Here is a 52,680-nt window from a genome sequence, read left to right on the forward strand (position 1 = left end):
CCCCTCAAAACTCCTCTGTCCCTTTCCAGGTCCCTCAGTTCTCCTCCATTCTTCTTCAGGCACCTGTCCCCCTCCAGATCCCTTTGTCCCACACCAAACCCTACTGTCGTCCCTCCAGACTCCCCTGTCCTCCTCCAAACTCCTCTGGTCCTCTCTAGATACGTCTGTCCCCCAACAGACCCAAGACCCCTCTCCTCCATCCAGACCCCTCTGTACCCCACCAAACCCCTCTGACATGCCTCCAGACCCCTCTGTCCCCCACCAAACCCGTCGTTCCTCCAGACTTCCATCCTCCTCCAAACTATTTTGGCCCTTTCCAGACCCCTCTGTTCTCCTCCAGACTCCTATCACGCTCTAGAACCCTCCAGACTCCTCTGTCCTTCCTCAAGTCCCTTCTGTCCTCCTCCAGATAGGCCCCTGTGCCCCAATCCATACCCTTCTGTTCTCCCTCCAGACTCTTCTGTCCCCACCTGAAATAAGACACCTCCATCCTCCTCTGCCCCCCACCAAACCCTTCTGCCGTTCCTCCAGACTCCCCTGTCCTCCTCCAAACTTTTTTGGCCCTTTACAGACCCCACTGTTCGACTCCAGACTCCTGTCCTCTCCAGAAACCTCTGTTCTCCTCCAGACCCCCCTGTCCTCTTCAGATACATGTCCTCCTCCAGGCTCCTCTGTCCCCACCATAAGCAAGACCCTTCTGTTCTCCAGACCCCTCTGGTCTCCTCCAGACTCCTCTGTCGACTCCAGATAGCTGTGCTCCTCCAGACTCCTTTATCACGCTCCAGAACCATCTGTCTCCCTCCAGACCCTTCTACGCCATCCAGATCCCTCTGCCCCCAATCCATACCCCTCCAGAAGTAAGGCCTCTCTGTCCTCCTCCAGACCCCTCTGCCCCCCCCACCATACTCCTCCATCCGCATTCCTCTCCTCCCACCAGACCCCTGTGCTCTCCAGATCCTGCGTCATCCATCTAGACCCCGTCCTCCTCCAAACTCCTCTGTCCCTTCCCAGACTCCTCTATTCCCCACCAGAAGCAAGACCCCTGTCCTCCTCCAGACCCACTTTTCTTTTCCAGATATTTGTCCTCCTCCAGCCCCCTCTATTCCTCTCGAGAACCCTCTGTCCTCCTCCAGACTCCTATATTCTTCAGACCCGTTTTTCTTCTAGACTCCTCTGTCCTCCACCAGAGCCCTCTGTCCGTACAGACTCGTTATCCCTAGAGTCCTCTCTCTTCAAGATCCCCTGTCTTTTTCCAGACGCCTCTGTCCTCCACTAGCCTGCTCTGTCCTGTCCAGATAACTCAGTCCTCCTCTGTCCTTAAGACTCCTCTGGCTGTACAGACTCCTCTGTTCTCCCTTCCAGAGTCCTCATCTCTTCAAGACTCCTGTGTCCCCTCTAGACCCAACTATCCCGAGACCCATTTTCATCCTGAATTTCTATAGTGTTCGAAACCCCTGTCTACTTCTCTTTTCCTTCCAGAACACTGTATTCCTGCAGACTACAGACTTCTCTGTCCTCTCTAGCCACCCCTGGTCGGTGCCCATCTTGTGAAAATTCATGGACTTCTATTATGATGGAACAAATAACAGAATGCCTCTAAAGCCATTCATTACGTTATGGAATTGAGTCATGGTTCGTAACGGAATCCATAACGCAGTTTGCCTTTTACCACAAAACGAAGCGTGAATGAATTTCAAAATATGAAATTCGCTCATCTCTAGTTATATCAGTGCTGGAGCGTTATAAGAGTGGCGGCTGATATCAGTCACATAGGATGTAATGTCTGGAGGTTATATCGGTGCTGGAGCGTTATAAGAGGAGCGGCTGATATCAGTCACATGATGTAATGTCTCTGGAGGTTATATCAGTGCTGGAGCGTTATAAGAGGTGCGGCTGATATCAGTTACATGTGATGTAATGTCTCTGGAGGTTATATCAGCGCTGGAGCGTTATAAGAGGAGCGGCTGATATCAGTCACATATAGAAGTTACCCGTAAAGGAGACATATGACAAATGGCGATTTTGCTTGTCCTGTCACTTATATCTTTGTAGTCACACCGTGTTGATCAAGGAGAGCAATAGGTGATATCAGAAAATGACCTGTTGGTTAACCCCTTTAGGATCAGGCAATTTTCCGTTTAACTCCTAGCTTTCTATAGTAAAAAAAAAAAAAAAAAAAAAGAAATAAAATTTACTCTTTGCCTCGCTATATTGTGACCCCCTATAACTTTGTTACTTTGGGTCTATGGGGAAAACCTCCTGCAAATAGTCCATTAAGATTTTTTTTCTGTCACATGTTCACCACACGGGATAAATACATTTATCATTACCGTAAATAGTAACGATAAAAAAATAGTAAAATAAGAAAAAATATTTTGAACCAAAAGGTGTGCTTTTGTTAGGTTTTGAACTAATGGTCGGTCTGTGGATGACGCACTGTTATTGGGGGTGGTCGGTCTGTGGATGACGCACTGTTATTGGGGGGTGGTCGGTCTGTGGATGACGCACACTTATTGGGGGTGGTCGGTCTGTGGATGACGCACACTTATTGGGGGGTGGTCGGTCTGTGGATGACGCACTGTTATTGGGGGTGGTCGGTCTGTGGATGACGCACACTTATTGGGGGGTGGTCGGTCTGTGGATGACGCACACTTATTGGGGGGTGGTCGGTCTGTGGATGACGCACACTTATTGGGGGGTGGTCGGTCTGTGGATGACACACTTATTGGGGGTGGTCGGTCTGTGGATGACGCACACTTATTGGGGGGTGGTCGGTCTGTGGATGACGCACACTTATTGGGGGGTGGTCGGTCTGTGGATGACGCACACTTATTGGGGGTGGTCGGTCTGTGGATGACGCACTGTTATTGGGGGTGGTCGGTCTGTGGATGACGCACTGTTATTGGGGGTGGTCGGTCTGTGGATGACGCACACTTATTGGGGGTGGTCGGTCTGTGGATGACGCACACTTATTGGGGGTGGTCGGTCTGTGGATGACGCACACTTATTGGGGGTGGTCGGTCTGTGGATGACGCACACTTATTGGGGGTGGTCGGTCTGTGGATGACGCACACTTATTGGGGGTGGTCGGTCTGTGGATGACGCACACTTATTGGGGGTGGTCGGTCTGTGGATGACGCACACTTATTGGGGGTGGTCGGTCTGTGGATGACGCACACTTATTGGGGGTGGTCGGTCTGTGGATGACGCACACTTATTGGGGGTGGTCGGTCTGTGGATGACGCACACTTATTGGGGGTGGTCGGTCTGTGGATGACCACTTATTGGGGGGGGAATCTGGATGACACTTATTTGGGGGGGAATCTGGATGACACTTATTTGGGGGGGAATCTGGATGACACTTATTTGGGGGGGAATCTGGATGACACTTATTTGGGGGGGAATCTGGATGACACTTATTTGGGGGGGGAATCTGGATGACACACTTATTGGCGGGGGGGGGGGGGAATCTGGATGACACACTTATTGGCCGGGGGGAATCTGGATGACACACTTATTGGCCGGGGGAATCTGGATGACACACTTATTGGCGGGGGGGAATCTGGATGACACACTTATTGGCGGGGGGGAATCTGGATGACACTTATTGGCGGGGGGGAATCTGGATGACACTTATTGGCGGGGGGGAATCTGGATGACACTTATTGGCGGGGGGGAATCTGGATGACACTTATTGGCGGGGGGGAATCTGGATGACACTTATTGGCGGGGGGGAATCTGGATGACACTTATTGGCGGGGGGAATCTGGATGACACTTATTGGCGGGGGGAATCTGGATGACACTTATTGGCGGGGGGGAATCTGGATGACACTTATTGGCGGGGGGGAATCTGGATGACACTTATTGGCGGGGGGGAATCTGGATGACACTTATTGGCGGGGGGGAATCTGGATGACACTTATTGGCGGGGGGGAATCTGGATGACACTTATTGGCGGGGGGGAATCTGGATGACACTTATTGGCGGGGGGGAATCTGGATGACACTTATTGGCGGGGGGGAATCTGGATGACACTTATTGGCGGGGGGGAATCTGGATGACACTTATTGGCGGGGGGGAATCTGGATGACACTTATTGGCGGGGGGGAATCTGGATGACACTTATTGGCGGGGGGAATCTGGATGACACTTATTGGCGGGGGGGAATCTGGATGACACTTATTGGCGGGGGGGAATCTGGATGACACTTATTGGCGGGGGGGAATCTGGATGACACTTATTGGCGGGGGGGAATCTGGATGACACTTATTGGCGGGGGGGAATCTGGATGACACTTATCTGGATGACACTTATTGGCGGGGGGAATCTGGATGACACTTATTGGCGGGGGGGAATCTGGATGACACTTATTGGCGGGGGGGAATCTGGATGACACTTATTGGCGGGGGGGAATCTGGATGACACTTATTGGCGGGGGGGAATCTGGATGACACTTATTGGCGGGGGGGAATCTGGATGACACTTATTGGCGGGGGGGAATCTGGATGACACTTATTGGCGGGGGGGAATCTGGATGACACTTATTGGCGGGGGGGGAATCTGATGACACTTATTGGCGGGGGGGAATCTGGATGACACTTATTGGCGGGGGGGAATCTGGATGACACTTATTGGCGGGGGGGAATCTGGATGACACTTATTGGCGGGGGGGAATCTGGATGACACTTATTGGCGGGGGGAATCTGGATGACACTTATTGGCGGGGGGGAATCTGGATGACACTTATTGGCGGGGGGGAATCTGGATGACACTTATTGGCGGGGGGGAATCTGGATGACACTTATTGGCGGGGGGGGAATCTGGATGACACTTATTGGCGGGGGGGAATCTGGATGACACTTATTGGCGGGGGGGAATCTGGATGACACTTATTGGCGGGGGGGAATCTGGATGACACTTATTGGCGGGGGGGAATCTGGATGACACTTATTGGCGGGGGGGAATCTGGATGACACTTATTGGCGGGGGGGAATCTGGATGACACTTATTGGCGGGGGGGAATCTGGATGACACTTATTGGCGGGGGGGAATCTGGATGACACTTATTGGCGGGGGGGAATCTGGATGACACTTATTGGCGGGGGGGAATCTGGATGACACTTATTGGCGGGGGGGAATCTGGATGACACTTATTGGCGGGGGGGAATCTGGATGACACTTATTGGCGGGGGGGAATCTGGATGACACTTATTGGCGGGGGGGAATCTGGATGACACTTATTGGCGGGGGGGAATCTGGATGACACTTATTGGCGGGGGGGAATCTGGATGACACTTATTGGCGGGGGGGAATCTGGATGACACTTATTGGCGGGGGGGAATCTGGATGACACTTATTGGCGGGGGGGAATCTGGATGACACTTATTGGCGGGGGGGAATCTGGATGACACTTATTGGCGGGGGGGAATCTGGATGACACTTATTGGCGGGGGGGAATCTGGATGACACTTATTGGCGGGGGGGAATCTGGATGACACTTATTGGCGGGGGGGAATCTGGATGACACTTATTGGCGGGGGGGAATCTGGATGACACTTATTGGCGGGGGGGAATCTGGATGACACTTATTGGCGGGGGGGAATCTGGATGACACTTATTGGCGGGGGGGAATCTGGATGACACTTATTGGCGGGGGGGAATCTGGATGACACTTATTGGCGGGGGGGAATCTGGATGACACTTATTGGCGGGGGGGAATCTGGATGACACTTATTGGCGGGGGGGAATCTGGATGACACTTATTGGCGGGGGGGAATCTGGATGACACTTATTGGCGGGGGGGAATCTGGATGACACTTATTGGCGGGGGGGAATCTGGATGACACTTATTGGCGGGGGGGAATCTGGATGACACTTATTGGCGGGGGGGAATCTGGATGACACTTATTGGCGGGGGGGAATCTGGATGACACTTATTGGCGGGGGGGAATCTGGATGACACTTATTGGCGGGGGGGAATCTGGATGACACTTATTGGCGGGGGGGAATCTGGATGACACTATTGGCGGGGGGGAATCTGGATGACACTTATTGGCGGGGGGGAATCTGGATGACACTTATTGGCGGGGGGGAATCTGGATGACACTTATTGGCGGGGGGGAATCTGGATGACACTTATTGGCGGGGGGGAATCTGGATGACACTTATTGGCGGGGGGGAATCTGGATGACACTTATTGGCGGGGGGGAATCTGGATGACACTTATTGGCGGGGGGGAATCTGGATGACACTTATTGGCGGGGGGGAATCTGGATGACACTTATTGGCGGGGGGGAATCTGGATGACACTTATTGGCGGGGGGGAATCTGGATGACACTTATTGGCGGGGGGGAATCTGGATGACACTTATTGGCGGGGGGAATCTGGATGACACTTATTGGCGGGGGGGAATCTGGATGAACACTTATTGGCGGGGGGGAATCTGGATGACACTTATTGGCGGGGGGAATCTGGATGACACTATTGGCGGGGGGGAATCTGGATGACACTTATTGGCGGGGGGGAATCTGGATGACACTTATTGGCGGGGGGGAATCTGGATGACACTTATTGGCGGGGGGGAATCTGGATGACACTTATTGGCGGGGGGGAATCTGGATGACACTTATTGGCGGGGGGGAATCTGGATGACACTTATTGGCGGGGGGGAATCTGGATGACACTTATTGGCGGGGGGGAATCTGGATGACACTTATTGGCGGGGGGGAATCTGGATGACACTTATTGGCGGGGGGGAATCTGGATGACACTTATTGGCGGGGGGGAATCTGGATGACACTTATTGGCGGGGGGGAATCTGGATGACACTTATTGGCGGGGGGGAATCTGGATGACACTTATTGGCGGGGGGGAATCTGGATGACACTTATTGGCGGGGGGGAATCTGGATGACACTTATTGGCGGGGGGGAATCTGGATGACACTTATTGCGGGGGGGAATCTGGATGACACTTATTGGCGGGGGGGAATCTGGATGACACTTATTGGCGGGGGGGAATCTGGATGACACTTATTGGCGGGGGGGAATCTGGATGACACTTATTGGCGGGGGGGAATCTGGATGACACTTATTGGCGGGGGGGAATCTGGATGACACTTATTGGCGGGGGGGAATCTGGATGACACTTATTGGCGGGGGGGAATCTGGATGACACTTATTGGCGGGGGGGAATCTGGATGACACTTATTGGCGGGGGGGAATCTGGATGACACTTATTGGCGGGGGGGAATCTGGATGACACTTATTGGCGGGGGGGAATCTGGATGACACTTATTGGCGGGGGGGAATCTGGATGACACTTATTGGCGGGGGGGAATCTGGATGACACTTATTGGCGGGGGGGAATCTGGATGACACTTATTGGCGGGGGGGAATCTGGATGACACTTATTGGCGGGGGGGAATCTGGATGACACTTATTGGCGGGGGGAATCTGGATGACACACTTATTGGCGGGGGGGGGGGGAATCTGGATGACACACTTATTGGCGGGGGGGGGGGGGAATCTGGATGACACACTTATTGGCGGGGGAATCTGTGGATGAGACACTTATTGGGGGGGCAATCTGGATGACACACTTATTGGGGGGGGGGAAATCTGGATGACACTTATTGGGGGGGGGGAATCTGGATGACACTTATTGGGGGGGGGAATCTGTGGATGAGACACTTATTGGGGGGGGGGGGGGAATCTGTGGATGACACTGTTATTTGGGGGGGGGGGGGGGGGGAGAAATCTGTGGATGACACTGATGTCACCCACAGATCCCCAATCAGATGAATCAGTGTGGAGGGAGGAGGCGGAGACACTCATGGTGGGGCCCGATGCAGTGATTCTACTCTAATACACCGGGCCCCGCAACTGTTAAGTACATTCAATCCGAATGGGTCTGCAATTACTGTACTTACTGTAGTACCTTATGAATAGCATTAAGACTGCGCAGACCGGCAGCTCCCTCGGTCATGCACCGCCTGCCCCAGCTCCCTCCTCATGCGCCGCCTGCCCGCTTATCTCACTTTATGACCGAACAGGCAGGCGGCACATGAGGGAGCTGCGACAGGCAGGGCAGGCTGCGCATGACCGCGGGAGCTGCCGATCTGCGCCGTATTAATGCTATACATAAGGTACTACAGTAAGTACAGTAATTTCAGACCTATTTGGATTGAATGTACTTAACAGCTGCAGGGCCCCGGTGTATTAGAGTAAAGTCACTGCACTGGGGCCAGCCGTGAGTGGCCCCCCCCCCCCCTCCCTCCACACTGATACTTGTTTGCAATAGACCCTAGGTGAGTATAACATGCAACCATTAGGCCCCTTTCACACGGGCGAGTTTTCAGTGCGGGTGCGAAGCGTGAAGTGAACGTATTGCACCCGCACTGAATCCTGACCCATTCGTTTCTATGGGGCTGTGCACATGAGCAGTGATTTTCACGCATGCTCTATATTGTGCGATTTTCACGCGACGCAGGCCCCATAGAAGTGAATGGGGTGCGTGAAAATCGCAAGCAAGTGCGGATGCGGTGCGATTTTTCACGCATGGTTGCTAGGTGACAGTCTATTCACTGTATTATTTTCCCTTATAACATGGTTATAAGGGAAAATAATAGCATTCTGAATACAGAATGCATAGTAAACCAGCGCTGGAAGGGTTAAAACAAAATAAAAAATGGTTTAACTCACCTTAGTCGCGGCCCGGCATCTGTCCTTTGTTGAATAGGATAGTGGTGAACATTGCAATAATTACAGGACCTTTGATGACGTCACTCCGGTCATCACATGGTATACGTCACATGATCTTTTACCATATTGACGTACCATGTGATGACCGGAGTGACGTCATCAAAGGTCCTGTAATTATTGCAATGCTCAACACAGGTCCTATTCAACAAAGGACAGATGCCGGGCCGTGATCAAGTGGACTAAGGGGAGTTAAACCATTTTTTATTTTGTTGTAACCCCTCGAGCGCTATTGTACTGTACATTCTGTAGTCAGAATGCTATTATTTTGCCTTATAACCATGTTATAAGGGAAAATAATACAATCTTCAGAACATCAATCCCAAGCCCGAACTTCTGTAAAGTTCAGGTTTGGGTACCAAACATGCGCGATTTTTCTCACGCGAGTGCAAAACGCATGACAATGTTTTGCACTCGCGCAGAAAAATCGCGCATTTTCCCACAACGCACCCGGCTCTTATCCGGGCCAAAAATATGACGCCTGTGTGAAAGAGGCCTTAGACTGACATTTGTCTTCGGTCTGGCTTTTTATCCGTTTATCTGCCTGAGGAGGTGGTGATGGTGAGTACAATAAAGGAGTTCAGGAGGGGCCTGGATGTATTTCTGGAGTGTAATAATATTACAGGCTGTAGCTACTAGAGAGGGGTCGCTGATCCAGGGAGTTATTCTGATTGGAGTCGGGAAGGAATTTTTTATTTCCCTAAAGTGAGGAAAATTGGCTTCTACCTCACAGGGTTTTTTGCCTTCCTCTGGATCAACTTGCAGGATGACAGGCCGAACTGGATGGACTGATGTCTTTTTTCGGCTTTATGTTAATACTATGGTACTAGATTCAGCATATTCCGGTGCAGTGCTGCCACCTGCAGGCCGTCACAGGAATATACCAGCAATAGGCCTGGAAGCCTTGTACAGGCTTAGGCTTTTTACTACAATGGCACACCTCTGATCTTAGCAAGGGGAGGCACTCCGTACCAGATGACCATGGCACCAGAACTGTTAAAGAGGACCTTTCACTAGTTTAAAAGCTAAAAACTATATCAGTGGGCAGAGCAGCGCCCAGGGGTCCCCCCGCACTTAGTAGTATGTCTGGGCACCGCTCCGTTCGCCTGGTATAGGCTCCGGTGTCTGGGACTCAGGCTATGCGTCTTGGCCAGCGCTGCAGCAAGGGACACGCCTAATACAAAAACTCCGCCCAGTACAACAGAGGGAGCTGCCGATACCGGGCGAACGGAGCGGTGCCCAGACATACTAGTAAGTGCAGGGGGACCCCTGGGCGCCGCTCTGCCCACAGATCTAGTTAGTTTTTAAACTAGTGAAAGGTCCTCTTTAAAAGTATGCGATCAGCATTATCGATCATACACATTAGCCCCAGTGTCTGTCTGAAACAGCACAAACCTAGCGGCTACCGCACCTGTGAGTACAGAGGAGGTTCAGAAAGTGTTAATAGAGTTCTAAACAATTTGACGTCAAGTGATTTCCATGTCACTATCCATATGATATCCTGCAGCTTTCACCCCGGCCGATGAGCTCCAATTGGCTGACACCTCAGCAGTCACCTTATCATCATTACAGGCTGGATTACAATGAAAGATAACAAGACCCACCCTTCACAATAGGTGATGCGCACAGTTTATCTGCTCCCCTCCATGCACAGTGCCTCTAGGAAGAGCATGCCCACAACACTCTCCCACAGAAGTGAACATTTCTAGACTGCAAGTTGCCTTGTGGTGCCGACAGCAGCTCAGCTAAGATGATCGCCCCAAAAATCACATACAGAAAATAGAAGAAAAAACACAACTAGAAAGAGTGGATCTGGTTAGCGAGACCTAGTGGGCTGCCCCAGTCTATGCTGTGTGGTCTCAGACATCATTCAGGAGATTCGTGAGCCTCTCTGGCGGCCGCAGCTTCTCCAGGACAGTCCTCAGAGCCCCATTCAGCCCTCTGGTCTCCACTAACCCTGGGGGCATCTACGCACTGGGGTCCAGGACAAGAGGCGGCTTGTGCAGGTTATTCACACAGGAAATATGACAGAACTGCCGACGGCTCCAATCGCTGAGATCAACTTTCTTCTGCATCTCCAGACAAGAAGCATGCAGAGCTACACTGCCACCTGGTGGCCACTCTGCAGATTGAACCATAAACACCAGCACCATAAACAGCAACTGGATTTTGCTCCGAAATTTATTTCTTTGGGAAAAAAGGAAAAATGTACAAATTTAAACCTGTATAAAGAGGACGAGGTGGCATACTGGGTCACTGAGGAGCCTCCATTACCGAGGGGACCCATCACACCCCAAACGTCTCACAGAACAAAAACATATTTACACTGTACAGTCGTATGATACATATTTACAGGGGGCTCCACTCCAAAGCTGTGGGGGAGGGGACCGCTCCTGCTGACCACTTCTGCCCCCAAAAAGGAATAGTTCATATTTAATCATCCATTCATTCCATCTCCGTGAACCGAGCAAACATGGCTTTCCTGACCGCGTCCTTGTAAGAATCTGACGTGCTGACTCCATACGAGCTTCCTTTTGCGCCCAGCCCCGCACCCCTCATCCTGACCTGCGCCTGCAAACAAACAGGACAGTTACCACCCTGAAAGAAGGCAGCACCAACTGGAGCACCTGCAGGGAATGCTCAACGCACCTGGATGGGAGCCGTGATTCCCTGACTCTTTCGGCCGAGTCCAGATCCCTCCTTCCAGCCCATGGCTTGCAGCATTTTGTTGCCGATATTACTGGTATCAATCCCGTCCTTCGTTGGCTGCTCATAGTTCCTGTGAAATGCAGAATAAATAAGTGTGGATGCGGGCGGGAGGGCCAGTCTCCGGGACACGCCGCACTTCCAGACACTTACACTACGCCGGCATCATACTGCCTCTTGCGCTTGGGCTCTGGTGGCTCCGGGATGCCGTATTTCTCCCTCCTCTCTGCTGCTCGGTCGCGGTATTTTGACTGCGTGACAGGACACCCCAATTAACATTTGCCAATAGCCCTCTGATAATGTGGCTTTGGTCACACCCCTCCCCCATCTCACACGGCTTCATAAGAAGAGTTAGGCCCGTTTCAAACTTGCGTTTTGCCTTTCCAGTTTTGAGATCCAGCAGTGAATCTAAAAACCGGAATTAAACGGATCCAATCCATTTAATGCATCTGGATGGATCCAGTTTGGCCGGATCAGTCAATGGGCGCTGGATCCACGGAACCTGCACCACCGACTCAGGGCTCAGGCACACAATCGTATTTTCTTTCTATCACTTCAATGGGTCCACAAAAACCCCAGAAGTTCCTGTGTGCATTCAGTTTCCGTATGTCCATTCCACAAAGGATAGAACATGTCCCATTATTGTCCACATTACCGACAAGGATAGGACTAGAATGCACACAATGTCATCCATATTTTTTGAGGACTGTAAAATACATACGGTCGTGTGCATGAGCCCTTACATTGATTTTCAGGCCGGAGGTGGTTTGTTCCATTTCACAGACCGGACACAACTGCAGCTTGCAGCGGTTTTATGTCCGGTCCAAAACGCAACTAAACCAGAAGGAATGCATCCTGATCAGTTTCGAGATCCTCTGTTGGATCACAAAACCGGAAATCCACAACACTCACCTCCCTCTCCCGCAGCTCCAGGGATTCCAGATCTTGATCGGAGAGCCGGGACCTTCTATACACATCAAGGTTTTGCTGTAAGAAAGTCGTGGCGTTATCACGGGACACAATGTGGAGTCGCTCAGTAAATACCAGAAGATGGAGGGAACCTGAACTCACCTTGTGCAGGTCGGACAGCTGCTGGTGTCTCGTCAGGGCATCTTTGTTTGGAAATTGCCTGCGACACAGTAAGCACGCCAGCTTCTTCCAATCGGTTAGTTTCTCCTCATCCAGCATCCCCTGCAGCCGATCGGCCTCATCTTCGTTATCACTGTCACCGCTGTACGCTGCAACCAGCGCTCTCTGCGCAAAAAAAAGGGCGTTAACAGACTGCGCAGCCCAGAGAGCAGTAAAAGGGGCCTCGCTCTCTCCTCCTCACCTTGGGCGGCCTCTCCTCCTCCGTGTTAACCAACATCATCATGTCTGGCAGAATCTGCCTCTCCAGTAACGCTCCTTGCTGCAGAGAGATGAAACCGTTTAGATTGGGGGGGGACACAGCAGCTGGAACAACCAGGAAAGCAGAACACGCACCTTCTTCTCAAACAAGGCAAATCCTGCATCCGCAGCTGCGGACTCCTTCCTCTCCTCGTCCCGGGCACTCAGGGGCTGGAAGCTGTTCTTAAAATTTTCCTTCTGCTTATTCAAGCTCTTTGCCCAACGCTCCATATCTTTAGCAATCTGAAGGTGAAAAACAAAACTTATGAGGGCCTTACAATGAGCTTATGGGTGAGGATGGCAGGGCAGTCTGGTCAGGCAGGTATACCTGCTGGGCAGTCTTGCTTTTTGGTTTTTCTTTCTTCTCCTTGCTTTCCTTGCAATTTGCTGTAGAGGATGCAGTCCCATTTGTGGGTGCTGTGCCCTGTGCTGTACCATCTACTGCAGGTAGGTACGTCTGTTTCTCACCATCCCAGTACAGGTATTGCTGGCTTGCAGAGTTGTAGTAATACTACAGAGAGAGTTATAGGAAATGTAAATGACACCGTAGATATTATGCCTCAGTTAAAGACAGGTCCTTTCAACGGAACGAACAGTACCTGAGAATTGGGATCATAGTAAAGACCAGTCTGAGGGTCATAGTAGTATCCTGACGATTCGTCATACTGGTACGTGGATGTGTCAGGAACAGCTGCCAAACACAAGGTTACAGCCCATTAGATGGAGCTCTGACTAAGGAAGTCTGGGCAGGAAAGATTCAGAACCACAGAGCACATACCATATTTCACACCCGGGATGATGGAGTTAGGAGCGGCAGAGGTTTCTTCTGTAGTGGCAGAGGATGTGGAGGCTGTGCTGGTAGTAGCGCTGGTGCCTGGCTGTGTCTAGAAAGAACAGATACCACACTGATCATGTAGGTCAGTGCCGACACTTTCTGGCTGCTGCTGCTTCATTGTCTGATCATTAGATACAGCAGAGCCCATTAAACACTGGAGCAGTCAGGGGCCACTAAGGAAGGCTGACTCCTCACTCACCGGAGACCCCGGCTGCTGGTAGAGCTGTGGACTCTGACACACTACTGCGGCAGTGCTGGCGGCTGGCGTGCTTCCTTCTGCTGAGGTAGCTGCTCCCTGCTCTGCTCCACCAGTCGGAGACGCGTACACCTGCTGATACTCCTGGGAGTACTAGGAAGACAAACAGGAGTATTATTAGTCTTAGGATGCCCTAAAGAGAGAACTCACCGACGCGAGCTATAGCTACCTGTCCATATGGTGCATAGCCCTCCTGCCCTTGCTGAGCATATCCATATTCCGCACTATCCCCGCTTTGCTGAGCCTTAAAAAAAAAAATAAAAATTATAAACTGCATCTTGCAGCAGCACAGCAGAATATACAGATCGCTCAGTGCTAGCGACAAGACCCCGGCCGACACCTACCTGTGTGGACGACCACTGAGCAGCTGCAATGGCTGTGCTCGCTACTGAGAAGGCGCTAACCCTGTTCCCATCTGGCAGTACAAGATCCCTGCAAAGCAGAAGGGACAGTATTATAACGGTATACACTGCGGCACGGGATCCACTGGAGGCTTAGTGACCTTATAAACGCTACGATCGGGCATCTATAACCTGGAGCAAAGCCACAGCCGCTAAAGTAGATCCAAGACAGCTGAAGGCAGGAAGCGACCAGAGCTGCACCATCCACGTCTCAGTCATTCCACACATTTTACTAAACGTGGCTTATGCATACATTACATAGATATCACAGTCCGTGTATTCTCTCTCATCAATAGAAGGGGTCATCCATGAAAATAAACGAAAGGACCTGCTGCGAGATTGTCAGCTCAGACACAGATGGGATTCATCCCAGAGACTTATAATTTAAAAACAGCGCACTGAAAACACTCGTTCGAGACCTTAGCGTTTATTTTCCCCATTGGGCCATCATATAAAAGTGTGTGGGATTGGGGAGGGTTGAATTATTCCGTTAATACCAGATGGTCCGTTTTCAGACGGTATAGACGCACACAAGGAGGCCCCTCACAATGTCACCTCGTTCGCACCATACAATTACATCAGTGAACCATAAAATCTGTGAAGACTAGTAGTAAATACTTCCAGCATAACCTCCAAGAGAGGTCGGGGGAAGAAAAGGAGGCCATGCACCAGGTGAAGACCCTCTCCCTACCAGAAAGAACAAACACCTTGATAAAGACCTGTCCTAGGACGCGGCAACCACCGCCACACCAGAAGATATCAGGTCTGCAATATGGAGGGAGGTGTGAAATAACGGTACAGCTAATAGACCGACACCTAATGGGATCGATGAGGCTGGCTGCAGGAATCATGCCTTGCAGGTCAGTCCCAAGCCACGGCCAGAAATCATTCTACATTAAGGGGTAGACTCGTAGGCAGCCCCCAAAGTCGTGCAGGTACAGTGCAGACAGAGGGGATGATATCCATGTGTCATGATGTGATCGGCTCCTCTAGATATAGTCACACTCACTTTCTAGCATTCTTGGCAAAATCGACTCCAATTATTTTCCCATCAATTTTGAGAGGAGGATGAAGAGTCTGGAGAATCTGCAGCAGCTGCGACGCTTCCTGTAGGAGAACAGTTGAGGCGTTATCCTCTGCGTGGCGTACAGATGCCATTTTTACAGTGAGAAAACGTAGGGTCACTTACCAGAGCGGAGGGCAGCTGGACAAAAGCAAAGCCTCGGTTTTGCTGGGTCTGCTTGTCTTTGATAAGCCGGATGTTGCTCACCACCAGTGACACATAAGGAGCCAGCGCAGCCAGGATGGAATCCACCACTGTGTGCGGCCCGATGTTACGCAGGATAATGGCTGAGGATACATAGCCACCTAATAAGGTTACACCCAGTTGTTTGTAAAGTGGGGTGACCTCTAGAGCAGACCAAGCACCCCCTTCTGCAGTCAACATTCCCATGTGATCCCCCAAATGTTGGATTTTACAGTTAAGCATTAGAAACACTTACTGTCACTGTAGTAATCGGCCGACTGCGGAGCATCTGAGGCTCCAGAAGGTGCGTCCACATCAGATTCTGGAGGAACACAAAGCAGCAGCTTTAGAGCGTGGCAGGCCTCTAGGAGCCTGCATCAGTGTGAGCGGCATCATATCAGCGTCATGAAGCTGAACAAGCATGGCACACTCACCAGTTTTGGCTGCGCCACAACGGAAGCATTTTAGTCGTCTTCGAAAGTTGTAGAGACCACACTATAAACCAGAGAGCTTTTATTTAATGCTTTCTGCTCAGTTGACGACCCCCCCCCATTCTTCAGCGCCCAATCCGGACCCTCACCTTATTACACAGCCAGTCCTCAAACTTGGGGCGGGGATTGCTGTAATGCATAGCGATGGTCTTCCCCTGGATCACCAGCTTCTTCTGCAAGAACATAAAAAAAGGGTCCAGTTATTGCCAGCATCATGACAAGCTGACGTCTATCCGGAGGGGAATGAGCTCCCGACTAAAATGGACGGCAAAGTGGGGAAGGACCACCCACTGCCAACTAAATGCTTTGCCAGCCCCCACACGAGGGGTGGATAGAGAGAAGGGATCAGAGGCGCACAGAGCTGCCGATGGAAGAAACAGAAAGAGTGGGGTGCAGGTAAAGTCAAGGGCCTGGGGGCTCCAGAAAGATGAAGGTCTTAATACTGCACGCAGTATTGCCAATCTCTGAGTATGGCATCTTAGCGAGGCTCTGTAAATACATGTGATTATCAGAGGTGGCCCCCTCATGGCCTAACCACTTCTCAAAGCCACAGGGTGAACTATGTGACTCTTCTGGCAAGGGAAGGGTTAAGATGAGGAAACCATGAACAAATACCATTGCTGTAGCAGAGGCAGCACCCCCCCACTACTCCCAACCTGGAGTCACGCTTCAATATAGGGACTGGAGAAAGGGACTTCTCCTGCGAGTTCTTGATGAACAGATGGGTTTAAAGTAGAGCTGTGAAATAGGTGGCTGATCGCGGGTCCAATTACCGGGGCGGTCACCCAGCGCCTAATCTCTCCTGCAAGCTCTTCTATAGGAAGCAGGGAGGGCTCTATCAATAACCTCTGAGCGTCCGGCTCCAGTCACATCCGTGTCCTTTGTACATACCCAACTAAGCTGAATATGACTGAGCCCACGGAGCGGCAGCCAGCGGTGCATTAGGAGCTGAGCTGCCCATGTGGAGTTATTACATGTGTCTGTCAGATGTACTCAGCAGTAACCCAGGGAGAGGGGGGACCTGCAGACATACACTGGGTGCACTCTGCCTACATTAAAGAGCTGCTCACCCACAGGACATCGAGGTGTGCACACTAAGGCAGTCAAGAGGTCAATATTTAGGAGCGGCTGCTAGAACGTGAGCGAAAACTACTATATGGCAGCCTGGTCCCCATTCTAATAACCTTAATGAAAGGTTGTGACACTTGTAAGTCATCTGCTTGGAGGTAAGTGCACACTGACGGCCAATATTCCCACAGCAGAGCTTTAATGTACACAGAGAGCTTGACCCTCATGATCACCTGGAACCTGAACGCCTCTCTCCCTTCACCCCCTCCCCCCATCCTCGCTCTGCTTTTCGATCTCGGTTACAGACATATGTCATGTGCCATTTCTCAGGAGTATTCTAGACTTGGCGAGTGAAGCAACCTGATTGGCTTCCATCCAGCTGGTAGCATCTTGCAAGTGATAAAACTCCACGAAGGCGAAACCGCGGCTTAAACCTAGAGACAGCATTCAGATATAGACGGGATACTAGTGTTAGTCACTTCCTTTTACAGAAAACACAGCTGCATCTCTCCAACTGACAAAGCCCATGGTTCTAGCAGTGCTTTATGGCATGGCCTCCATGGGTGCAGTCCTGTTACCTGTCTTATGTGGATTGCCATGAAAAGGAACCTCTAGAACTACACATTTCACCACCGGGACTGAGGGGCTAATATAAGGCAGCAGCCCACATGCTGAAGACAAAGCTGCAAGGCCGGAGGTTCTCAGCAGACATAAGGATGGTGAACAGTTCATGCGGAAGACATTATTTCCCAACACATCTACTTACCAAACCCACACAAAGAAATGGTGCAGAATATACAAAGGTCTAAACAAGAGAGGTTCCTTAGCCATGGCAAGTCCGTACCTGATGGTGCATGGGGAGTGAAGAGGGGGCTAGTCCCCAAGGGAAAGCGATCTCAAAGGGTGGGAACGCAGGACGAGTGGGAGCGCACCACGTCACGCCGGATAGAACCTCACCTGTCTTTCTCTTCATCAGCCTCACGTCCGCAGGCTGAGGGCCTTCAAAGGACTCCACCAATTCTCGAATCTAAAGAAAGGCAGTTGTGTATTATTCCAGCACAGAAGCAGTAGATCAGATCACACGTCCCCTCCTGCAATCCACGGCAGCTGGGAAGGTCCACAACACAAGCTATCCACATCCCAGACCCATAGATGTGTGTCATGACAGTGGACAGGACGATAACTCTGCGCACTCACATCACTCTCGCTAATGTTTATAGGGAGGCCTCGCAGCATGATGGTCTTGCTCTCCTTCTCATCCATATAGTAATCATTGCGATAGTCGTGGTCCATGTAGTCGCCGTCTGAATGGTAACCGTCCTCTGAGCGGTCGCTGTTCCTCCTTTCACGATCTCGCTGGAAGGAGCAGAGGTTGTTAGACGCTGCAGGACAGGGACACGTGAAGGCAGCGATGATCATGTGGCACTTACATCAGGACTGTCGTAGTCTCTGTAATCGTCGTATCGATCATCACGGTCATCCCGATATCTTTTGTACTCGTTGGAGTCTCTGCGCCGGGGTCTGGACACTCGGTCATCACGTTCATCTCTATCGAATGCTGACCCGTATCTCCCGCTCCGCTCGCTGCGACTCACACTGCAAGACACGAGTGTAAAACGACATTCGCCACCTGTAACCGTGCATCTGAGAATCCGGCACAGAACTGACCCCAGCTCCGATTCTGGGCTATGTTCTCCGACCCCACATGAAGGGCCTGGTATTAACTGCATCTACATGATAAATGCCACTTGCTGAAGTCAGAGGACCCCTTTAAGGATACTTCCCCCATAACTTATCTTTCACACAGTTTCGCTGTAGGAGACTTTTCTAGTAACCAGATTGGGATTTCTTTTTAGGGGTTCACTGTGTGGAGTAAATAACGCTCCCCCCTTGTCCCCGAGATCACAGCCAGCTGAAGGGGCACTGTTTAAAGGAGCATTCCGGTTGTTTGAAGATAGCCATCTGCCATCTTCTGAACTGCCAAAGAAATCGAGTGGCTGCACACATGCCTGACTGGCTGCTCTGTTCATATCAGGGGGGCAGCAGAAGGACCCCCACCGATCTAACCGCTCCTATTCTGTGGATAGGGCTTAACCACTTCACTTCCGGGCCATCTGCCCCCTTCGTGACCCGGCCTAATATTGCAAATCTGACCCGTGTCACTTTATGAGGTAATAGCTTTAGAACCCGGATTTACAGGCCATTCAGAGATTGTACTTCATGACAGTCAATATATTTCACCTTTATGAAAAAAAATCCCAAATTTACCAAAAATTTTGTAAAATTTGCAATTTTCAAAATTTCAATTTCTCGGCTTTTAAAACAAAGTGATACCTCATAAAACGTGTATTACTTAGCATTCCCCATATGTCTACTTTACGTTGGCATCATCGTTTTTACAACATCCCTCGGACAGGGTGGACCGTGCGCTCTCTATCGAGCCGGTCGTTAGACGCAATGATATCAATATGTCCACATAAAGCATTTGTCTCCGCATTTTCTGAACGCCATATTTTTTTGCCAATCGTCTTCTGCAGGAGGAGTTGACGTTTTTATTGGGACCATTTTTGGGTACCTAGGATTTTTAGATCATTACTTATTACACTTTATGGGGCAAGGTGACAGGTTTTTATTTACGTTTACGGGGTTAAGTCATGTGATATTTTTACAGAGCACGTTACGGACATGACAATACCCAACGCGTCTACTTTTTCTTATTTATTTCACTTTAACACAATAATAGGATTTTTGAAAAAAAAAATGTTTATGTCTCCATGTTCTGAGCGCTATAGTTATTTTGAGCGATTTTCTTATGTTTTCTCATTTTTACGGGATAAGGCGACGGTTTTATTGGTACCATTCTGTGGGACATACGCCTTTTTGATCACTTATTCTACATTCTGCGTCCCCCATAAGGTCATACACGACCTCTGGGGGACATTTAACGCCACTTTCCCCCACGATTGATTTCTCTTGTAACTGGGTTGTACCGCCTCGATCTAGACGGCAGGGACACCTGGGAACGGTCCCTCCCGTCACTGACAGCGGCCATCACTGAATGGACGCTCTAAAAACAGCCAGAGATAAACAGCCGCCCATAGGATTGTTACAGTCTATGGGTGAACATGAAGGATATGCCCCCATTGTCATATAGGTGCAGGTCCCGCCACTGGGACCTGCACCAATATCGAGAACGGAGCCCCGCACCTATAAGACAATGGGGGCATATCCGAGCGATAGCCCCCCATCTATGAGGAGACAACCCCTATAACTTGAAACCACCAGACACGCCAGCTGCCAAGCCTGAGATGTGAGACTCTAAGCAGGCAAAACTGTGACAGGAGCTGTCTGATCTCAGCAACCTCCTGACCTCCAGAAACTACAACTCCCAGAATGCTTCCTTTACTTCTATGGGAGTTAAGACATGCTAGGAGTTGTAGTTTCACAGCAGCCAAAGATGGCTGATCCCTGATGTAGAGCATTAATACCAGGCTCTTCCTAATGTATTGGGATTCTCCATATTGCCTCCTTTACTGCTTCATTCATTTCTCCAACACATTATACACAGATCATTTCCATGGTTACGACCACCCTGCAATCCAGCAATGGTGGTCATGCTATAGGAAAAAACCTCTCTGGAGGGCTCACAGGCACCAGTGCAGACACGATCTCCGTCTCCAGAGGAGCTCACGGGTTTTCCCTCTAGTATGAAAGCACGACCACCGTTAGTGGATTGCAGGGTGGCCGTACGTAACCATGGAAACTAGCCGTTTATAACGTGATGGAATGAATAAAGCAGAAAAGGAGGCAACATGGAGAAGGACAATACATTAGGAATAGCCTTGTGTTCACTTTCTCTACATAAATGCCATTTGCTGAGGTCAGAGGACCCCTTTAGGAGGTTAAACAGCTGATATTTTCTGCAGTCCTGAGACAAAACCCATGGACACATCTGCTGCACAGCGGTGCCCGTCTTACCGCTTATCGGAGCCCATGTCTGGCCTCCAGGCGTTCACACCGGATCCTCTGAAGGCTGGAATGGCTGATGAGACTGAACAGGAAAAACAAAAAGACTCCGGTCAGTTCCCAAGTCAACAGCTGCTGGACCCCCCTCACCCCTGCACAGCGCGCCCATCTACCAGCAGGGCAGCGCCCACGGTACAGACGCACACTGCCGGACCGCCTGTAACCGATCTTACAGAGCACCCCCACACCCCAGAAGACGCCGCCCCCCCCGCCTCAGAAGACGCCGCCCCCCCCGTACCCCTCCGCCTCAGAAGACGCCGCCCCCCCCCCCGTACCCCTCCGCCTCAGAAGACGCCGCCCCCCCCGTACCCCTCCGCCTCAGAAGACGCCGCCCCCCCCGTACCCCTCCGCCTCAGAAGACGCCGCCCCCCCCGTACCCCTCCGCCTCAGAAGACGCCGCCCCCCCCTGCCCCCCGTACCCCTCAGAAGACGCCGCCCCCCCTGTACCCCTCCGCCTCAGAAGACGCCGCCCCCCCTGTACCCCTCCGCCTCAGAAGACGCCGCCCCCCCTGTACCCCTCCGCCTCAGAAGACGCCGCCCCCCCTGTACCCCTCCGCCTCAGAAGACGCCGCCCCCCCTGTACCCCTCCGCCTCAGAAGACGCCGCCCCCCCTGTACCCCTCCGCCTCAGAAGACGCCGCCCCCCCTGTACCCCTCCGCCTCAGAAGACGCCGCCCCCCCTGTACCCCTCCGCCTCAGAAGACGCCGCCCCCCCTGTACCCCTCCGCCTCAGAAGACGCCGCCCCCCCTGTACCCCTCCGCCTCAGAAGACGCCGCCCCCCCTGTACCCCTCCGCCTCAGAAGACGCCGCCCCCCCTGTACCCCTCCGCCTCAGAAGACGCCGCCCCCCCTGTACCCCTCCGCCTCAGAAGACGCCGCCCCCCCTGTACCCCTCCGCCTCAGAAGACGCCGCCCCCCCTGTACCCCTCCGCCTCAGAAGACGCCGCCCCCCCTGTACCCCTCCGCCTCAGAAGACGCCGCCCCCCCTGTACCCCTCCGCCTCAGAAGACGCCGCCCCCCCTGTACCCCTCCGCCTCAGAAGACGCCGCCCCCCCTGTACCCCTCCGCCTCAGAAGACGCCGCCCCCCCTGTACCCCTCCGCCTCAGAAGACGCCGCCCCCCCTGTACCCCTCCGCCTCAGAAGACGCCGCCCCCCCCTGTACCCCTCCGCCTCAGAAGACGCCGCCCCCCCTGTACCCCTCCGCCTCAGAAGACGCCGCCCCCCCTGTACCCCTCCGCCTCAGAAGACGCTGCCCCCCTGTACCCCTCCGCCTCAGAAAACGCCGCCCCCCGTACCCCTCAGAAGACGCAGCCCCCCCTGTACCCCTCCGCCTCAGAAGACGCTGCCCCCCTGTACCCCTCCGCCTCAGAAAACGCCGCCCCCCGTACCCCTCCGCCTCAGAAGACGCTGCCCCCCCTACCCCTCCGCCTCAGAAGACGCTGCCCCCCCGTACCCCTCCGCCTCAGAAGACGCTGCCCCCCCCGTACCCCTCCGCCTCAGAAGACGCCGCCCCCCCTGTACCCCTCCGCCTCAGAAGACGCCGCCCCCCCTGTACCCCTCCGCCTCAGAAGACGCCGCCCCCCCCTGTACCCCTCCGCCTCAGAAGACGCCGCCCCCCCCTGTACCCCTCCGCCTCAGAAGACGCCGCCCCCCCTGTACCCCTCCGCCTCAGAAGACGCCGCCCCCCCTGTACCCCTCCGCCTCAGAAGACGCTGCCCCCCTGTACCCCTCCGCCTCAGAAAACGCCGCCCCCCGTACCCCTCAGAAGACGCAGCCCCCCCTGTACCCCTCCGCCTCAGAAGACGCTGCCCCCCTGTACCCCTCCGCCTCAGAAAACGCCGCCCCCCGTACCCCTCCGCCTCAGAAGACGCTGCCCCCCCCTACCCCTCCGCCTCAGAAGACGCTGCCCCCCCGTACCCCTCCGCCTCAGAAGACGCTGCCCCCCCCGTACCCCTCCGCCTCAGAAAACGCCGCCCCTGTACCCCTCCGCCTCAGAAGACGCTGCCCCCCCTGTACCCCTCCGCCTCAGAAGACGCTGCCCCCCCTGTACCCGTCCGCCTCAGAAAACGCCGCCCCTGTACCCGTCCGCCTCAGAAGACGCTGCCCCCCCTGTACCCCTCCGCCTCAGAAGACGCCGCCCCCCCGGTACCCCTCCGCCTCAGAAGACGCTGCCCCCCCCCTGTACCCCTCCGCCTCAGAAGACGCTGCCCCCCGCACCCCTCCGCTGCCCCCCGCTCTTTTCCTTCCCGGCCTCGCACTCACCGTCAGGCCGCCACTCTGGCGCAGCGTCTTCTCACTTCTCACAGTCAGCACGAAATGGCGGCAGTTCCACCCGTCTCCTGCCCAGAATGCATCGCGCACAGCTCAGCGCCTGGAAGCTTCCACGCCGGATGCGCATGCGCCTCTTCTCCCAGCGAATAGCGGCGAAGCCGCGTGTCCGCCGCGGGGACTTGTGGGAGATGTAGTCTTCTGTGGTGTGATGGCGCCCGGGCCCTCATCACAGCAGGGGCCACTGGCTGATAGAACCTAAAGGTCCGACGCATCTGTAATATGAGATTATCACGAACCCCGGGCCTTGCTCCTGATACCTCAGCTGCTGCAGCACCTCTCCAGTGGCCCGTCACCATGGAGATGTCGCTCGGGGAGCCTGACAGCTTTCACAGGCACCCATACATTGTAACAAACCTCCAGCTGTGTGAACAGGACTATGGCCGGGTGGTTTCTGTTCACTGACAGCAAGCTGACATTTGGGGTCCTCTCACTTCAGGGCTCTTCCTAATGTATTGTCATTCTCCATCACTTTATACACTGCTCGTTTCCATGGTTACGGCCACCCTGCAATCCATCAGTAGTGGTCGCGCTTGCACCCTATGCACGCCCCCCATCCTGGCCTTCCTCTAGTCTGGAAGCACAACCACCACTGATGGGTTGCAGGGTGGTCGTAACCATGGAAACGAGCCGTGTATAATGTGATGGAAAGATGAATCCAGGCAGCAAAGGAAGCGACACAGAGATTCCCAATACATTAGGCAGAGCCGGGGATCGACTGTGTCTACATGATAAATGCTGGAGGGCGAAGCAGTAATACAGTCCTGATGGGGGTCAGGGGGTCCGCAGAGCGTCTACTGAGGGGAAGAGGCCCTTATTATGGGGGAACTCCGCAGATATAGACTGCACCATATTGGACTCGGTTCTGACCGACAGACCCGCAGGTCGGGGACACCGCGAAGTCCAACCCCCGATTGTCCTTCACAAGAGAGGGAGGTTCAGAGACCATTAGAGTCAATAACTGGGACCTCGGGAATAGGAAGGCGGCGAAACCGTGAGAGGTAAAAACCGTATGGCGATAAAAAAGAGGAACAAGGAAAACCAAAGAGGATGAATAGGAAGCGAAAAAGGACAAAAATCACTAGAACAGGAGGGGAACGAGGGAGCGACTATGAGGCCAAACTAGAGACGAGAGAGAAGCTAACCCTAAAGCGTCCTTCAGTTATACCCATGGCAGGAAGTATAGATCTGAGGGTGGCGGCCCAGGGCTGTGCAAGGGGTTTTTGCCACCCTAGGCAAAAGCTAATTTTGCTGCCCCATTGACCATGCCCTTTGACCAGCCCCTTTTTTGTCAGCCAGCCCTCAGAACCCCCATCAGACCTCAGATCAGCCCAAAGACCCCCATCAAAACTTAAATCATCGCGGCAAGCAGATCTAACTGCATACTACAATACTTACCTAGAACGCTGCGGCTCCTCTTCCTGGCGCTCCCGTCTTCCCGCCGGCGCTGCACTGTCACCTGACTATGTTCCGACACTGTACGCGCTCAGGAGGATAGTGCAGCGCCGGGGCCGCCACCGCCAGGGAGCTGAGACAATCTAAGTTTGAAGGGGTGGGGCTGGCTGCGCTGCACAGGCGTGCGTGTTGGGTCCGGACCGGGATCACCCCACCAGACACGTGGTGCTGCCCGCACCCCTCTCGCAACACCGCTGTGTTGTACTGTGACTTCTATTGCGGCCAGACTCCAGAGCGCTGGCGCCCCCAGCAACAGTGCGCTCTACGCTGTGACCTACTGTGCTTATGCGTGGCGCCGGCCCTGGTGTCGGCCTCTACAGAGTGAATGAGGGGGGAGTCGCAGAGAGCGGCGAGGAGAAAGCAAAGCTGTTACATATTTATTTCTCCAATGTATTCACTGAGGAAAATAAACTGTCAGATGAAATGCAGAATGTAAAAGTAAATTCCCCATTACAAGTGTCCTGTCTGACCCAGGAAGAAGTACAGCAGCGACTTAAAAAGATTAAAATAGACAAATCGCCAGGACCAGATGGCTTACACCCCCGTATCCTAAGGGAATTAAGTAATGTCATAGCCAGACCCTTATTTCTGATATTTGCAGACTCTATACTGACAGGGAATGTCCCACAGGATTGGCGGAAATCTCAGCGGAAATAAGCAAATAGCGCCATATCAGCATGGCATCATGAGGGATCGGTCATGTCAAACTAAGGGTACTTTCACACTAGCGGCAGGACAGATCCGACAGGTTGTTTACCCTGTCGGATCTGTCCTACCGCTATTTCGCCGTGCTGCCGGACCGCCGCTACGTCCTCATTGAGAATAATGGGGACGGGGGTGGAGCTTTGGCGCAGTTCGGAGTGAGAGGCCGCCGGACTAAAAAAGTCGGACATACCGTACTTATAGTCCAGCGGTCTTTCACCGTGCTGCGCCGTAGCTCCGCCCCCGTCCCCATTAGTCAATGGGGACAGAGCGGCGAAATAGCGGCAGGACGGGTCCGACAGGGTGAACAGCCTGTCGGATCTGTCCTGCCGCTAGTGTAAAAGTAGCCTAATTTAATTTTCTATGAGGAGGTCAGTTCTAGACTTGACCGCGGCGAATCAATGGATGTCGTGTATCTGGACTTCTCCGAAGCATCTGACACTGTACCACATAGAAGGTTAGTATATAAGATGAGAATGCTCGGACTGGGAGAAAACGTCTGTATGTGGGTAAGTAACTGGCTGAGGGATAGAAAACAGAGGGGGGTATTAACGGTACATACTCAGATTGGGTCACTGTCCCTAGTGGGGTACCTCAGGGGTCAGTACTGGAGGGGTCACTGTCACTAGTGGGGTACCACAGGGGTCAGTACTGGAGGGGTCAGTGTCACTAGTGGGGTACCTCAGGGGTCAGCACTGGAGGGGTCACTGTTACTAGTGGGGTACCTCAGGGGTCAGTACTGGAGGGGTCACTGTTACTAGTGGGGTACCTCAGGGGTCAGTACTGGAGGGGTCACTGTTACTAGTGGGGTACCTCAGGGGTCAGTACTGGAGGGGTCACTGTCACTAGTGGGGTACCTAAGGGGTCAGTACTGGAGGGGTCACTGTCACTAGTGGGGTACCTACGGGTCAGTACTGGAGGGGTCACTGTCACTAGTGGGGTACCTCAGAGGTCAGTACTGGAGGGGTCACTGTCACTAGTGGGTACCTCAGGGGTCAGTACTGGAGGGGTCACTGTCACTAGTGGGGTACCTCAGGGGTCAGTACTGGAGGGGTCACTGTCACTAGTGGGGTACCTCAGGGGTCAGTACTGGAGGGGTCACTAGTGGGGTACCTCAGGGGTCAGTACTGGAGGGGTCACTGTCACTAGTGGGGTACCTCAGGGGTCAGTACTGGAGGGGTCACTGTCACTAGTGGGGTACCAGGGGTCAGTACTGGAGGGGTCACTGTCACTAGTGGGGTACCTCAGGGGTCAGTACTGGAGGGGTCACTGTCACTAGTGGGGTACCTCAGGGGTCAGTACGGGGGTCACTAGTGGGGTACCTCAGGGGTCAGTACTGGAGGGGTCACTGTCACTAGTGGGGTACCTCAGGGGTCAGTACTGGAGGGGTCACTGTCACTAGTGGTAGTAGGGGGTCACTGTCTACTCAGTGGAGTACCACAGGGGTCAGTACTGCGAGGGGTCACTGTCACTAGTGGAGTACCTCAGGGGTCAGTATTGGAGGGGTCACTGTCACTAGTGGGGTACCTCAGGGGTCAGTACTGGGACTGGGGTCACTGTCACTAGTGGGGTACCTCAGGGTCAGTACTAGAGGGGTCACTGTCACTATGGGTACCACAGGGGTAAGTACTGGAGGGGTCACTGTCACTAGTGGGTACCTCAGGGGTCATACTGAGGGGTCACTGTCACTAATGGGGTACCACAGGGGTAAGACTGGAGGGGTCACTGTCACTAGTGGGGTACCTCAGGGTCAATACTAGGAGGGGTCACTGTCACTAGATGGGGTACCTCAGGGGTCAGTACTGGAGGGGTCACTGTACTAGTGGGGTACCTCCAGGGGTCAGTACTGGAGGGGTCACTGTCACTAAGTGGGGTACCTCAGGGGTCAGTACTGGAGGGTCACTGTCACTAGTGGGGTACCTCAGGGGTCAGTACTGGAGGGGTCACTGTCCTAGTGGGGTACCTCAGGGGTCAGTACTGGAGGGGTCACTGTCACTAGTGGGGTACCTCAGGGGTCAGTACTGGAGGGGTCACTGTCACTAGTGGAGTACCCTCAGGGGTCAGTACTGGAGGGGTCACTGTCACTAGTGGGTACCTCAGGGGTCAGTACTGGAGGGGTCACTGTCACTAGTGGGGTACCTCAGGGGTCAGTACTAGGAGGGGTCACTGTCACTAGTGGGGTACCATCAGGGGTCAAGTACTGGAGGGGTCACTGTCACTAAGTGGGGTACCATCAGGGGTCAAGTACTGGAGGGTCACTGTCACTAGTGGGGTACCTCAGGGGTCAAGTACTGGAGGGTCACTGTCACTAGTGGGGTACCTCAGGGGTCAGTACTGGAGGGGTCACTGTCACTAGTGGGGTACCTCAGGGGTCAGTACTGGAGGGGTCACTGTCACTAGTAGGGTACCTACAGGGGTCAGTACTGGAGGGGTCACTGTCACTAGTGGGGTACCTCAGGGGTCAGTACTGGAGGGGTCACTGTCACTAGTGGGTACCTCAGGGGTCAGTACTGGAGGGGTCACTGTCACTAGTGGTGTACCTCAGGGGTCAGTACTGGAGGGGTCACTGTCACTAGTGGGTACCTCAGGGGTCAGTACTGGAGGGGTCACTGTCACTAGTGAGTACCTCAGGGGTCAGTACTGGAGGGGTCACTGTCACTAGTGGGGTACCTCAGGGTCAGTACTGGAGGGGTCACTGTCACTAGTGGAGTACCTCAGGGGTCAGTACTGGAGGGGTCACTGTCACTAGTGGGGTACCTCAGGGGTCAGTACTGGAGGGGTCACTGTCACTAGTGGGGTACCTCAGGGGTCAGTACTTGGAGGGGTCACTGTCACTAGTGGGGTACCTCAGGGGTCAGTACTGGAGGGGTCACTGTCACTAGTGGGGTACCTCAGGGTCAGTACTGGAGGGGTCACTGTCACTAGTGGGGTACCTCAGGGGTCAGTACTGGAGGGGTCACTGTCACTAGTGGGTACCTCAGGGGTCAGTACTGGAGGGGTCACTGTCACTAGTGGGTACCTCAGGGTCAGTACTGGAGGGGTCACTGTCACTAGTGGGGTACCTCAGGGGTCAGTACTGGAGGGGTCACTGTCACTAGTGGGGTACCTCAGGGGTCAGTACTGGAGGGGTCACTGTCACTAGTGGGGTACCTCAGGGGTCAGTACTGGAGGGGTCACTGTCACTAGTGGGGTACCTCAGGGGTCAGTACTTGGAGGGGTCACTGTCACTAGTGGGGTACCTCAGGGGTCAGTACTGGAGGGGTCACTGTCACTAGTGGGTACCTCAGGGGTCAGTACTGGAGGGGTCACTGTCACTAGTGGGTACCTCAGGGGTCAGTACTGGAGGGGTCACTGTCACTAGTGGGTACCTCAGGGGTCAGTATGGAGGGGTCACTTCACTAGTGGGGTACCATCAGGGGTCAGTACTGGAGGGGTCACTGTCACTAGTGGGGTACCTCAGGGGTCAGTACTGGAGGGGTCACTGTCACTAGTGGGGTACCTCAGGGGTCAGTACTGGAGGGGTCACTGTCACTAGTGGGGTACCTCAGGGGTCAGTACTGGAGGGGTCACTGTCACTAGTGGGGTACCTCAGGGGTCAGTACTGGAGGGGTCACTGTCACTAGTGGGGTACCTCAGGGGTCAGTACTGGAGGGGTCACTAGTGGGGTACCTCAGGGGTCAGTACTGGAGGGGTCACTGTCACTAGTGGGGTACCTCAGGGGTCAGTACTGGAGGGGTCACTAGTGGGGTACCTCAGGGGTCAGTACTGGAGGGGTCACTGTCACTAGTGGGGTACCTCAGGGGTCAGTACTGGAGGGGTCACTGTCACTAGTGGGGTACCTCAGGGGTCAGTACTGGAGGGGTCACTGTCACTAGTGGGGTACCTCAGGGGTCAGTACTGGAGGGGTCACTGTCACTAGTGGGGTACCTCAGGGGTCAGTACTGGAGGGGTCACTGTCACTAGTGGGGTACCTCAGGGGTCAGTACTGGAGGGGTCACTGTCACTAGTGGGGTACCTCAGGGGTCAGTACTGGAGGGGTCACTGTCACTAGTGGGTACCTCAGGGGTCAGTACTGGAGGGGTCACAGTCACTAGTGGGGTACCTCAGGGGTCAGTACTGGAGGGGTCACTGTCACTAGTGGGGTACCTCAGGGGTCAGTACTGGAGGGTCACTGTCACTAGTGGGGTACCTCAGGGGTCAGTACTGGAGGGGTCACTGTCACTAGGGTGTACCTCAGGGGTCAGTACTGGAGGGGTCACTGTCACTAGTGGGGTACCTCAGGGGTTCAGTACTGGAGGGGTCACTGTCACTAGTGGGGTACCTCAGGGGTCAGTATTGGAGGGGTCACTGTCACTAGTGGGGTACCTCAGGGGTCAGTACTGGAGGGGTCACTGTCACTAGTGGGGTACCTCAGGGTCAGTACTGGAGGGGTCACTGTTACTAGTGGAGTACCTCAGGGGTCAGTACTGGAGGGGTCACTGTCACTAGTGGGGTACCTCAGGGGTCAGTACTGGAGGGGTCACTGTCACTAGTGGGGTACCTCAGGGGTCAGTACTGGAGGGGTCACTGTTACTAGTGGAGTACCTCAGGGGTCAGTACTGGAGGGGTCACTGTCACTAGTGGGGTACCTCAGGGGTCAGTACTGGAGGGGTCACTGTCACTAGTGGGTACCTCAGGGGTCAGTATGGAGGGGTCACTGTCACTAGTGGGGTACCTCAGGGGTCAGTATTGGAGGGGTCACTGTCACTAGTGGGGTACCTCAGGGGTCAGTATTGGAGGGTCACTGTCACTAGTGGGGTACCTCAGGGGTCAGTATGGAGGGGTCACTGTCACTAGTGGGGTACCTCAGGGGTCAGTACTGGAGGGGTCACTGTCACTAGTGGGGTACCTCAGGGGTCAGTACTGGAGGGGTCACTGTCACTAGTGGGGTACCTCAGGGGTCAGTACTGGAGGGGTCACTGTCACTAGTGGGGTACCTCAGGGGTCAGTATTGGAGGGGTCACTGTCACTAGTGGGGTACCTCAGGGGTCAGTATGGAGGGGTCACTGTCACTAGTGGGTACCTCAGGGGTCAGTACTGGAGGGGTCACTGTCACTAGTGGGTACCTCAGGGGTCAGTACTGGAGGGGTCACTGGTCACTAGTGGGGTACCTCAGGGGTCAGTACTGGAGGGGTCACTGTCACTAGTGGGGTACCTCAGGGGTCAGTATTGGAGGGGTCACTGTCACTAGTGGGGTACCACAGGGGTCAGTACTGGAGGGGTCACTGTCACTAGTGGAGTACCTCAGGGGTCAGTATTGGAGGGGTCACTGTCACTAGTGGGGTACCTCAGGGGTCAGTACTGGAGGGGTCACTGTCACTAGTGGGGTACCTCAGGGGTCAGTATTGGAGGGGTCACTAATGGGGTACCTCAGGGGTCAGTACTGGAGGGGTCACTGTCACTAGTGGAGTACCTCAGGGGTCAGTATTGGAGGGGTCACTAATGGGGTACCACAGGGGTCAGTACTGGAGGGGTCACTAGTGGGGTACCTTAGGGGTCAGTACTAGAGGGGTCACTTTTACTAATGGGGTACCACAGAGGTCAGTACTAGAGGGGTCACTGTCACTAGTGGGGTACCTCAGGGGTCAGTACTGGAGGGGTTACTGTCACTAGTGGGGTACCACGGGGGTCAGTATTGGAGGGGTCACTGTCACTAATGGGGTACCACAGGGGTCACTGTCACTAGTGAGGTACCACAGGGGTCAGTACTGGAGGGGTCACTGTCACTAGTGGGGTACCTCAGGGGTCAGTGCTGGAGTGGTCACTGTCACTAGTGGGGTACCTCAGGGGTCAGTACTAGAGGGGTCACTGTCACTAATGGGGTACCACAGGGATCAGTAATGGAGGAGTCACTAGTAAAGTACCACAGGGGGCAGTATAGTAGGGAGTCGATAACGGGGTGCCAGAGGTGTCAGTACTACAGGGACATCATGGGCTGGATGATCGGCCTGACATACTGTAATCTGCAGGGACATCATGGGCTGGATGGTCGGCCTGACATACTGTAATCTGCAGGGACATCATGGGCTGGATGGTCGGCCTGACATACTGTAATCTGCCGGGACATCATGGGCTGGATGGTCCCCTGACATACTGTAATCTGCAGGGACATCATGGGCTGGATGGTCGGCCTGACATACTGTAATCTGCAGGGACATCATGGGCTGGATGGTCGGCCTGACATACTGTAATCTGCAGGGACATCATGGGCTGGATGGTCGGCCTGACATACTGTAATCTGCAGGGACATCATGGGCTGGATGATCGGCCTGACATACTGTAATCTGCAGGGACATCATGGGCTGGATGGTCCCCTGACATACTGTAATCTGCAGGGACATCATGGGCTGGATGGTCGGCCTGACGTACTGTAATCTGCAGGGACATCATGGGCTGGATGGTCGGCCTGACATACTGTAATCTGCAGGGACATTATGGGATGGATGGTCGGCCCGACATATTGTAATCTGCAGGGACATCATGGGCTGGATGGTCGGCCTGACATACTGTAATCTGCAGGGACATCATGGGCTGGATGGTCGGCCTGACATACTGTAATCTGCAGGGACATCATGGGCTGGATGGTCGGCCTGACATATTGTAATCTGCAGGGAAATCATGGGCTGGATGGTCGGCCTGACATACTGTAATCTGCAGGGACATCATGGGCTGGATGGTCGGCCTGACGTACTGTAATCTGCAGGGACATCATGGGCTGGATGGACGGCCTGACATACTGTAATCTGCAGGGACATCATGAGCTGGATGGTCGGCCTGACGTACTGTAATCTGCAGGGACATCATGGGCTGGATGGTCGGCCTGACATACTGTAATCTGCAGGGACATCATGGGCTGGATGGTCGGCCTGACGTACTGTAATCTGCAGGGACATCATGGGCTGGATGGACGGCCTGACATACTGTAATCTGCAGGGACATCATGGGCTGGATGGTCGGCCTGACATACTGTAATCTGCAGGGACATCATGGGCTGGATGGTCGGCCTGACGTACTGTAATCTGCAGGGACATCATGGGCTGGATGGACGGCCTGACATACTGTAATCTGCAGGGACATTATGGGATGGATGGTCGGCCCGACGTACTGTAATCTGCAGGGACATCATGGGCTGGATGGTCGGCCTGACATACTGTAATCTGCAGGGACATCATGGGCTGGATGGTTACAATCTGGCACAATAGAAAACGGATCCCTCTTGGCAATGTTAAAGATAATACAAACGGATCCGCACGAGTGTGAAAGTAGCCTTAGACATTAGAGCAGTCGCCTCTGCCGTGACGATTGCGGTTCCCTTGTTGTTCGTGTGCGCCCTCTGCTGGCCCTCGGTAATGACGGCAGCCATTGTTCCCGACAGGCTGTGGCTGCTGTTCTCTGGGAGATGTCCATGTTGTGGTCCCCGCACCGTTCTAATACTATGCATGCTCTACTCTTAGGGTACTTTCACACTAGCGTTATTCTTTTTCGGTATTGAAATCCAGTAAAGGGTCTCAATACAGAAAAAAACGCATCAGTTTTGTCCTAATTCATTCTGAATGGAAAGCAATCCGTTCAGGATGTCTTCCGAAAAAATACTGCAGCATGCTGGTATTGCGGTATTTTTTCCAGCCAAAGTCCGGGAACAATACTGCACTTGCCGGATCCAGCATTAATTTCCATATAGATGTATAAATGCCAGATCCGGTACCAAGTGTTCCGGAAATTGCCGTGTTGCCAGATCCGGTTTTCCTGTCTGCGCCAGGACATAGGAGGAGCTATTTTTGCTTTTGATCTTTAAAAAAAAAACAAAAAAAAAAACGGATCCGTTATTATGGATGAGACGGATCCGGTATATCACCAGATCCATCTAACGGATCCGGGAAAAACAGATTTCCGTTTGTATACGGTATGCCGGATCCGACAAACGCTAGTGTGAAAGTATCCTTAGACGTCTGACCATCATGGAGACTCCAGGATTCCCCAGACACTGCAGGGAAGGCCCGCCGTCTCTACCGGAGAACCTTGCTTCTGGCGCCTGCGCGACCTGTTCATCAAATAGGCCTCATTCTCTGCATAACGAATCCAGGGAATGTCTGGTCTTGGTGTTAACTCTTAGGATACCGGAGGCTTTTCTCGGTTTTGCGTTTTCATTTCTCCTCCCTATCTTCCTTGAGCCATACCTCTTTTATATTTCCGGTCACAGAGCTGTATGGGGGCTTATTTTTCTTGCAGGACAAGTTGTACTTTCTGACGCCACCATTAATTATGACATAAAATATAGTGGGAAGCAGTAAAAAATTCCACATGGAAAAAAAAACGCAATTCCTCCACCTTTTACGGGTTTTGTTCCCACGGCGTTTCGTTTGCAGCAAAACTTTTTTTGGCTAAGAGAAACAATAAAAATGTGGCGAATTGGCCTTTTTTCCGTTATGACATTCACCATATAGGAAAAAAAATATTATATTTGAATAGTACAGGCGTTTTCGGTTATACCCATGATGTTTATTTGTTGTTTTTTTTATATTATTATACGGAAAGGTGGGGGTGATTTAAACTTTTATATTTTTTATATATTAAAAAAAAAAAATTGTAATGATTTTGAAGCTCATATATGAGCCTATAAAATCAGTTTTTTAATTTTGAACAATCGGGGATTTTTAAAATGAGTTTATTACCGTATATCGCTCATTTCTTATGTTGGCCTGCCCCCTGGTGGAATTCTGCGAGTCTCGTCAGCGAGGCTCAGAGCGTTCAAAGCAACCACCGACATCCCCATTGGCCGCAGGGGATGTCGGAAGGATGCCCGGAAGTGCGAGCTCACTTGATCACGGCATCTAAAGCCATTAATTACTGCGATTGGCATTATTGCCAGTCACAGTAATTAGCCGCAGGTCTCTGCTGTTTTAACTGGGCCATTTTTCACCTTAAAGGGAACCTGTCACGTGGATTTTGGTTATAGAGCTGAGGCCATGGGCTGCTAGATTGCCGCTAGCACATCCGCAATACCCGGTCCACAGCAGAGTTCCTCTGAACATTAAGAAACAATTATTGGATATTTTAACAAAATGTGTGTTTTATAGGAGATCATACCACGGGGTGTTCAACTCTGCTACATGATGATGGCATAACACTCGTCAAAGGGGGGGGGGGCGTCTCTTGAAAGGTTGTAGATAGCGAGGGCGGCATGCTGCTCTGAAGGCTGAGCGTGCGGTGGACATTGAATGCACATTGAGGCGGGTGGTTTGACGTTCCATATGGTCTTCAATCATTCCACCGATGTCTCCTACTACTGTTTATGGTGAATGTATCTTACATATCACCGGGTGAATAAAGAAGGAAGGATATACGTTGTGTGTGAACGCAGATGATGGCTGGACTGTCAATGTACAGAACCAGCCATGACCCATCTCTGTACCTCCTGCTGCACCCAGGTTCAGAGAATTCCTTCCAGATTACTTTTTCACCACACAATCAAGAATCCAGTTCTTCAGCTCCTCGAGGGATTGTTGGAGAAGGCAGTATTAGAAGAGGGGCCACCTTCAGAAACAGACTATTCAATCAGTCGTGTTTTTTGAAGGGAAACGTTTTTCTGGCCATAATACATCTCACTAATGTCATCCTTCAGTCCTCATGTCGCCCAGCCAGAGGAGATGCTCATGGTCAAAGTGAACACGTTGGGGCCTTCATCGTCTACAGTTTGGTTGTTCAGTGTCTGACCCCTAAGGAGGCGAGGTGGGACTACATCCCATACTTAGATGACTGACAGGTGAAGACGTCCTCCAAGCTTCATCTTCTGATGGATCTGCTCATGACCTTGTAGCTGTTACAGGTTGGGGTTATGGCTCCTGATCAATTACACGGACTCACAGCTAAGCCCAAGTCAGGAGCTGAAATACCGGCTCCCATCATGAATTCATCTAACGATAAAGTCTTCAGAGAGGAGACGCAATCGTGAAGGGGACGAGTCACCATTCCTCACTCCAAGTGTCTACTCACTGTTATTATAGTGTTTATCTCCTTCTTCATCATAGATGTAATACTAGACGCCATATTTCATGTCAACTTCCCCCAAGACAATGTGCAGTCCTTGTAACAGATGTCTCAAGAGTTCACCGCTCCAGAGCGTCACATCCTCAAAGTGGCTGAAAACTGCAAATACTTGCCTTTACCTGACCTCTAGCAATCCGGCACTCCCTGGGGCCTCACTCTAGGATGACAAAAAGGAAAGTGAAGAAGAGCCCACTGAAACGGACTCAGTTTTTCCCCGTGGTAGAGACATCTCAAGATGGAGCCGCTCTGTCTCTCACTGGAATCACGAGGCCTCCTGCTTCTCAGGGCAGTCATTAGCTCCAGTGCTCAGGGGGATCCTCCGCTTCATCCTGGCCCTGCTGACTGGTGGGGGCTTCCAGCAACCATGAGATTCTCGAGGCCTTGTCTACTAGACGTAAACTACGCCAACAGAGTCCTGCAACAGGAATACCCAGCATTTGGAGCACAACACTCCTATTACTGAATCCATGATGACGCAACTGGTGACCAACATGAAACTCTCCATTCAGCCAGAGATTAGATCAGCAATCTGAGCTGCAACACAAAATTACAACTTTAGGACATCGCACTGCCCATGTGGAGCTAAGATGGTGGAATTCAGCTTATCCAATGGGTGGACAGTCTAAATGGGAACTAGATGTGGAGCGGTCCTTTACTTTGGAGTAATGGCGTTACGTATTCTTGCTTAGTACTGCCACCTCTAAATGTATTATTCATTTGAAAGCTACTGTGCAGGTGGGACTATAGCCCATATGGGTCGGCCAAAATGTATCCGCAGACAGCTCCACTCTGGTGACAAGGGGCTACAGATATTGGTACAATACGGCACATTAATGAACTGGGCCTTCTGGGGTAAAATTACTGGGGCAGGTCATTGGGGGTATGATACCTTGGGGCCCCGAGGTGGCTTTGATATCTTATACGACTATCATATCCCACATTCTTACAGTGGCTAGGACGCTGGTAGCTAAATATTGGAAGCCTACCAACAATGGAGGAAATAAGTAATTAGGTGCAATACAGTTGCACTATGGAGCCTCTTATTGGTGAATCCTCTACATTCACGCACAGATGGGAGAGGAGGACTTCCTTCATGGGATCAAATCATTTGGGTTGCTGCCTTTTCTAACACCTACTTTATGATTTTTCCTTGGATGATATTGGCGCTCCGACCGGCTGTATATTTATATGGTCGGAAGTTGCACCGTTCCTACTGCTGCATACGTTTATGCTCATACTGTCCTTTTTCTATTGTTTTGATTGTATATGTTTTAAAACGCAATAAAAATGAAGTCATAAAAAACTCAAGCATCTGCTAGGTGGAAATTTCTGATTCCCGGGGCTCAGAAAAGTCCTGACTACAGATTCCTCCGCCGGCGACTCGGCTTCATATGTAGACAGACTGTGGGCCCACAAAATGTGGCACATGGAGAAGGGATTGTCATCCAACCTGAAAGATCCATGGTGGTCAGACTGGCCTCAGCTGATGTCCAACCTTACCCCCACAACCACCAACGGCTTCTTCATCCAAAACTCTGTACCAAATGGTTCATTTCAATAAACAGTCTGCGAGGAGCCTCAACTCCACGATCTTCTCTCGGATAACGAAGAAGTGATAACATCTTGGGACGCTATAGCAGCAGAGAGGAAAAACTAAGAGATCCAGATTTGCTCCCACCTAGCGTCCATTGCTTTATAGATATTCCCATAGCTTCTCTTATTGCTGAGAGCCTGGAGGCAGAAGTCACAGCCGATCGCTCATCAGGGCCTGGGTTCATTTCTGTGCTCGCTCTCGAGAGCAGTTACTGAAGTCCGACAGACATTTTGGCCCTTCTCTTCCAGAAGTCGTCTTCTTCAGCCATACCAGTTACATCTCACAGTGTGGAAGCTGCAAGGACAACTTGTTATGCCTAGGATTCCACCGAGGTTGGTAACACTATGTTAGCTGCCTGAAGGCCTGGGGTGTTTTTGTAGAATGTATAGGAAGAAAACTAAATCACGGTGCAATTCACCGCCATGAAGACATAGTTGTAAAGCAGGGGTTTTAACCGCCATCTTGGTTTCTGTCAGAATCTCAGTCCGCCATTTCATCGCCTGCACTTACTAAACATCGGAAGTCTCTTCTCTCAGATTCATCATCTTCAGGACCTTTCTAATAGTTGTCATCACGTCTGCAAGGCGTATTAGTGATCTACAGGATCCGTACACACAAGGGACCTCATCTTAGAGATCTAGGTTTCACATGGTCAGGAGCTGGAGGAATAGCTCTCCCTTTATGTCAGAAGGCCTGTCTTATATATCGAAAGGTCAGATACCTTCAGAAAATCTGAGGCCCTCTTTCTTCAGCATCATGGACCCAATAAGGGCAGAGAGCAAGTAATGCCACCAGCTGGGTGGATCAGGAGTCTGGTGAGAAGTGCCATCATTTTCATCAGTCACTCCACCTACTCCACCGCCACATACCACAGGAACACATCTGCACCACTGCCAGATGGTCAGAGTCTACGGCCTTGATGAGGATCACAGGCTGGACCTCCTCAAGACGTAGGCCTCTACCATAAGATATTTAAATGGGGTCTCCTGTCCAACCCACTTGGACACTGCTTTGTAAGTCCCATTCCTGACGGTGCTGCTGAAGAACGTCCAAGAAAATATAAATGTATTTACCTGAAATGTTCACTTCCCGTTGTCCGGAGGCAGCACAGCTTTCCTGCCCTTTAATACAGGTAATATTGCTTTATAAAAATACTGAGGCTCCTTCCTCCTCTCAGTGTGGTAAGGCTACAGTACGTGGTGTTTATGATATGTACATGGCGGTTACAAAGCAGTGCTCAGAGGACTCAGTCCCACCCCGAGTGCTCCAACTGGCATAGCATTACAAACACAGATCTCTCTACAGACAGACCAGTATAGCTTTAACCCACAGACAGACCAGTATAGCTTTAACCCACAGACAGACCAGTATAGCTTTAACCCACAGACAGACCAGTATAGCTTTAACCCACAGACAGACCAGTATAGCTTTAACCCACAGACAGACCAGTATAGCTTTAACCCACAGACAGACCAGTATAGCTTTAACCCACAGACAGACCAGTATAGCTTTAACCCCTTCAAGCAGCAGCCAGTTTGGACAAAATGCCGGAGCCCCATTTTCAAATCGGACATGTCAGTTTATCTGGTAATAACTTTGGAACACTTTTCGCTTATCCAAGCAATTCTGAGACTGTTTTCTCACGACACATTGTACTTCATGTTAGTGGTGAATGTGAGTTCATACGTTTTACCTTTATGCATAAAAAAAAATCAAGAATTGTGAAAAATGTTGAAAAATTTGCCATTTTCAAAATTTGAATTTCTCTGCTTTTAAGGTGGCTAGTGATACCTCAGAAATGATTACTTTACATTCCCCATCTGTCTACTTTATCACTTTGTAAATGTCTTTTTTTTTTTCAGTAAGTTAGAATAAGTTTAGAAGAACATTTTTAAGAAAATTGCTAAAACCTGCCTTTTTTAGGACCAGTTCAGTTATGAAGTCACGTTGTGGGGCTTACATAGTAGAAAGCCCCCATAAATGACACCAATTTCAAATTTACACACCTCATGGTTTTTAAAACTGATTTTTACAAACTTTGTTAACCCTTTAGGTGTTCCACAAGAATTAAAGCAAAATGTAGGGGACATTTTTTGTGCAGATTTTCCATTTTAATCAACTTTTCCTGCAACATATCAAGGGTTAACAGCTAAAGAAAACTGAATATATATTACCCTGATTCTGCAGTTTACAGAAACCCTCCACATGTGGCGGTGTACCGCTGTATGGGCACACGGCAGGGCACAGAAGGAAAGGAGCGCCATATTGTTAATGGAGGGCAGATTTTGCTGGAATCCTTTTCAGGTGCCATGTCACATTTGAAGAGACCCCGAGGTACCCTTGGAAATAAAACCCCAAAAAGTGACCCCATTTTGGAAATTACACTCCTCAAGGAATAAATCTAGGGGTGAAGTGAATGCTTTGACCCAACAAGTGTTTCATAGAATCCAGAAACATATGGCTGAGAAAATGAAGAATTTTATTTTCACAAGGGGTAACAGGAGAAGGTGCCCCCACAAATCGCTATGCATTTTTCCTGAAAATGGCAACACCTCGTACGTGGTCGTAAACCGCTGTTTGAGGGCACGGCCGCGTTCAGAAGGGAAGGAGCAGCATCGGGATTTACTAACATGTAATTTGCTGAAATTGTTTTTATGGGCGATAACATTCACTGTGCCGGGCCCAGTGACAAGTTTATAGCCATTACCCTCAGGAGCTTCTGCATCGCGCAGGCAGTTCACGGTACTGCGCCTGCGTGAGATTTCACATAGCGGAGGGGGGGGGGGGGGGGGGGCGGCAAAGTTCGGGTGTGGGCAGTTACTTATGCTGGAAGGCGGCTGGGCGCTGTACGGGGGAGTTCCTGGGCTCCAGATTAGGATAATAGCGCCCCTCTGGGCTCTGTACGTCTGTACGGGGGAGTTCCTGGGCTCCAGATTCGGATAATAGCGCCCCTCTGGGCGCTGTACGGGGGAGTTCCCGGGCTCCAGATTAGGATAATAGCGCCCCTCTGGGCGCTGTACGGGGGAGTTCCTGGGCTCCAGATTAGGATAATAGCGCCCCTCTGGGCTCTGTACGGGGGAGTTCCCGGGCTCCAGATTAGGATAATAGCGCCCCTCTGGGCACTGTACGGGGGAGTTCCCGGGCTCCAGATTAGGATAATAGCGCCCCTCTGGGCTCTGTACGGGGGAGTTCCCGGGCTCCAGATTAGGATAATAGCGCCCCTCTGGGCACTGTACGGGGGAGTTCTCAGGCTCCAGAATGCTCTTTACTGTAAGAGCAGTGAGACTATGGACTCTATACTGTAAGAGCAGTGAGACTATGGACTCTTTACTGTAAGAGCAGTGAGACTATGGACTCTTTACTGTAAGAGCAGTGAGACTATGGACTCTTTACTGTAAGAGCAGTGAGACTATGGACTCTTTACTGTAAGAGCAGTGAGACTATGGACTCTTTACTGTAAGAGCAGTGAGACTATGGACTCTATACTGTAAGAGCAGTGAGACTATGGACTCTATACTGTAAGAGCAGTGAGACTATGGACTCTATACTGTAAGAGCAGTGAGACTATGGACTCTTTACTGTAAGAGCAGTGAGACTATGGACTCTTTACTGTAAGAGCAGTGAGACTATGGACTCTATACTGTAAGAGCAGTGAGACTATGGACTCTGTACTGTAAGAGCAGTGAGACTATGGACTCTATACTGTAAGAGCAGTGAGACTATGGACTCTATACTGTAAGAGCAGTGAGACTATGGACTCTTTACTGTAAGAGCAGTGAGACTATGGACTCTACTGTAAGAGCAGTGAGACTATGGACTCTATACTGTAAGAGCAGTGAGACTATGGACTCTATACTGTAAGAGCAGTGAGACTATGGACTCTATACTGTATGAGCAGTGAGACTATGGACTCTATACTGTAAGAGCAGTGAGACTATGGACTCTATACTGTAAGAGCAGTGAGACTATGGACTCTGTACTGTAAGAGCAGTGAGACTATGGACTCTTTACTGTAAGAGCAGTGAGACTATGGACTCTGTACTGTAAGAGCAGTGAGACTATGGACTCCTTACTGTAAGAGCAGTGAGACTATGGACTCTTTACTGTAAGAGCAGTGAGACTATGGACTCTATACTGTAAGAGCAGTGAGACTATGGACTCTTTACTGTAAGAGCAGTGAGACTATGGACTCTATACTGTAAGAGCAGTGAGACTATGGACTCTATACTGTATGAGCAGTGAGACTATGGACTCCTACTGTAAGAGCAGTGAGACTATGGCTCTTTACTGTAAGAGCAGTGAGACTATGGACTCTATACTGTATGAGCAGTGAGACTATGGACTCTTTACGGTAAGAGCAGTGAGACTATGGACTCTTTACTGTAAGAGCAGTGAGACTATGGACTCTTTACTGTAAGAGCAGTGAGACTATGGACTCTATACTGTAAGAGCAGTGAGACTATGGACTCTGTATTGTAAGAGCAGTGAGACTATGGACTCTTTACGGTAAGAGCAGTGAGACTATGGACTCTTTACGGTAAGAGCAGTGAGACTATGGACTCTTTACTGTAAGAGCAGTGAGACTATGGACTCTTTACTGTAAGAGCAGTGAGACTATGGACTCTGTACTGTAAGAGCAGTGAGACTATGGACTCTTTACTGTAAGAGCAGTGAGACTATGGACTCTGTACTGTAAGAGCAGTGAGACTATGGACTCTTTACTGTAAGAGCAGTGAGACTATGGACTCTTATACTGTAAGAGCAGTGAGACTATGGACTCTCTACTGTAAGAGCAGTGAGACTATGGACTCTGTACTGTAAGAGCAGTGAGACTATGGACTCTTACGGTAAGAGCAGTGAGGACTATGGACTCTTTACTGTAAGAGCAGTGAGACTATGGACTCTTTACTGTAAGAGCAGTGAGGACTATGGACTCTATACTGTAAGAGCAGTGAGGACTATGGACTCTATACTGTAAGAGCAGTGAGACTATGGGACTCTGTACTGTAAGAGCAGTGAGACTATGGACTCTGTACTGTAAGAGCAGTGAGACTATGGACTCTTTACTGTAAGAGCAGTGAGACTATGGACTCTTTACTGTAAGAGCAGTGAGACTATGGACTCTTACTGTAAGAGCAGTGAGACTATGGACTCTTTACTGTAAGAGCAGTGAGACTATGGACTCTATACTGTAAGAGCAGTGAGACTATGGACTCTTTACTGTAAGAGCAGTGAGACTATGGACTCTTATACTGTAGAGCAGTGAGACTATGGACTCTTTACTGTAAGAGCAGTGAGACTATGGACTCTTTACTGTAAGAGCAGTGAGACTATGGACTCTATACTGTAAGAGCAGTGAGACTATGGACTCTATACTGTAAGAGCAGTGAGACTATGGACTCTTACTGTAAGAGCAGTGAGACTATGGACTCTTACTGTAAGAGCAGTGAGACTATGGACTCTTTACTGTAAGAGCAGTGAGACTATGGACTCTATACTGTAAGAGCAGTGAGACTATGGACTCTATACTGTAAGAGCAGTGAGACTATGGACTCTGTACTGTAAGAGCAGTGAGACTATGGACTCTTTACTGTAAGAGCAGTGAGACTATGGACTCTATACTGTAAGAGCAGTGAGACTATGGACTCTTTACTGTAAGAGCAGTGAGACTATGGACTCTATACTGTAAGAGCAGTGAGACTATGGACTCTGTACTGTAAGAGCAGTGAGACTAGTGGACTCTATACTGTAAGAGCAGTGAGACTATGGACTCTTACTGTAAGAGCAGTGAGACTATGGACTCTTTACTGTAAGAGCAGTGAGACTATGGACTCTATACTGTAAGAGCAGTGAGACTATGGACTCTATACTGTAAGAGCAGTGAGACTATGGACTCTTTACTGTAAGAGCAGTGAGACTATGGACTCTTTACTGTAAGAGCAGTGAGACTATGGACTCTATACTGTAAGAGCAGTGAGACTATGGACTCTATACTGTAAGAGCAGTGAGACTATGGACTCTATACTGTAAGAGCAGTGAGACTATGGACTCTTTACGGTAAGAGCAGTGAGACTATGGACTCTTTACGGTAAGAGCAGTGAGACTATGGACTCTTTACTGTAAGAGCAGTGAGACTATGGACTCTTTACTGTAAGAGCAGTGAGACTATGGACTCTATACGGTAAGAGCAGTGAGACTATGGACTCTATACTGTAAGAGCAGTGAGACTATGGACTCTATACTGTAAGAGCAGTGAGACTATGGACTCTATACTGTAAGAGCAGTGAGACTATGGACTCTATACTGTAAGAGCAGTGAGACTATGGACTCTGTACTGTAAGAGCAGTGAGACTATGGACTCTTTACTGTAAGAGCAGTGAGACTATGGACTCTATACTGTAAGAGCAGTGAGACTATGGACTCTGTACTGTAAGAGCAGTGAGACTATGGACTCTATACTGTAAGAGCAGTGAGACTATGGACTCTATACTATGGACTCTATACTGTAGAGCAGTGAGACTATGGACTCTTACTGTAAGAGCAGTGAGACTATGGACTCTTACTGTAAGAGCAGTGAGACTATGGACTCTATACTGTAAGAGCAGTGAGACTATGGACTCTTTACTGTAAGAGCAGTGAGACTATGGACTCTATACTGTAAGAGCAGTGAGACTATGGACTCTATACTGTAAGAGCAGTGAGACTATGGACTCTTACTGTAAGAGCAGTGAGACTATGGACTCTTTACTGTAAGAGCAGTGAGACTATGGACTCTATACTGTAAGAGCAGTGAGACTATGGACTCTATACTGTAAGAGCAGTGAGACTATGGACTCTTTACTGTAAGAGCAGTGAGACTATGGACTCTATACTGTAAGAGCAGTGAGACTATGGACTCTTTACTGTAAGAGCAGTGAGACTATGGACTCTTTACTGTAAGAGCAGTGAGACTATGGACTCTTACTGTAAGAGCAGTGAGACTATGGACTCTTTACTGTAAGAGCAGTGAGACTATGGACTCTATACTGTAAGAGCAGTGAGACTATGGACTCTTACGAGATGGACTCTACGTAGGCAGTGAGACTATGGACTCTATACTGTAAGAGCAGTGAGACTATGGACTCTATACTGTAAGAGCAGTGAGACTATGGACTCTTACTGTAAGAGCAGTGAGACTATGGACTCTATACTGTAAGAGCAGTGAGACTATGGACTCTATACTGTAAGAGCAGTGAGACTATGGACTCTTTACTGTAAGAGCAGTGAGACTATGGACTCTTACTGTAAGAGCAGTGAGACTATGGACTCTATACTGTAAGAGCAGTGAGACTATGGACTCTATACTGTAAGAGCAGTGAGACTATGGACTCTTACTGTAAGAGCAGTGAGACTATGGACTCTTTACTGTAAGAGCAGTGAGACTATGGACTCTTACTGTAAGAGCAGTGAGACTATGGACTCTTTACTGTAAGAGCAGTGAGACTATGGACTCTATTACTGTAAGAGCAGTGAGACTATGGACTCTATACTGTAAGAGCAGTGAGACTATGGACTCTATACTGTAAGAGCAGTGAGACTATGGACTCTATACTGTAGAGCAGTGAGACTATGGACTCTATACTGTAAGAGCAGTGAGACTATGGACTCTTTACTGTAAGAGCAGTGAGACTATGGACTCTATACTGTAAGAGCAGTGAGACTATGGACTCTATACTGTAAGAGCAGTGAGACTATGGACTCTATACTGTAAGAGCAGTGAGACTATGGACTCTATACTGTAAGAGCAGTGAGACTATGGACTCTTTACTGTAAGAGCAGTGAGACTATGGACTCTATACTGTAAGAGCAGTGAGACTATGGACTCTATACTGTAAGAGCAGTGAGACTATGGACTCTATACTGTAAGAGCAGTGAGACTATGGACTCTTTACTGTAAGAGCAGTGAGACTATGGACTCTTTACTGTAAGAGCAGTGAGACTATGGACTCTTTACTGTAAGAGCAGTGAGACTATGGACTCTTACTGTAAGAGCAGTGAGACTATGGACTCTTTACTGTAAGAGCAGTGAGACTATGGACTCTTTACTGTAAGAGCAGCGAGACTATGGACTCTTTACTGTAAGAGCAGTGAGACTATGGACTCTTTACTCTAGGAGCAGTGAGACTATGGACTCTATACTGTAAGAGCAGTGAGACTATGTACTCTTTACGGTAAGAGCAGTGAGACTATGGATTTTTTACTGTAAGAGCAGTGAGACTTATTAATTTCTAATGATAATTTGTTTTCCCTTAGTCCCAACAGTGGCACAAATGGGGTATTCTGTCCCCGTGGACTGGTAGGACAGGTGGAAATTTAATTGACACTTAAATAATTAAATAATTGACTAGACCCTTCTACCTCCAATAAAGAGGGGGAGGGGGGGGGGGGTCCCCTTGTGTAGTTACAAGTAGAAATAAGCAACAATAATATATAACAACCAATGACTAAGGGGGGGGGGGATATTTGTGTGCCTCTGTTAGGACTTAGGGAAAACAAATTATTGTTAGAAATGAATGATTCTCTTACGTCCTAACCAGTGGCACAGATGGGGATAAGCAAGTAGAAACCCCCAAGGGAGGGCCCTCATGCCTGGCGGAGGATAAACCTGTCCAGCCAAATGAGGAATAGCTATATATCCTAGAATCCACTCCATAGTGAGAGAAAAGGAGATTTTCATCTTTCCTAAATACCTTGGACCGCTCCAGGTAAATCCTGAGACATCGAGGGTATGGAGCCCTCTTTCTTCTGAAGAGGGGAGTGGAGCCAAAACTGGAAGAGAAATTACCTGGTTGATGTTCCTGGATGAAGGCACCTTTGGAATAAAGGGTAGGCAAGAACTTGAGCAGCACCCGGTCTTGCAGGAACTTTGTGTACGGCTCAAAAGCAGAAAAAGCTTGGAGTTCCCCAACTCGCTTTGCAGAAGTGATAGCCAATAAAAAAGTAATTTTCCAGACAAGAAACTTGAACTCCACCTCTTTTAAAGGCTCAAAGAGAGGGAGCGGGATGATAACCCCCTGATCACGACCGTTAAATCCCATACTGGAATAGGTCTAATTACTGTAGGCTTTAACCTTGAAGCTCCATTCAGGAACCTCTTGATAAGGGGTTCTTGAGAAATGGACCTGTTGAGACAGGCTGAGATCGCAGAAGTTTGCACTCTGAGGGTAGACTGTGACAACCCCTTGTCCAGACCGTCCTGCAGAAACTGTAGGATGGGAGGCATGGAAGCATCTGTGGATGACAGTTGACGACTGGAACACCAATTTGAAAAAAATCTTCCAAATTCTTGAAAAGGATCTGTTAGTAGCCTCAGATCTGGAGTGCTGTAGGGTTCTCAAGACAGACCCTGATAGCCCTTCTATTCTTGGAAGGGACTGATCAACCTCCAGGCTGTCAGGTTGAACATTTGAGGAGATCTGAGTGTCCCCTGACACCAGTACTCCCTCTGGGGGAAGCCTCCAAAATTGACCCTGACTAATTTGAGCGAGTTGGGTAAACCAAGCTCTTTTCGGCCAGTATGGAATGATGGCGATGACTGATGCTTGGTCCTGCCCTATTTTCATCAATACCCTCGGAATCAAGGAAATTGGAGGGAAGATATAGGCTAACCCAAACCTCCATGGGATTGACAGTGCATCTATTGCCACCAGGTCGATCTCTGGCATGCTCCACCTGACCGTTATCTCCTTGAAGATGTCTGGATGGAGAGACTATTCTCCGGTTGGAAGACCTCAGCTCATGCGATCTGCAATCATATTGTGGACCCCACGAATGTTGAAAGGGTGAGGTTCAATTCTGCCTAATCCAATATCACACCTATCTCACTCAGGAGACTTGGTGCCTCCCTGCTTGTTGATGTACATTACAGCGGTCATGCTGTCTGACTGTACTTTCACTACTTTGCCTTGAATGCAGGGAGCGAAATGAAGGAAGGCTAGTTTGATCGTCCTGATTTCTAGGAGATAACTTCTCCTGAGATGTCCAGGTTCCCTGAACTGTCTTGTCCCGAATATCCATTTGTGGCAAGTATGATCCAAGAGGGTTGGATCAGGGACTTGCCATCCTCTAGATGGGTCCACCATCTTAGGGAGGACCGGACATGGTAAGACAGGGAGGGCACGGAATTTAGTCCCACCGGACTGCGAATCCACTTGGCTAGTACTTCCGATTGTAGCGGACGTAGATGCCATAATGCCCAAGGAACCACCTCTGCGGTTGATGACATTAGTCCCAACATTCTCATCAAAATACTTATCCATCCTAGCTGGTGGAGGAAGTCTACAGCCCGCTGAATGTTTTGGGACAGGATCGATTGGGAAGGAGCTCTGAAGAGCCAGTCGTGCAGGTATGGAATGATGCTCAGAGCTTAAAGTCTTAGAGCTGCCACCACGAAAACCACCACTTTGATAAATGTGTGTGGGGCCGAAGAAATTCAAAACGGGAGGGCCACAAACTGAAGGTGCTTTAGGACTCCCCTGACTTGCACCACGATCCTTAAGAATCTTCTGGACCCAGGATGGATGGGAATATGGATGTAAGCATCATTGAGATCCAAGGTTGCCAGGAAAACTCCTGGCAATAGAAGATTGGTCACTGACTGGATAGTTTCCATCCGGAAATGCTTGCGTTTGATGAACGGATTGAAATCTCTCAAATCTATGATCATCCTCCAGTCTCCGGTCACCTTGGGTACCAGGAAAACTGGGGAATTGATACTTGCTCCCTGATCCTGAAGAGGCACCTCCTCTAAGGCCCCTTTTCAAAGATACTCCAGGATATAGTTTTCTAGACTCTTCTGTTTGCTGGATAGAAGTCTTGTTAGAACAAATTTGTCCAAAGGGGGACTGTCTAAGTCTACCAGGTATGCCCGAGATATAATACGAAGCACCGAAGGATCTTGGATGTGGATCTGCCAAGATTCTAGAAAAAGTGTTGTAGACGGCCTACGGGAATATGGAGAGCAGGGAGTTCTGAGAATCCAGTCAGACCAGCATGGTACCAAGAGTATCTGCAATCAGAGTGCCGAAGACTTCTTGAGGGGGGGGGGGGGGAGATTTCCTCCCTCTACGGGAGCTCCAATCAATGGCCAGAACGGCAGTCTTACAGGAGGCCAAGATGTCATCCCTAGAGACCCCCTGGTCCAGGTCAGACTAAACTTGGGCGAACCTGGTCTTAAGAAAGTTTGCCACTTCAGAGGACGCTAATGCGACCAAGGAAGAAGCTGATGCGGAGGAATAAACACGCCTAAAGGCACAATCAGCCTTGCGGTCCATTGGGTCCTGGCGACTTGATCAGTCGTCCGATGGTACTATGGTCCTCTTGGAAATGGCCATATCCACCTTTGGTACTGCCCCCCCCCCCCCCCCCCAAAGAGGACAATTGATCATCTCTCAATGGGAAGACAGACTTAATCTTTTGGTCAGCACGGGACCTTTTTCTGGTTTCTTCCACTCAGTCTTCATTAATGACAGGAGGGAATCGTCCGCCTTAAAGGCCCTGTGCCCCTTAGAGGCGGATGTTGAGGCTTCACCCTGATTAACAGCCTGGTTCTCCGCCTGGATGGATCTCAGCAGCCGCTGGGCTTTCTCGGGAGTGAAGAAGTAGGAAAACCCATCCTCATCTTCGGAAGAGGAGATAGATCCCTCTCTAGCATCCTGAGCCCCCGATAACTCCATGGCCCGATGAGGAGAGGAAGGTCTTTGGCGCTTAGATATCACCACCTCCTCAGGCAATAGTCTCACTGCTCTTACCGGAAAGAACCCATAGTCTCACTGCTCTTACCGGAAAGAACCCATAGTCTCACTGCTCTTACCGGAAAGAACCCATAGTCTCACTGCTCTTACCGGAAAGAACCCATAGTCTCACTGCTCTTACCGGAAAGAACCCATAGTCTCACTGCTCTTACCGGAAAGAACCCATAGTCTCACTGCTCTTACCGGAAAGAACCCATAGTCTCACTGCTCTTACCGGAAAGAACCCATAGTCTCACTGCTCTTACCGGAAAGAACCCATAGTCTCACTGCTCTTACCGGAAAGAACCCATAGTCTCACTGCTCTTACCGGAAAGAACCCATAGTCTCACTGCTCTTACCGGAAAGAACCCATAGTCTCACTGCTCTTACCGGAAAGAACCCATAGTCTCACTGCTCTTACCGGAAAGAACCCATAGTCTCACTGCTCTTACCGGAAAGAACCCATAGTCTCACTGCTCTTACCGGAAAGAACCCATAGTCTCACTGCTCTTACCGGAAAGAACCCATAGTCTCACTGCTCTTACCGGAAAGAACCCATAGTCTCACTGCTCTTACCGGAAAGAACCCATAGTCTCACTGCTCTTACCGGAAAGAACCCATAGTCTCACTGCTCTCACCGGAAAGAACCCATAGTCTCACTGCTCTTACCGGAAAGAACCCATAGTCTCAAATGAGCGAATTTGACATTTTGAAATTCGTTCACGCTTAGTTTTGTGGTAAAAGGTGAATTGAGTTATGGATTCCATTACCATGGGCCATAACACAATTCTGACGGAATGCCTTTAGAGGTATTCCGTTATAGAATTGCATTATGGTCGTGGTAACAGAATCCATAACGCACAACAAAAAAAAAAAAAGCGTGAACGAATTTCAAAATATAATATAGGCTATGGACTCTGTACGGTAAAAGCAGCGAGGCTATGGACTCTGTACGGTAAAAGCAGCGAGGCTATGGACTCTGTACGGTAAAAGCAGCGAGGCTATGGACTCTGTACGGTAAAAGCAGCGAGGCTATGGACTCTGTACGGTAAAAGCAGCGAGGCTATGGACTCTGTACGGTAAAAGCAGCGAGGCTATGGACTCTGTACGGTAAAAGCAGCGAGGCTATGGACTCTGTACGGTAAAAGCAGCGAGGCTATGGACTCTGTACGGTAAAAGCAGCGAGGCTATGGACTCTGTACGGTAAAAGCAGCGAGGCTATGGACTCTGTACGGTAAAAGCAGCGAGGCTATGGACTCTGTACTGTAAAAGCAGCGAGGCTATGGACTCTGTACTGTAAGAGCAGCGAGACTATGGACTCTTTACTGTAAGAGCAGCGAGACTATGGACTCTTTACTGTAAGAGCAGCGAGACTATGGACTCTTTACTGTAAGAGCAGCGAGACTATGGACTCTATACTGTAAGAGCAGCGAGACTATGGACTCTATACTGTAAGAGCAGTGAGACTATGGACTCTATACTGTAAGAGCAGTGAGACTATGGACTCTATACTGTAAGAGCAGTGAGACTATGGACTCTATACTGTAAGAGCAGTGAGACTATGGACTCTGTACTGTAAGAGCAGTGAGACTATGGACTCTATACTGTAAGAGCAGTGAGACTATGGACTCTGTACTGTAAGAGCAGTGAGACTATGGACTCTATACTGTAAGAGCAGTGAGACTATGGACTCTTTACTGTAAGAGCAGTGAGACTATGGACTCTTTACTGTAAGAGCAGTGAGACTATGGACTCTTTACTGTAAGAGCAGTGAGACTATGGACTCTTTACTGTAAGAGCAGTGAGACTATGGACTCTTTACTGTAAGAGCAGTGAGACTATGGACTCTTTACTGTAAGAGCAGTGAGACTATGGACTCTATACTGTAAGAGCAGTGAGACTATGTACTCTTTACTGTAAGAGCAGTGAGACTATGGACTCTATACTGTAAGAGCAGTGAGACTATGGACTCTATACTGTAAGAGCAGTAAGACTATGGACTCTCTACTGTAAGAGCAGTGAGACTATGGACTCTTTACTGTAAGAGCAGTGAGACGATGGACTCTACTGTAAGAGCAGTGAGACTATGGACTCTTTACTGTAAGAGCAGTGAGACTATGGACTCTACTGTAAGAGCAGTGAGGCTATGGACTCTTTACGGTAAGAGCAGTGAGGCTATGGACTCTTTACGGTAAGAGCAGTGAGACTATGGACTCTATACTGTAAGAGCAGTGAGACTATGGACTCTATACTGTAAGAGCAGTGAGACTATGGACTCTATACTGTAAGAGCAGTGAGACTATGGACTCTATACTGTAAGAGCAGTGAGACTATGGACTCTATACTGTAAGAGCAGTGAGACTATGGACTCTGTACTGTAAGAGCAGTGAGACTATGGACTCTATACTGTAAGAGCAGTGAGACTATGGACTCTATACTGTAAGAGCAGTGAGACTATGGACTCTGTACTGTAAGAGCAGTGAGACTATGGACTCTATACTGTAAGAGCAGTGAGACTATGGACTCTTTACGGTAAGAGCAGTGAGACTATGGACTCTATACTGTAAGAGCAGTGAGACTATGGACTCTATACTGTAAGAGCAGTGAGACTATGGACTCTTTACTGTAAGAGCAGTGAGACTATGGACTCTTTACTGTAAGAGCAGTGAGACTATGGACTCTATACTGTAAGAGCAGTGAGACTATGGACTCTTTACTGTAAGAGCAGTGAGACTATGGACTCTTTACTGTAAGAGCAGTGAGACTATGGACTCTTTACTGTAAGAGCAGTGAGACTATGGACTCTTTACTGTAAGAGCAGTGAGACTATGGACTCTTTACTGTAAGAGCAGTGAGACTATGGACTCTATACTGTAAGAGCAGTGAGACTATGTACTCTTTACTGTAAGAGCAGTGAGACTATGGACTCTATACTGTAAGAGCAGTGAGACTATGGACTCTATACTGTAAGAGCAGTGAGACTATGGACTCTATACTGTAAGAGCAGTGAGACTATGGACTCTATACTGTAAGAGCAGTGAGACTATGGACTCTTTACTGTAAGAGCAGTGAGACTATGGACTCTTTACTGTAAGAGCAGTGAGACTATGGACTCTATACTGTAAGAGCAGTGAGACTATGGACTCTATACTGTAAGAGCAGTGAGACTATGGACTCTATACTGTAAGAGCAGTGAGACTATGTACTCTTTACTGTAAGAGCAGTGAGACTATGGACTCTTTACTGTAAGAGCAGTGAGACTATGGACTCTTTACTGTAAGAGCAGTGAGACTATGGACTCTTTACTGTAAGAGCGGTGAGACTATGGACTCTACTGTAAGAGCAGTGAGACTGTGGACTCTATACTGTAAGAGCAGTGAGACTATGGACTCTAGACTGTAAGAGCAGTGAGACTATGGACTCTATACGGTAAGAGCAGTGAGACTATGGACTCTATACGGTAAGAGCGGTGAGACTATGGACTCTGTACGGTAAGAGCAGTGAGACTATGGACTCTATACTGTAAGAGCAGTGAGACTATGGACTCTTTACTGTAAGAGCAGTGAGA

The 52,680-nt window shown here is 50.5% G+C and overlaps 1 protein-coding gene across 2 annotated transcripts; it reads right to left on the minus strand.

Annotated features, from left to right (window-relative positions):
* Positions 1–10,924: 10,924 nt before the first annotated feature.
* On the minus strand, positions 10,925–23,572 carry LOC122922651 (RNA-binding protein 5). 2 transcript variants are annotated; one of them, XM_044273337.1, is made up of 24 exons: positions 23,439–23,572; positions 21,129–21,201; positions 18,581–18,746; positions 18,348–18,506; positions 18,108–18,177; positions 17,511–17,584; positions 16,172–16,255; positions 16,026–16,086; positions 15,848–15,913; positions 15,535–15,695; positions 15,355–15,452; positions 14,289–14,376; positions 14,114–14,188; positions 13,888–14,037; positions 13,632–13,737; positions 13,453–13,544; positions 13,182–13,364; positions 12,950–13,096; positions 12,798–12,875; positions 12,539–12,721; positions 12,380–12,454; positions 11,621–11,718; positions 11,411–11,540; positions 10,925–11,332 (listed from the first exon to the last, which is right to left on the minus strand). In XM_044273337.1, the coding sequence occupies exons 2-24, from the start codon at positions 21,143–21,145 to the stop codon at positions 11,207–11,209; spliced, it is 2,487 nt and encodes an 828-aa protein (XP_044129272.1). In that variant the 5' UTR covers positions 21,146–21,201; positions 23,439–23,572; the 3' UTR covers positions 10,925–11,206. The 2 variants fall into 2 exon arrangements, with proteins under 2 accessions (XP_044129272.1, XP_044129271.1); XM_044273336.1 differs by having other exon boundaries at positions 15,535–15,713.
* Positions 23,573–52,680: the final 29,108 nt, after the last annotated feature.

This window comes from Bufo gargarizans, unplaced genomic scaffold, assembly GCF_014858855.1.
Source record: "Bufo gargarizans isolate SCDJY-AF-19 unplaced genomic scaffold, ASM1485885v1 fragScaff_scaffold_587_pilon, whole genome shotgun sequence".
NCBI classification, from domain to species: Eukaryota; Metazoa; Chordata; class Amphibia; order Anura; family Bufonidae; genus Bufo; species Bufo gargarizans.

What these genes read in the sequence shown, in the direction of transcription:
- LOC122922651 (XM_044273336.1), bottom strand. An exon ending in GCTGATGAAGAGAAAGACAG is followed by an intron (nt 17,585 to 18,107) that starts GTGAGGTTCTAT and finishes TGCTGTCTCTAG; the next exon opens with GTTTAAGCCGCGGTTTCGCC. An exon ending in GGCCGATTACTACAGTGACA is followed by an intron (nt 15,714 to 15,847) that starts GTAAGTGTTTCT and finishes TAACCTTATTAG; the next exon opens with GTGGCTATGTATCCTCAGCC.